At 35.9% G+C, this 72,089-nt stretch overlaps 1 protein-coding gene and 1 long non-coding RNA gene across 3 annotated transcripts; both read right to left on the reverse strand.

Moving 5' to 3' along the window:
• Positions 1 to 19,432: 19,432 nt before the first annotated feature.
• Positions 19,433 to 39,152, reverse strand: LOC147078697 (uncharacterized). The gene is made up of 3 exons (XR_015072205.1): positions 38,509 to 39,152; positions 34,716 to 35,711; positions 19,433 to 19,830 (listed from the first exon to the last, which is right to left on the reverse strand). It is a non-coding gene; the product is annotated as an uncharacterized LOC147078697 (long non-coding RNA).
• An 8,053-nt stretch (positions 39,153 to 47,205) lies between these two features.
• Positions 47,206 to 60,860, reverse strand: LOC147078698 (uncharacterized). Of its 2 annotated transcripts, XM_085960380.1 has the most exons (4): positions 60,648 to 60,829; positions 60,271 to 60,459; positions 54,297 to 54,965; positions 47,206 to 49,845 (listed from the first exon to the last, which is right to left on the reverse strand). In XM_085960380.1, the coding sequence occupies exons 2-3, from the start codon at positions 60,370 to 60,372 to the stop codon at positions 54,318 to 54,320; spliced, it is 750 nt and encodes a 249-aa protein (XP_085816506.1). In that variant the 5' UTR covers positions 60,373 to 60,459; positions 60,648 to 60,829; the 3' UTR covers positions 47,206 to 49,845; positions 54,297 to 54,317. The 2 variants fall into 2 exon arrangements, with proteins under 2 accessions (XP_085816506.1, XP_085816505.1); XM_085960379.1 differs by lacking the exon at positions 47,206 to 49,845 and having other exon boundaries at positions 53,735 to 54,965; positions 60,648 to 60,860.
• Between the last annotated feature and the right edge of the window lie 11,229 nt (positions 60,861 to 72,089).

The raw sequence follows: 72,089 nt of genomic DNA on the forward strand, positions 1-72,089 counted from the left end.
TTGCGAAAACTTTGCGTATATAATTTATGTATATATGAGTCATGTTTACCAAATAACGCTTTCTGCATGGCGTGGACTGAGTTAAATGGTAAACGTGGCAGTTTAGAGATAGGAACGGCACTGCTCTCATGGTTAAACCAATTGCCCGAATCGGTCAAAGATATCTCTTTATTTTCTGACACCTGTGGGGGACAGAACCGTAACCAGCACGTTGCATCGCTCATCCTCCATATTGTGCAGAAGACACATATTGATGTAATAGAACACAAGTTCTTAGAATCAGGGCACTCATATATGGAGGTAGACTCGATGCATAGTGCCATTAAACGGCAGATACAGAGGTTTACTCAATGATTGACTGGTTGAACATTTTTAGAAACACTTGCTCTCCCAGGAAGAGAACATCTGCCACTCCTTTCCAAGAGAAAGAGCTCAAGTATTCTGATATATTTGATCTATCGGAGTTATCGTCTAGGACAATAAAAAATAGAAATAAGGATGAACATGGCAAGACTGTGTCATGGCTACTTATCATGTGCCTTAAATACGTAAAATCAATGCCCAATGTCATTCAATATCGTTATGACCATACTGGACCATATACCAAAATATTTATTAACCATGTGAGAGGGCGAGCGGCCTGTCGCCACTGAGTATGGAGAGTTAAAGAATGAAAGAAAGAAACTACCATTTAGAAACCTGAATACCTGAAACCTGATTCAAATTCATTACGTAAACTGCGTAGTTACAGACTATGTTCTGAGAGCTACTCGAAATAGCGTTGATACATATACGATTTTGAGAAAATCGCATAGCAGAAAATGACTTCGATCGTATCCAATATTTTCTTCATAGGAAAAGTGACACAGGTAGTAAATAGATACAAGTTTGTTTTTTGTGCGAAAGAGATAAGATTCACTGTCCCTTACGGACTATTTACAATAGGTCATCGGTCAGGAGGATATAGAAGGTGAAACTTTTCCTATTGAAAATCACTTGCTGACTGACACTCGCCGAGTGAACATCACCTTCACCGCGCTCCTGTCTGCTCTCGATACCGACCCAAAGACTTCACCGCCTCGCCGCTATCATCGCCGAACCAGAAGACTCTTGGCAGAAATCCACCATCGCTGATAAGTCTTTATCAAGATAATCAACGACGGCCGACCATACCAGGAATCTACTGCAAGCCTTCACAGCGGAGACGCCAGCCAACACCAAAATCAACCAAAATGAGCAAAATACCATCGCTCGTTGGTTTATTGGTACCGGAGTGCCACAAGCAAGTGGACGATAATATCAAAGTGGACCTGCTGAATCTCCATGGACTCAAGAGGAAGCTGAGGGCGGCGGACTTCGCCTATATCTACGGCTTCCTCACGCTAGCATATGGAATTCAGCCCCACGAGACCCTCCCAGACCTACAGCGACAAAAAGATACTCAGGACAAGAAGAGAAAGAACAAGAACATATCCAATTATCAAAGGGTCCTTGATGAAATTAACGCTATGGACTCAGGACTCAAGCCTACCTCGGAGGAGGAAGACGAGGAGTACGAGGACTTAGATTTTGACGACTCGGACTACTTTCTTGACGACGACTCCGACGATGCCGATAATATCAACGGTAAACCATCACAATCCAAGGAAGCTGCCAAACCCGCCCAGGCCCCCGCCGCGGTCACTGCCAAGGCTCCCGCCGCGGCCACAGCCGAGGTACCGGCCTCGAGCGGCAAGCCAGCATCCACCGCCCAGTACGAACAAATGGACACCACACCGGCAGCTACATCTGATTCGCCAAAGCCAGACCACCGCGCAGCCGCATCGGAGAAGCCCGCCCTAACCGGCAGGCCTGACACCCGCGCCGCCGCGACCAAACCGATGTGCGTCCGCTGTGCAGGCGACCACCTAACAGCGGATTGCAAGAAGCCAAACACCACAGACCCAGCAAGTGCGCCAACTGTGGAGGCCCTCATCCGGCCAACTACAGGGGCTGCCCGAGGCACCCAAAACACGCTCGGTATGGGTACACCGACGCAGACAAACGCCAAGCCGAAAAGACCAACGACTGATATTCGTTCAGGCCTGTCTGGATGAATACGCAGGAGAAACCTCAGCCCAAACAGATAAAAGACATGATAGCTGCGCTAAGAAACACCATCGAAAGCGCAAGCATCATGATCTCCAAACTGACAGACCTAAATTAACCATCTCGACATGACCTGAAGCCCAGCAATCACGATCACAGACGAGAAGAAACGAGGAGGAGACGAATTACACTTAAGTTTGATATTCATCAACGCCATCCTACAAAACACAAGAAAAAATCATGACATCCAACGTAGCTAATCCGCTACATGGAGCAAATTTCCATCTAACGCCAAAATACAGATGAAAGGGACAGGGGGCAGAGCCCCGGCACCCTATACGCCAACCATACCACAACATAGAAAATCAGTTCTACTCATCTACAACTCGCAGCAAGTCCTCGAAATTCAGAGCATGGTCACTAGTAAGCCTTCGTAAAAACACATTCAGTCGTGTTACTAAAGACCCTGTCCTCAGGGTGAGATCGAATCGGAAAAAGCATTACCCCGCAAGTAATCGATAGATTTTCCGACCGGCGTAATATACGCGACATACGTCATCCAAATTATTACTCCGCGATACGAATTAAAATTATCACGCAAATAATTACGCGATCAGTTTTCAATTTTCCGGAGAAACTAAGTTTGTAAATATAAAATAAATTTTTGAAACTTAGCACATTGGTCGCCAACAGGTTTTACGTAAAATAGTGAAAAAAATTATATGTTTCTAAGTAGTATTTGATAGGATATGTCAGAATGCATTGTTTTTTTTTAATTTTGATGATTTTTTTACTTGAATTATTGGTTTTTTATGTGCCGGTCACATGTATCCGTCGCGGCGTCATTTGATTGATTTATTCCAATGCGCCGGGCCGGCCAATCTGCCGGTCACCTGTCTCACTCTACCATGCGCCGGCGACTGCGCGCTAGCTCTTTTGGCGCGCGAGTTTTTTTTTTTAGAAGATTGATCTTATTTGTCTCAACTTCAATTAGTCACACGGATCACTCTTATTAGCGATGTTGTGAATTACGTAACATTGACAATAAATATACCTATCGTGTTACAGTGGATAAACTATAGTGAAAAGATAATATAGTGATAAAGTAACATCATTTTGCAGCCCCAAAATGTATTTCGACATCCTAAGTCAAGAAGATATTTTGCAATTAGAGGAAATCGAAGCACAGCACATTGGAAATCGGAGGTCATCGACCGAAAGTAATAATTCTTTGTTACACCATAGAGGACGAAACAAAAGAAAAAGACGCCGCATTTTATCAGAAACTGAAAGTGAAGATGAGATTATACGACCATCAATAACAGGAAATGCCCCATCCTCCGAAAAGTGGTTTAATCCGAAGAGACACCGGCCAAGTGTGATTGCATATACTGAAATACCGGGTATGAAACCTCTCAGTTTGAGGCATTCCATGCGCGATTCAAAGCCTGAAGACTTTTATAAACTGCTAGTACCAGATGAACTTTTTGAAAGAATAGCTTTACAGACGGATTTGTATGTCCGACAGGTGCTGCAAAATATAACATTGAAAAGAGCATCTCGCTTACGTGATTGGAAACTGACAAATAAAGATAAAAATAATTTTTGGCCTGGTTTTATATATGGGTCTGGTAAAATTACCTAAAGTGATTGACAATTGGTCAAAAGACTGGATGTTTGGTCAACCGTTTGCTAAAACTACAATGAGTCAAAAAAGATTCGAAGTGCTATTACGAATGGTTTATTTTTCGAATAATGAAGAGGCCAATGAAAACGATCGCCTGAATAAGAGCCGAGCCACACCGGGCGACTCTGGTCTCGAGACCAGACTGATGCATGCAGTTATATGGACCATGCCACACCTGGTCGCCCGGTAGTCGCAGTCACGCAAGCAATAAAGTCGGGCGATCAGTAAAATCTCGTTTTTGCGCTCGGTCTGGTCTCGCAGTCTCTCTGGTCGGGCGACCGGTAGCGATGTATGAAAACATATAGCTGTTAGTCGCGGGCAGCCATGCCATTATATTTATTATTTTTTGCATACTTGCGTAGGTACGTACATTCATTATTATTATTTATTGACTGCCTTGGTCGCCTGCAGCCACGCTGCGGAGAGAACGTATTTTTTTGCATACTTGCGTGTACATTCATTATTATTTTTATTATTGGCTGCCTCTCTGGTCGGACTGGATAAAAGGCAAAAATAATAAAATGGATAACACTACAGTAGACGTGAATGAAACCAAAAAAACAAAGAAGAAAAGAAACGATGATGAAGAGGAAGTGATAGGAGAAAAAGAAGAATGGCAGACTGACCTCTGGAACAAAACCCAGAAGAGACTCTGGGGTCACTCCAAAGAGAAACGAAAACATCGTCATGATAGCGACGGGAAATAAAATACCATTAAAGTTGAAAGTAGCGCAGTTGCTGCATAAGTACAGAAAATTTACAACAAAAATTTAAAGACGTAAAATTCAACACGATACCACAGGTTCAATATAAATGACGACGAAATCGCCACTGCTGAAAAAATCAACATTGAACAAGATTTTTTTAATCTTCAAGGGTGGCGTGTAGTTGATTTTATGTACCTTTTCCAACAGTTACAAACTATAAGCAACCACGAGTCATTGTTCAACTGTAAGTTAAGCCACTTAGAGATAACCTCTGAAAAATGCTTTAATTTTATTTAAATTCATGTATTTATTTAAAATGTCAATTATGCGAGGAATTTTTTTCAATTCATACATCTGAAAATTGTAAAGATACGATGAACTTGAACGAAGCATTTGTATCAGGGTCCTTGAGCATAGGTATCGGTTATTCAAATTTAGCTGAGTTGTGCACAGCCGTTGAAATCCCATGTACTGCGGAAGGTACCTATTCAAAAAGCCATATTAAAGTATGCGAATGGTGGGAACAGACAAAATTAAATAGTATGGCAGCCACTGGTAAAGAAGAATATGACTTAGCAGTCAAAGACGGTACAGTTAGTAAAGATGGAATCCCTTTGATAACCGTGGTGGCAGATGCTTATTGGTCAAAACGTTCTTACAAGACTAATTATTCAGCGTTGTTTGGTGCAGCTGCCATAATTGGTTTTCGGGCAGGAAAAGTTTTATTAATTGCGGTAAAAAATAAATATAATATGTGCTAGATATACTAATCTAAACATAACTGTCCCTGAGCATACTTGCTTCAAAAATTACAAGGGCCCATCGACTGGAATGGAAGCTGAAGGAATTTTGGATGATTTCAAATCTTCGATCGATATGTAGACACAAAATTTCCTCTCAATTTACGTAAGCTGATAAGTAGCTGGAAACTTCGTCTGCGAAAAGCTGTGGTTGGTGCAACCAAATACAGGATGTCATCGGAATGCGACTTTAATACAAAAGTTATTGAACTGCGGAAAGATCTTTTGAACGGCCCAAAACATGTTTTTGGTGACCATTCTGCCTGCAAATCTTATTTTTGTAAATATGTAAGCGAGGGAATTACCAAAAAAGATGATTTAAACATTAAAATAATAATTTAACATAATTTGGTATTTTAGTAACGATGACATTTCCAAACGTCAATCGATTATAATTACGCCCGATTGCCTAGTATCGATATACTAGGCGCAACCCAATCAGTTAATAATATTATGGAAAAACATATTATGACGTCTGCGAGCCCGTTAGATCGATCACTCCGCACACCGCATTCGCCCAACCATAACAAAATCGCAGGCAAAGAGACTCTGCCGATTTCGCCATCGAATTATGAAGATAAAGCTGATCATAACGAAACTTGTGATGAAAAAATAATTCGTTTATGTCAGTTTATATCGAAAAAAAACCAAATCACCCGAAATAATTAAAGCAATTACAGAAATTTCGGAGGCAATACTGAGATCGGAAACACATACTGCTGCATACAAATAAGAGATCAAGCCAGACCCTGTCATGACTGCAACACTCCAAAGAATTGAAAGTCAGATCGCAAAGATAAACGAACGCGTAGACAAAATCAATGCTGATCCCACTAATGATCGCACGTTCGCAGTAATTGTCAAATCCGCAAATGGAAAGGATTCTTCTGAAACTATCAAAGGATCAATCAAGAAAAATATTAATCTAACTAATCTCAAAATTTCAGTAAGCAATATGTACGCTACCAAGAATAGTAGCGTTGTAATTAACTGCGAAACTAGGTAAGATGCAGAAAAATTGCTTAAAACAATCCCAGACGCTACCAATGGTCTACTCAAGGCAAGCGAGGGTCGAAAATTGTCTCCGGTCATCGTGCTCATGAGAGTAAGCAAAGAAACCAAAGACACCGAAATAATCAAGACGATCCTTCTACAAAACGAAGCACGTCCGAAGTCATGGGTGATAAGGAACAAGAACACCACATCAAACTTATCAAAACGACAAGAAATTACAAACAAGACAATTTGAAGAATGTTTTCTTCATGGTGAACTACACTATCAGGCGAGAGGCTCTGAACCAAGGCAGAATCAAAATAGCATTTCAAATAGTACATGTTGAAGACAATTGCACAACACAAGGCAGAAAAGTGCTGAGACAACAAAAACAGATGTATGCACTGTGCCGGGAACATAATTCAAATGAATGTACAAAGAAGGACGATGTGAATTCGCAGTAATGTTGGAACTGTTTTACAACAGCAAAAACTGTCCACTCCTCCAAAAAATGACAGAACTAAACTAAACAAAAAACCGAATATGGCTACCATTAAGAGTAACACCCATCACACACTGGAAATAACCTTCTGCCAACAAAACCTCCAGAGATGTCGAAATGCCAAAGACCATTTACACAGCAACTTATCAGAATATGACTTACTACAACTACTCCAAGAGCCATATGTTGGTGCAACAGGCGTTCTAACAGCTCAAAAAAATTTCAAAATCTATCAAACCACAGGTAGAAGTGACAACCCATGCAATTGGTAATAAAAAATGCTATGTTTTTGTTGTTTGCTGATGACTTGAAACTCTTTTTGGAAGTTGTCACCTTGGATGATTGTCGTCAACTCCCAACTTGATATCGATAATATATTAGATTGGGGCAGGCGTAACAAACTAGAATTCAATATTGATAAATGCAATCTTTTGTCGTTTACCAGAGCCTCAAAAGTGTTGTTTTTCCAACACTCGATGCATGGCAGAGTTCTGTCACGAATATCATCTGTAAAGGACCTTGGGATTACGTTTGAGAGTAAACTGACATTTATTAGCCATATAGTTACCATTTGTAACAAGGCGCTTAAGATGTTGGGCTTCATAATGTGTACTTATTATTATATATGTATAATTGTATTTTCACTACGTTTGTATGTTTATACTATGTTCCCTTTTTATATTTTCATTTTTATCTCTTTTATTACTTTTCTTTTTTCTTTATAATATTGTTTCATGTCATGTTGGGAACGTCTTAAACTTCTAATTTGTTATGTCCACAATATGTAAAATAAATAAATTGAAAAGCCGTCATCGCCACTACCAATTCCAAGTTACAAGTCATATTCCGAAACGACATCTCCGACACACACTACGCCTTCATCACCTTGGCTACGGAAAAATCCACACTGATTATCTATTCACTGATTATATTATCAGCTGCCATCAAAAACGCATGCAACCAATCACTCCCTCGAAGAATACAACATTCACCAAGGAAAAGACCAATCTGAGCAATCATTGACACTTGCGGCGAAAGACATTAAAAAATAATAAAATATTAAAATATTTTATTATTTTTAAGCGGTTACCCATCCAACCAATATCCGCGTAATGTTGCTTAACTTCAGTGATCGACAAGACTGTCAGCCACTCGGCCGGTAACATTCTGCGTTAGCATTGCACAGAATTTTATTTTCATAGTCACGCCGAGTGGTAAAATATATACATGTTAAAAACTAATCGTGGCCATCTCTTTGGACATCCAAGGAGCGTTTGACAACGCTTGGTGGCCCCATATCAAACACACTCTCGCACAAAAATTCACACCACTCAACATTTACAAACTCATTCGAAGCTACTTATAAGACAGACAAGTCACGCTCAAATACGCAGGAGAGGAGGTAGTTAGGAAACAGACTGCAGGTTGCATACAAGGCTCAACCTGTGGACCAACCCTCTCGAACATTGCCATAAACGATCTCCTCACAATGAACATCCCAAACAACACACATATACAAGCATTTGCAGACGACGTACTCATCACGATTGCTGCTGAAGTCATACAAACACTTGAAACAACCAACGACATACTAAAAAAGACACTAGAATGGGGAAATAACACAAAACTCACATTTTCTGACTAAAAAACACACATTATGTTCATATCAAAACACACCACGCAACCACCAAACTGGTCGAAACTATACTATAGATATACACAACAAACTATAGATATATAGAACAAACTATAGATATATAGAATATACATGTAAAAAAGCCACACAAATCGGCAAGCGATTCATGAGAGCAGCAAGAGCAACGTGGGGAGCCTCCCCAAAAGTCCTTAGAATCATATACTTAGGAGCAATAGAGCCTACAATCACGTACGCGGCATCCATCTGGAGCAACGCCACACACAAAAAATCCATACAAAAAAAATCTAAACACAACTCAACGTCCCTTTGCAAAGGGTACAGGACCATATCACTTAACAATAAATCAAGTAAGTAGAATGTTATCATTTTGATTGTGAAATATTCAAGAAATATTATACTATTGGCATTTTTGTATGTGGGTACTCTGCAGTTATAATATATTGATTTACTTATAAGGTTTTATAAGTAGACTTCATTTTCTCGTGTAATTTTGTGACTAGGTAGTTTCAATTTTGTAAAGTAACATAGCATTTTAGTATATGCCACGTGTATTTTTATTGATAAACGTATCAATCTATATCATTTCTCACATCACGAAATATTGTATTATGAATTATGATAGTTTTGACTGACAGCTTAATAACCTCACTATTGATCCACATCCACATGTCATCTATCTGTCAACTTTTGTCATTATTGTGTTGCATATTGTTGTTCTAGGGTACCTCTCTCTTCTATAAATGAAACATTGTCTGGTACCAGGAAAGTCAGAAATAAAACTGAACTTAAACAAACTCTTGCAGGCTGCCATGCTTTCAAAAAATTACCGAAGCCCAAAGATTACAAATCTTTAATAATCATTGGAGTTCCAAAAGGATAACAACGTAAAATGACAATTCATTGTTTTTTGCGTTGAGACCAAACTCACTGAGATGACAGAGAAATGTTACAAAGTCAATAGAAAACTCTTATTTATAAATTTGTGTTAAATAACAATTCGATCAGGTTAATAATATGTAAAATTATGTTTTTAAACACATTATGTATCTCTAATTCCACTGGAATAACAGTGATGAAAAAACACCAAGCTGGAGAGTTTGGTAGAGGAGGATAAAAGGGGAAAGAAGACACCATCTAATAAGACTCCCCAAGCTGTTTTGGACAACGTACAAAGGCACATTCTCATAGGCATATGAGATTATTGCAGGGAGAGATATGCAAGGAAACAACTGTCAATTGAAAAGTGCCAACTTTATTTGACCTAGTGTGAAACAGAAAACACAGAGCAGAGAAGTGGGTTTATGGCGATGTTTACAATAGATATTTCAAACTCTCGTTTAAGCCTCCACAAAATGATACTTGCGACATATGTAACATATATTTGGCTCAAAGAACTCTCAAATAGGAGAAAATGAGAAAGAAAACACTGAGCGTAGTCACTCTGCTCATCTCAATGATGCCAAATTGAAGTATAAATTATAAAGCACAGACTCTGATGGATCTGCCAAAGTGTCTGCCGACACCTCTACTCACTTGTGGAAGTTACTACAAGAGGAACCTGTGAACATTCAATTTCACTATATACGATACAGCAGGCCCAGCCCACCGTATGATGTGGGATGAAACAAAGGCAGACCAAGGTGGTGAGGAAATGGCTTCGGTGTTATTGAGATGGGCAGAACAAATAGTAACAACATCTACCATTGATAATATTACAGATGTCAGATGATTGTTATGGGCAAAACAAAAATATTATTTTAATATCACGTTTCTTCCGGATCATGCATAACCGGCCGCAGATAAAGAGAATCAATCATAAATTTCTATTAAAACGACACACTCACACGGAGTCCAGTCGCCCGATTGATGACTGAGTTCAGTGATTAATTGGTGCGACTCTTGGAGACATAATAAGTTGAATAATTTTGGTGATAGCGGTCGAATTGCTTCACTTTCAATTGGTAGACTTACTAAACGAAAATTCAAGAGAAAGTTAAATGTAGCAAACGAACGATATCAAGTAACTTCTCACAGGGTTTAATCACTCATTGCGAAATTAAAACTCAAGAGCCCTTAGGACGACAATTAATCGCCCGCGAAGATTCTTCCTCGCGTGGTAATGATGAGAATTACTTATTCCGTAGATATCATAAAGAGCAGCGTCTTTTCCTCGCGCGGCTAATAACATCAAGACTCAAGATCTAAAAATCGAGATTCAAGAACGGTGGATTCTACGTCCTTCAAGGCAGCCGAGAACCTTCCCAGAACAACAGAACCGGGAGACAACAGACACTACAAAGGCAGCCATCTGTCAGTGTCACTAACTGATTAGTGGCACAGGTGTCCATATGGACACATCAATTTTGTTGTTGGTGTGACATGAATTTTTATTTTTTATTATTATTTTCATTTTTTATGTATCTAATATAACAGAAAATCAATAGCGCAAATAAAATTTTCATATCATTTTTAAGTTTTGAGATAATAGCCGTGTCCATATGGAGACACGTGACACTTATGTTATCAATTTTTTTTTTTGGATTGTATGGTTTATTAGTAGAATTATTATAAAGTATGATCGTTTTCAATACTTAACACTACCTAACCTCACCGTACAGAGGGACATCATACTAGAAAAGTAGTACAATCTTTAGACAAACGCGACATATCATTCCACTCATTTAAACTAGACGATGAAAAGACCTACAAAGTGAATTAGAGGCATCCGTGAGCCAATCGAGGATGCCCTAATTAACAAAGAGCTCACAGACCTTGGTTACCCCATAAAAAAGTACAACGAATGCGAATGGCGAACCTAATAACTCCCCTCCCCCTCGTTATCCTAGATGTGGAGAAATCCGAGGCCGGAAGACAAATATACAACCTTAAAACAATCTTTAGCCTCAGGATCCAAGTAAAAGGCCTGAGGAAAAAACTGAAATAGGACAGTGCCACAATTGTCAGCAGTTCGGCCACTCGGGCCGCAACTGCCATGCACCCCCAAAATGCCTCAAATGTGGACTAAACCACCACACTGCAGTATGTAAACATACCCCTACCCCAGCCACGTGTGCTAACTGCGGAGGCCCACATCCTGCTAACTTCAGAGGATGCATTGCACGCCCAAACATGCGGAGGTCAGCACCTCCCACATGGCCCCAACCCCATAACAATGCCCTCATAGCCTCAATTAAACACTCCTACCTGCGCACCGCCCATATGGCCCAGACCACCTTTCACAGCCCAAAATCATAAGCATAATAAAAACAGGGAACGATAGAAACAGTGGCTATAGCAGCCGATTCACATGTCCGAAGCACGTGAGAGTTAAAGTAAGTATCATTGGGAGCTTCTACCGGTCATCAGTTGCCTGTCGAGCGCAGTCCAGAGCGGATCTGTATACCTCGCAGAAACGTTATTCCCACCATTAAAGTAATATTTTGCGTTGATCGAAAAAGTGTGACTGAGATATAAAAACGTAAGTCAGATGATTTCAATTATATTAACATATTTATTCACATTATATTCACGACGAGATGAACTACAGTAATTATGAAAAATGGTTAAAAATAATCTTAATTCTTAACCTACCACCGGAATCTGTTGTTATAGATAACGCATCCTATCATAATAAACTGTTAAACTGCACAAACCTCAAATAATAAGGGTTTAATAAACCTTTCTCATCGACGATGATCAAACCGGAGCTTTACGACTTGGTACTAAGGAATAAATCTCGGCATATAAAATACAAAATAGATGCTATTTTGACAATTTGAATGCGCCGATTCTAACTCTAACTCAGACGATGATTTATTGACTAATGAACCAAACATAAAGGACAAACAAAAGGTGAAGAGTCCTGGAGAAAACATATAGCGATATTAAAAGTCAGTGGGCGTACAATTTACGTTAAAAGAGCGCAAAGAAAAGTAAAAGAAACACCGTGCCATCATCATCATGGCTCGAATTTATCTAATAGATCTTTTCTATGTGGATTAGTTAATGAGCAAGCTCGCCTAGACATGTTCTACTATTTCTGGAGCTTGTTAACTTGGGAAACTAAGAAAACCTACATTTTCAAACTCGTAAATATCAGAAGAGTAATCGAGAGGCGACAACAATCAGACGGTAGTAGTGCTTCGAAGCGCAACATTGGGGTCGACCGCTCCTTTTAAAGTTAAAGTATGCGGAGATTTCTTTAATGCTACATTAGCCCAATGGATATCATCAAAACAGATAGATAACGACGATGAGACTCAAACAGCTAGGAAACAAAATAGTCTAATACCAAAGTCTTCGGAGTCCGATTCAGTTAAACAGCGGTTAGATCTACTGCCTTAAGTTTTGAACCATTATTTCCACTCGACTAGCTCGAGAACATACGTGGAGGATGCATCTAAATCTAAATCAGAAATGCATAAAATTTATAAGTCGTGGTGTGCAGAGAATGGTATAACTCCTGTCCAAAGAAAGAAATTCTGTGAAACAAAATATCAATCCTTACATCCAAATACAAGGATCAATGTGATACATGTGTGTCCTACAAGGAAGGAAATCTAAGTGAAAAAAAATATCAAATTCACAGTAAGAAAAATGAAACCAGAGATGCATAGAAGCCGGCTACTGCAAACTGGCTATTGCTCCAATAGACATTTAGTCGCAGCAATGGACCATCAGAGTGGACAGCTTTGTCTGAAACTTTTAGTTTCCTCTCAATACTATAAGCAAAAATTTCAATTACATATCACTACCCACCTATAAAAACAGTACGAAAGATGTATTTCTTTACATAACACCAATTATTGAAACTGTCCGTCCCCACCAGACGACTCCTCTGGAGAACTAGACGACCTAACCCTCGACCTCAAGTCTATTAGTCAACTGGACTAAATTCGCGAACAGCGCTCCTGTTAGCTAGCATTACAAATTTTATAAATCCTACAGTCTACATCACAGGATCCGTCGGCAAAACAAATTTAAGAATAATAATAAGATATAGAATTTAATCAAGAAGCTCAGTGACCGCTGGTAGACCGTGTGTGTAGATCGTAGGTAATAGTGCGCGTAAGAGGGAGGACGACAGCCAATCAGGGGCTGCAAGTGGACCATGTTTTTGCCAATTTCGGCAGGCCTGCAAGCAAGCCCCTGATTCTGAAAATATTCGATGGTGCCCTTCGAAACCTTAGAGAGTAAGCCCACGACGCTCGAAGAAATAATTATTGAAACCGTGAATGTTTGAAAAATATATAATACGTGCATCAAAATAAATAGTGAGTTTAATTCCTGAACCCTCCTCAGTAAACTTCTTGGGACGTTAAGTTCGTGGCCACGAGGAGATTGAGAAATAGATATTGTCAATTTGTATTGTATTGTTGACAGGAGAAATTTGTAAAAAATTTTAAAAAATTACTCTAATATCAGACGGCTGCTCTCACCGAAAGAAATATAAATTCCTCTGCAGCGCTCTGACAGATATATCAAAAAATATGAATACAGAATTAGAGCAACTTACTTTAAAAAAAAGGCACAAGATAATGGAGGTAAATGGTGTCCATTCGACCTTGGAAAAAGTGTGCACTCCTCCATTATACTCCCCTGCGGATTACGTGAACCGTATGAGGAAGGCTAGACCATCCAAACATTACGTTATTAAGCATCCAGATTATAATTTTTTTTTGACTTATATTTATGATACCATTCGACCGGGAAAAACAACTGGAGATCCTACCTACAATAACACAGATCGGAGGGTTGCTGTACACGGAGAAGTTATGTATAAACTCCGACACATTAGACAAATTTTGGAGACGATCATTTCCGGAAGAAAACAACTAGCCGCCGATGTGGATATTGCAACATAAAAAATTATCAAGAAAGAAGCACATATCAATGCCAATTATGTCAAGTTGCATTATTTGTGGAATGTTTTAACCCATTCTACACATCCACATCTGGTGAGAGAAAAAAAGATAACAATTTATCTCGCACAAACAAAACTTCTTCCTATAAAACTTATATTTATAATTTTAATCAGCTAGGACGGTCTTTTCATCACAACCTACGCCTACCCACTTCATATCCCATTACCATATTGGTGACCCCTCGAGAAAATTCTTATTCTTTCACGGCATTCTGTTCTGCGAGTGAAACGACCCGTGTCAAGCCTAGTCAATTTTTCCGCGATAATTCATTCATTATCTCGCGAATTTTTCTTCTAAATTACAAATCACAATGAACGCCAGGCAGTATCCCACTGGGTACACCACCACCGCCTGAGACGAGACATTAACACCAACGCATCAGGCTCCACCACAACAACTGAGTCGCTGCATGGATTCTGCCATTCTGATATGTGGTTCTGCATGGCAGAGAGGTGCATCAAATCCCATTACCATATTGGTGACCCCTCGAGAAAATTCTTATTCTTATTCTTTCACGGCATTCTGTTCTGCGAGTGAAACGACCCGTGTCAAGTCTAGTCAATTTTTCCGCGATAATTCATTCATTATCTCGCGAATTTTTCTTCTAAATTACAAATCACAATGAACGCCAGGCAGTATCCCACTGGGTACACCACCACCGCCTGAGACGAGACATTAACACCAACGCATCAGGCTCCACCACAACAACTGAGTCGCTGCATGGATTCTGCCATTCTGATATGTGGTTCTGCATGGCAGAGAGGTGCATCAAAGCAGCCGACATCACCACAACCATAATTGATTATGTCTTGGGAGCACTGGATCCACGTTATGCTGCGGAGGTGCAAGAGATCATTCCTCGCCCTCCTGAACAAGGAGTGTACGAACTCCTCAAATCAGAACTGACGCGCCTGAACCCAGGAAGAAAAGACCAGACAACTACTGAAGCATGAAGAAGTCAGGGACAGAAAACCTTCACAGTTCCTGCGCCACCTGTGAACCCTCACAGGCACAGCAATTTCCGATGAGATTCTTTGCACCTTATGGATGAGATGACTTCCGCACACCATGCAAGTAGTCCTTCCAACACAGAACGATATCAACTTGGACAAGGTCGCCGACCTCGCCAGACGCCAATCAAACAAAGGATAATACTTTTATCTACACATGGATAGTGGGTTAAACAAAATTACATCGGCAATGATTCATTTTCTCGAATACATAGAATGTAGATTCAGCGGACAAGAGAAAAACTTAATTTATTTTCTGATGCGTGCGCTGCACGGAATAAAAATTCAACAATGATTGCGGCTTTCCTTCCCTCCATTCAACGGAGAAATGTTTTTCATTGAATAGAGCATGTGTTCCCTATCAGAGGGCACAGCTACATGCCACCCAATCAGGTCTTGGGGAGGATGGAGAAATTATTCAGACAACAGGAAACCATCAGAGTCTGAACCATACTGAGTTTTACTCTCAAGATGTGTACCGTGAAAATCTTGGGTGCAGACTGGTATGTCAAGGACTACAAGGCGGTAGCGAAATCTGCTTTAAAAGTCAAACTACCATTCAAAATACAGGATCAATGGGTATTCACGTTTACTAAAAATAAATACACAATTGGAGTTAAAAATGTGTATACCTACAGGTGATACTTCAAATCACTATTTTCAAAAAAAATGTAATTTTCAATATTTAGATATGATGGACTTGCAGTGCTGCCAGAAATAAACGGCATCAGCACGAAAAAAAAGGCCGATGTAACAAAGCAACTATAACAATGCACACTTAGTCCGAGTTCAAATGTTCTATGAAAAAGCTATCGCCTCACTCCCACCGAGTGAAAGTATTCTATTCGGGTTTTTGGCCTTTTGGTACGGGTTTAGATGGTGACTCAGTTTCTACAGCCAGGGAGACATTAGTATTTCTGATAACTTGTATAAATGGTAACTGGAAGATACCTGTTGCCTAATTTCTTGTAGACGGGGTTACGGGAGAACAGATGGCATCCTTTGTATTGCAATGTCTTGAAAAGGCTCATCGTTTGGGGGTGGATATCGTATCGGTAACATTTGATGAGTGTAGTGAGTAGGATGAGTGATGAGCTAGGATGTTCATTTCAGCCACATAATTTAAAAAGCTATTTTCCTCACCCGTCTTCAAATAAAAATGTTTTCTATTTTTTTGATCCATACCATATGGAAGTTAATAAGAAATACATTCGAAGCGATAAAGAGATTTTACGACGATAGAGGCAGCGAAATCAATTGGCAACATCTAGAAAAATGAATGACATCCAACTGTCAGAAAAACTGCTATATATCGTTTCATAATCAAAAAATGAAAGTTAAGCTCGCAAGCTAACTATTCAATAACAGTGTAGCAGCAATTATTACATCCAATAGGATTTTATGATTTTGTATCTGTATAGGAAGTTCAAAAAGCCTTTTCGAGCAACTAGTAGAAGAAAAATCTCTTTTGTTCCTACCTTTATATAAATGTAGTCAGGATCACCTGAAACTTTTTTTTTAGGATTAGGCGGCCACAGACGGACAGTTCTCGTAACAGGTTGAACATGGCACAGACAATAACTGTTCAATAACTGTACGTTAGTGGCCACACCACAGATCAGTTTAACTACCCCATTTAAATCTGCCGAACTGTCAACAGACGTGCCCATATACGTACAGTTATTGTCCGTGGCAGAGCAAGTGTCAAAAACTATGGAGGTTATGTTCGCGGAGATAATACGCAGGGGTATTGTTTAAATTAGTTTTAGGTAGGGTATACTTGAACGATGATACACGAATAATTTAACTTTGAATTTATTATGGTTATAATTGTTTTTATTAGAAACAAATTGACATAAATACACACCTATGACGTTGGTAAAATAAATCATGATTTCGCTAGTGGATTGTGTATTTTATCGATTCACCGAAACAATATTATACACATTCGTGTAAATATAAAATATAATCTTTTCTTTTGAATAAATTATTCCCTTTAATGGACAGTATTAATTAAGTAAGAAAACGGTATTATTTATAAAGGTATTGATTTTATATACAATAAGCCACAAAATTATATTTACATCAATCATCAGTATAATAATTAATTACTATGATATTATTAAAATATATACTTAAATTTTATTTAGATTTAGCGACATTGTCATTCACAATTAGGTATATTAATTTATGTTGTGAACGTCTTAAATTAATAATTTGTAATATTCACTACATACAATAAATAAAATTAGTCTATATTTTCACAATAACTTAATATTTATAATGCTCTCTAAAATTTTAACATTTATATTATATTGTATAAAATAATATGTTTACATAAATAACTATTACTTTGTTTTACTCTCGTAAAAATAAATAAAATATAATATTTGCGATCTCCGCGTACATAATATTATTATATTTTTAATAATAAATGAATTTGTATTTTATAACAAGCAACACCAGCCGTAGTTGTATCGCGCGGTATATTCTACTTTACGTTACCGACATCTAATGTCACTCGAGAACTTTCGGCTAGTTGAAATTCCAACAGTTTTACAAAAACACGGGAGTGGGGGGTCGCTGGCAGTTTGAACATGGCACACATCTGAAAGGTCGAAAAGTGTCCGTCTATGGGCGCAGCAGATTATCTACCAAAGATAACTGTATGGTTATTAACTGGCATGTTCAACCTGTTACGAGAACTGTCCGTCTGTGGCCGGCAATTATACGGTTACATGGCGGTTGCAATAACAATCTGACTGCAAAACAATTTAAAGCTATTTATAAAAAAATGCTTATACACATGGAATTGTGTGACTCGTTTAGGAGTTGAACTGTTCATCTGCATTAGAAAATATAAATTTCGGGTAGGAGACGGTTGACACATTATGAGGATGATTTTTCATTGGGTAGAACGTCAGTTGAATGTGAAGAAATTGATGCAATGTTTGATCCCAAGATAGTATCCCATGGTAGACGACAAATTGTAACATATATAGGAGATTATGTAGTGACAAAGTTAACAAAGAAATTAGAATGTGAACAATGTATTGATATGCCCTACATTCTAAATTTAATACATTTGATTCAACTCTAATAGACATACAAAACTCACCACACCACACAACCGATCGCAAATCAAAACGAAGGCTCCCATTGACAACAATGACCCTGTTGACAATATCCCCGATGCAGATCAAAACACATCAACTGCATTGACAAGCCAACCCAATGAATTCGCCACCGAGGATAACGACAGCCACACAACACAACCGATATACCAGTCAATCCACTCGACCACCGCACCGACAAACCCAGATCACATTGAAGAGACTCTAGAAAATGAGACCACAGATGAAAACCCGTTAATATCGGACACTCATCTCACAGATTACGAGGTCCGTGTCCTAATACTGCAAGATAAACTCCTAAAGTCTATAAAATAGGAGTACAAAACCGAAGAAGAGCTGGCTAAAAGACTCATACAGATAGATGCTCACATTGATCCAACCGATATAGCAAGCGTGCTCCACGCCCATCACTTCCGCTAAGTTCTCAATGTACACTTCCCCTCAGAAAACCACGGCAATGACACTCTGTCAAACCCAGTCCATGTTGTAGAGACTCCAGAAAACAGACCCTCAGAAGAAAACCCGATAATGGCAAACAACCCGTCTACGTCAGACACTCACCACATAGATCGTATCAATAATTCCTCATTAGATCAAGACCATGGCACTGGCATACAATCAAACCCAGGCACTCGACAACATAAATCTTCCAGACCGTCATAAGCACAGAAAAAGAAGAAACCGAAAAACAAAACCCTCCTCAAATGAGCATACCAGAACGCGAAGAAGAAAAGAATCTGACAATGCGGAAAAGAATAAAAGCGCGCAAAGAAAGGAAAAACTGAAGAATGACGCCAAAACCGAACATATAACAACACCCTTGCAATTTGGAGGCATAAACCTCTCCCGGCTTCTTCAAGAACCAAGGAAAAAAAACAATAAAATCGCAGGTTGAAGACCACAGGTTTGTATTTATTTTATTTTTCTTTATATTAACACATCTTCGTCGGAAAACGGCAATTGCCGTTTTTCGCGGATTGTCAGTCGAATGCGGGACACGGCAAAAGTCGTTTTTGTTGACTGTCGGTTGTTTGCGGGAAACGGCTTTTCACGGGTTTGCATATCGGCGTGAAATAAAAGTAGTTAACTAGTAACTAACTAACTGCCCTAATTATCGTTAGTTCTACTTCTTCGCTAGATTATAAGAATAAACAAAGAATTAACTGTCGTATAGATTTGTTTTGCTATCTCAATCTCTAGTTCAGTTTGAGTCGTTTCACGTGTCGGACTATTTTTCATATCGCTCACGCTGTTTTGTTTACTGTTTCGTATTTTATTATCTGAATAAAATATTACCATTTATAAAACGTTATACCTACAAAAATGTCTTTATATTTTAAGTACGTCAAGTTGGACTGCCCACTTTTGAAATTCAAAATTTTGAAATATCCAGTCGTTAGTGCTGCGTTAGTGCTGGTTAGTGCTGCAATATCATCATTAGTGCTGTTATATTAAAAAAGTTATAGGCAATTCAATGTGGGCAGTCCAACTTGACGTCAAGTTGGACTGCCCACTTTGTAAAAACAAATAAAATTCAAAATCCAAAATAGCCAATCGTTAGTGCTACATTAGTATTGGTTAGTGCTGCAAAAAATATCGTTATTGCCATTAAATTGCAAAAGTTATGGGCAAATCAAATTATAAAAAACGTCAAGTTGGACTGCCCACTTTTTAAAAACGAATAAAATTCAAAATCCAAAATAGCCAATCGTTAGTGCTACATTAGTATTGGTTAGTGCTGCAAAAAATATCGTTATTGCCATTAAATTGCAAAAGTTATGGGCAAATCACATTATAAAAAACGTCAAGTTGGACTGCCCACTTTTTAAAAACGAATAAAATTCCAAATCCAAAATGGCCAATCGTTAGTGCTACGCTAGTGTTAGTTAGTGCTGTAAAAATTATCGTAATTGTCATTAAATTAAAAAAGTTATGGGCAAATCAAATTATGACAAGCGTCTGGTTGGAGTGCCCACTTTTGAAAAACAAATAAAATTCAAAATCCAAAATAACCAACCGTTAGTGCTACATTAGTATTGGTTAGTGCTGCAAATATTATCGTTATTGCCATTAAATTGCAAAAGTTATGGGCAAATCAAATTATAAAAAACGTCAAGTTAGACTGCCCACTTTTTAAAAACGAATAAAATTCGAAATCCAAAATGGCCAATCGTTAGTGCTACGTTAGTGTTAGTTAGTGCTGTAAAAATAATCGTAATTGTCATTAAATTAAAAAAGTTATGGGCAAATCAAATTATGACAAGCGTCTGGTTGGAGTGCCCACTTTTGAAAAACAAATAAAATTCAAAATCCAAAATAACCAATCGTTAGTGCTACATTAGTATTGGTTAGTGCTGCAAAAAATATCGTTATTGCCATTAAATTGCAAAAGTTATGGGCAAATCAAATTATAAAAAACGTCAAGTTAGACTGCCCACTTTTTAAAAACGAATAAAATTCCAAATCCAAAATGGCCAATCGTTAGTGCTACGTTAGTGTTAGTTAGTGCTGTAAAAATTATCGTAATTGTCATTAAATTAAAAAAGTTATGGGCAAATCAAATTATGACAAGCGTCTGGTTGGAGTGCCCACTTTTGAAAAACAAATAAAATTCAAAATCCAAAATAACCAATCGTTAGTGCTACATTAGTATTGGTTAGTGCTGCAAAAAATATCGTTATTGCCATTAAATTGCAAAAGTTATGGGCAAATCAAATTATAAAAAACGTCAAGTTAGACTGCCCACTTTTTAAAAACGAATAAAATTCCAAATCCAAAATGGCCAATCGTTAGTGCTACGTTAGTGTTAGTTAGTGCTGTAAAAATTATCGTAATTGTCATTAAATTAAAAAAGTTATGGGCAAATCAAATTATGACAAGCGTCTGGTTGGAGTGCCCACTTTTGAAAAACAAATAAAATTCAAAATCCAAAATAACCAATCGTTAGTGCTACATTAGTATTGGTTAGTGCTGCAAAAATTACCGTTATTTCCATTACATTAGGTACAAAAGTTATGAGCAAATCATTTAGGTAGGCACCTACTAAAGTGAATTTTGTATGTAGATTAGAATAGATAGGTACACATTTTAGCCTGATTTCCGAAGCTGATGTTATTGAAACGTGGAGGTAGGTAACTACCTGGAAGGATCATTAGATTAAGCGTTTTCACCGGAAAATATGTACCTATGGAAGGATACGATTACCTAGAAGAATAAAGGTAGGTAATGTAGAAATTTAGAATTAACCCTGAAAATAACACAACATTCATAATTGAAGCCTGAAAATAATACAAGATAATGTAAAGTTTTATGCGCGAATATAAGTAGGTGTGCACGGGCAACAGTGGATTGTATGAGACGAAGGCATGGTGTTTTCGTTTTGTTTGAAGGTAGCAAAGGATTGTGTCCATGGCCTTTTCCGTTAATGCAGACTGCAGACACTGTTGCCAAAGATAGACATGTTCGGATACAGAATATATTGCCGATTATACAATTAATAATCGGCAGCACTACATGGTAATAGTGTATTTATATTTTGTATACTTACCTACTTTCGTGTGTTTAAATGGTACAATCAAGTTTCTCCGTAATGATATGCTAAAATAGGTAATTTGAAATAGGTAATGTTTTCACAGGAGTTTAGCAAGATTTTTTAGCGCCCGTTGCATTAACCAAACATATTACATGGTACTTCATATACCTACCTACAACTGTTGTAGGTATGCGAACTTGTGCCTAAATAAAACGAATCATAATAATATAACATAGATACTTTTACTTAACATAACTTTTATAACTACCTACAAGCGGTTAAATACCTACTGTCACTTATTATTATGACAGCACTTGATATATAACTGCATATTTTAATGTTTTCACGGAATCTTTATAAGTTTGGCCTCCAATAAATACAGAGTTTATATTTTAACTACCTAGCCTATTCATTCCTATACGGCAAAAAAATATGCCAAGAAATAACACCGCACAGTTTCGATTTTGTATGACGAAGTTCAGCTTTGGCCGGGTTAAATTATACCTAGCCCAGTGTTGCCAACCGTACTATAATTATAGTATTTGTACTATACTTTTGGTCCGCGTGTTTACGTAATTATATACATACATTTTAATACAGTTTTGTAGAAATATTATTGAGAATGACTAAATATTCACAGTGTAATTAATTATTAATAACAAAAAAAAAAACAATTAAAATTGCTACTGAGGCCAAAGAAGTTATAACATTAACGAAGATAGTATATTATAACAATGATAAAATCAAGATAAACATGAATACAATATAGACAGGTAGATCTAAGTATTCCATAATTATTATCAAAATCCAAAAATAATCCACAAAACGTCCAGTAGGTACATAATATATAGTTGGCAAATCGATGTTATTAAATTAGAAAAAAAAAATAATAAAATTAAAATAATTGAGCTGAGTACAAAAAGGGCATTTGTCAAACAACATGATTTTCCAGGAGAATTGTAAGTTTTTAGATAATATGGATTGATCTAAAAATATAAAAATAGTTTGAAAGCTTAAAATACACTTTAAATGTATGCATATATTTTTGTGTTACACTTCACCTTAAGAAACTTAAAAATACAAAAAATAGTAGTATGTGGCAACTATAAAGATTCATTAAATAAAATTAAGAAATACATTGCCACGTACATTAATAAACGTGAAATAACAGTTAGGGAAGTTGAAATTAGTTTGATTTAGTATTCTCCGCTATTTTTTTCTGAGAAACAAGAAACCTATTGGTACCTAATTATATTTTTAACAGATGACAACGTGTACTATATTTTTACCCCAAATACTATAATTTTGGAGGGCCTGTTTTATAATTCCACTTTGAAAAGATGGCAACACTGACCGAGCCTTGAAAAAGAAAGAACACACAAGTTCAGTTGTCCTGCAACGAAGAACGTTGAACCTCTTACCGCCTCTTAAGCTTTGTTCGGACTGTTCCAGTGATTTAGTTGAGTAGCGAGTGATTTTGTAAATAAACGTGTCTGAACAGACAAATTTAGTCGCTAGTTTAGTAAAATCGTTTTTCATAATTTTTGTGTTAAGCATTTGTTTTTTTTTATTAATTTTGTTTTTGTCTAAAAGTTTTTTTCAATATGCCGAGACAGGCAGCAGTTTGTGACGATGAACTAATGAAGTGTCTTGAAAAATTCAAAAACGAAATTGTTGAAGATGTTCGGAAAGTGCCTGTTCCAAAAAATGAAGTTTATTTAAGAATGTCCAAGGAATTGAACTTTAAATTGTCTACAAAAGCTTTATATAATTTGTTGAGAAAAAATAACTGTGCATTATTTGTTCAATTGGGAGGTCAGTACAGTGAACATGTTTCCACAAAACGGTTGTGCCCAATCGAAGACAGCTCTGATTCAGATTCTGTATCATTAAAATTTTAATTAAAATTATCATCGGATGTGTGGGAGCTGATCAAACCCCATAAAATTTTTGCTATAAGGAATGAACCCAATCATCCAAATTTAAAATTTCGAACGCGTACTGTACCACCAAAAGGAGTTTGGACGCACGTTCTCAACGACGAAATTTACAAACACAATAAAATTAATTGTATATGGGTATTTCGAACAGGTGCTTTTCGTTTTCTTTGCGAAGCAAAATGCAAAGAATGTGGTGCGTATTTAAAATGTGTAATAAAAGAAAACAATAAGAACTATGATGGTGACAAAATAATTTCATGTGTAATCACTGGTTACGATGTAAATTTTAAGCATACACAACAATCAAAAAGGCATTTATCTGGAATTAAAAGGATTGAAGCAGCGAAAGAATTGACTCATTAATCAGCAGTTGTGTATAAAAGACAGTTGGCGAACAATACAATGGCTTATGGTGATTTGGAACCCCCAACATTACACCCGGAACATATTTACCGACAAGTAAGATATGAACTAGCTACTGACAATCAACTGCACAGCAATGTGCTTCTATCAATCTGGCAAATGAAACACACATTGCCATTCTTAGGTGCTATCCATAATTGTGGACTTGATCCATTTTTTGTCCACTATTGGACAATATCACAAATGGACTTATATAAACAATATAAAAAAAAACTGGTCTGTACTATCACTGGATGCAACAGGGAGTCTTGTGAAAGCGATGGAACCCCAACCAAAGCCAATTGGTTACACGAGGGCAAAACGCATATTTTTATATGTAGGTGTGTTAAAAGTTAATAATATTAGCGGTACCCCTGTAATCCAAATGATCTCACAAGCACACGACACACTTTCCATTACTTTTTGGCTAGAGCAATGGATTAAATCGGGCGCTGCAATACCGGATGAGATTAGACTCGATGCATCTTCCGCGCTAATAAATTCAGTCATCAATTGCTTTACCGACTGTAATGATATTAAAGAATACATCAAAAAAAGTATAAGATATCTGTCGAATAAACAATGTGAGAGGCCAAGATGTTTCATTCGAATTGATAGGAATCATTTTATATCTTCTGTTACAAAATGGAGATGTTTTTCAGAGATAGACAAAAGATTAAAGAAATTTTACTGTCACTGTATTGGGTTATTGGTCGACGAAACATCCATAGAAAATATAAAATCTGTAATAAAAAACATTGTATTCGTTGCATTATCTACCCATGAAAATATTCAAACTGATTCAGCTAAAAAATTCCTTATATCATATGTGGCGAATGGAATTTGTAACAATTTATTACAGTATGAGGAAGACAGTCATACTGATAGTGATGATAATGATGATACTGTTAATTTTGTAAATATAGACGATAATGAATGCGAATGGTTTGAAGAATATGTGAATAATGTGAAAAGTGATATGAATAATATCGATAATAACCAGGATAATTTATATTGGCTTCCTGGCCTGGAAAAGCCATTAAAGAGCATTTGTTCTAAAATGCCGTTATGGACAGGCATCATGATACCGCTAATTAATGGCAGTAGTTGCGATCTTTCCTGCACTACTTCGAATGTGGAGAGTTATTTTAAGGATTTAAAAAATTTGACATTAAAAAATGAAAATTTGCCTATCAGGGCAGATTTGTTTTTAAGCAAACATTTATTTTCTCTGGAAGGTCAGTTGAAAATTACGTCTTCGAAATATCACACTGCTCTCGGAAGTGAAAAAAATTTTGATGATCTTCCAAAAGAAATAAGTGATGATGATTTTCCAGAAGAATCTATTTTTTCGCAAAGACCACGACCGGAAGAAAATTGGCGAGGGCAAAATGTTGTGAAACGACGAAATCGGCAATCATATTTCAATATACAACCGGATTGGAGTTCCGATACTGCAGATGTTATATCGGTGAAGCCAATTAATATTTAAAAAAACGGACATTTATTGCCAGCCATTTCATTTAAATCTAATTTAATAGCATTAGAAAATACGCGTGCCTTCGACGCAGTTGTTCATGCACTCGTGATAACTTATTTAGATGCAGAAAATTTTAATAAAAGTGTTGTGGATTCAATGAGAACTTCTAAATTAAGTGAATTAGTATACTGTGTTAGTGGAAAACAAGTAGTGTCACAAAAATACAAATTAAGGGCAAAAATTTTGGATTCCATTTTCAGTCCCTATCATTTTAGCAAAAACTTGAAAAAAATTAAATGTGTTTGTAATGTGTCTCTAATAGTTGAGAAAGTAGTGAGGCTAACATTTCCATCGTTACAAAGATCTGACAAATGTTCTAAACTTAATTGTGATGATCGGATTCACATGATTGCATTTGTTCCACTCGACTACAATATTTTAACAATTTTTGGTATAAGTAGCTTGCAAGAAGCTATAGTGTTGTCGGATGAACGAAAGAACGAAGATGAAAGAACATTGTGATGGTAAAATAACATCAATTTTTTCATGTAGTTCCGATCTTATATTTTTTGAAATATTTGGTATCAATGCTCAAGATGCAGACAATAACTACCGAGTAACTATATCCAATATACCTCTAACTTTAAGTATACTTAATAAACAATTTAAATTAAAAGCATTGATTGATTTTATTCCACCATCGCATAAAGACTGTAGTGGTCATTACGTAACCCATGTACATCGGTCTTCAGGTCAGTGGGAATCAATCGATGACCTTCAAAACAAAATCAAACTAATTTCAAATTCCCTAACTGTTATTCCACATTTATTAATGTATGTGACAATGTAATTTTTAATTTTATTTATAAATCTTCCTAGTTACCACATACTATTTTTCTTGTATTTTTAAGTTTCTTAAGGTGAAGTGTAACACAAAAATATATGCATACATTTAAAGTGTGTTTTAAGCTTTCAAACTATTTTTATATTTTTAGATCAATCCATATTATCTAAAAACTTACAATTCTCCTGGAAAATCATGTTGTTTGACAAATGCCCTTTTTGTACTCAGCTCAATTATTTTAATTTTATTATTTTTTTCTAATTTAATAACATCGATTTGCCTACTATATATCATGTAAGTACCTAGTGGACGTTTTGTTGACTATTTTTGGATTTTGATAATAATTTATTATGGAATATTTAGTTCTACCTGTCCATATTGTATTCATGTTTATCTTGATTTTATCATTGTTATAATGTACTACCTTCGTTAATGTTATAACTTCTTTGGCCTCAGTAGCATTTTTTAATTGATTATTTGTTTTTGTTAATAATAAATTATTATACTGTGAATATTTAGTTATTCTCAATAATATTTCTACAAAACTGTATTAAAATGTCTGTATATAATTACGTAAGTGCGCGGACCAAAAGTATAGTACAAATACTATAATTATAGTACGGTTGGCAACACTGGGCTAGGTATAATTTAACCCGGCCAAAGCTGAAATTCGTCATACAAAATCGAAACTTTGCGGTGTTATCATTCTCGGTAAATTTTTGCCGTAAGTATATGAATAAAAGGCTAGGACGCTAGGTAGTTAAAATATAAACTCTGTATTTTTGACACCGCCTACGTAAAGTATTGTAACTTCAAAATCGGAACTTTACAGGAGAAGTCGACTTTTTTAATGTTTTGCACCAAATTTGGGATGTTCATTGTCAATTATTATAAATTGTTTTTGTTATTATTATTGGATTTGTTTTGCATTAAAGAATATCTAATATTTTTTTGTGGTTTATTTGAAAATGCTGTTACAACATTATACTGCGGACAAGCATTTGTTCCAAGTAGGGAATCCAATCCCGAGCCAAAATCTTGATCCCGGGATTTCGGGATTACAATTTGACGATCCCGGGATTGGCATTTTTATCGATAGTTAATATTAAGGCATTTATTGTTAATATTGTGGACGTTCAATCTTGGAAATACAAAGGTTTAATGGAGTAAATAATTTTGTAATATGAATAATATTGTGAAAGTAAAACAGTTTTATTTATTTATGAAAAGGTAACAAATAAAAAATAGAAGTTCAATTAAAATATTATATTTATTATATTATGTGGAATTTTTAATTTATGGTCAACTATTTAAAAGTCTTAACGATTTTTATTTATAAAATTTCGTAGAATCAATATTGTGTTTAGTGTTTACATAATATTATATTATATGAGATTGCTATTTCTGATAGTAAAGACGTAATGAATGGGTTTGGGAGATTTAAAATAAGCAAATCATAGTTTATGACCTTTCCACTTCATAAATCTAATTAAGCCAATTATGAAACTGTCGTAAAACATATAAGATCATGATCGAATCACTTTGTTGAAAGTGGGAACCATTGTTTTTTCCAATCTCTCATTTTTATTAATTTATGTGAAAAGATAAAATGAATTGGCAACACATGGGTAATAAATCGAACTACATTCAAACTCAGCTTATTTCTAACGTAGTTATATGTTATTAAAAGTGTTTTTTCTGTCATATTATCGTTTTTTCTTATTTTATATTAATAAAATATATAATAATAATTAATAAAAAAATCAATCCATAAAGTCCAGGGATTCATAGATATCGAAAATAGTTCGGGATCCCGGGATTGGAATCTCTAGTTCCAAGTATTGTATAAAGCACATACAATAGTTTACGGCGGAACCTCTTACATACATTTAGTTGTACCTATGCATTATAATCGTCCTCATGGTTTTGGTGAAACATTGTATATGCTAGATACAATTCTATACCTAGGATTTTTTGCTTATTTAAAATCATAATACGGTAATTACACCAAAATTTTACGGCATGGGTCGTTAGATAGGTAGGTCAGAAAAAATACTCTCATTCATAAAACATACAATAAATTTAAGACCCTTATGATGTGATAAAAATTTAGCATACAGAAAAAAATAGAGAAGAAACAATTTCAATCAAAAATCCAATTCAAGGAAGTATATAAATAATGAAATAAAATTAAAAGCAAAAAAGAAAAATTACAATCACTTCAAGCCAACGTCCTTGTGAATTCTTGGTAGGTAGGTACCTAAATAATAATATGTCAACTATCAAAGTAAAATCAGACAAGAGAATATCAAAGGATTATTAGGTGGAAAGGAAGCTAGAATGTTAATGAAACTTAAAAAAATCATTCTGCAACTATGTTTTTAGTTTATAATGAATTTTCAATTGTAATATGATGCAAAAAAAGAAACATGCACAATTTAAAACATGCAACCGAAGAGATATTGTTTACACTAACATATTAATTATCAAGCTGATTTTCTTTTTATCTTACAAAAACACAAATTGCTATAGGTGTTCGTATTCGCAAATAATAAAATCAATCTTCCTCAGAATCTGCTGGTGGAAATTCAGTGGTAGGTATTAATAGGTATAAAATTACTGAAAAACTCGAGATGACGCTAAGAAATGATTCCCTGTTGCACATAGGTATTCGGTAAATCATCTGTCTTAGCCTTTGGAATTGGCAATGTTTGTGAATAAAGAACCTTTAACTATTTTTATATTTGATCAATCCATATTATCTAATAACTTACAATTCTCCTGGAAAATCATGTTGTTTGACGTTCCACAAACCAGAAGTGAACTCAATACAACTTGCCCTTTACACATTTTATTTTTATATTCCAATTTATCTACTGCTGTACTCGCAGAGGGTATAAGGATGTTTTTCGATAATAATCGATTTTTCAAACCCAAAATTTGATACCAACCATTCTAAATTTTATGATACTATCTTATCTTAAAAATCTGCATTTAAAGATTTCGTAACCGACTAGAATTTGTCAAATGCGACATATAAAAATTATGAGTTAAATACACCACATTGTAAATTGTATTATTATATTATTTAGCCCTTTTTTGTTGATTATTTTAGGATTTTGATAATAATTTATTATGGAATATTTAGTTCTACCTGTCTATATTGTATTCATGTTTATCTTGATTTTATCATTGTTATAATGTACTAATAACTTCTTTGGCCTCAGTAGCAATTTTTAATTGATTTGTTTTTTTTTTATTTTGTTAATAATAATTAATTATACCGTGAATATTTCGGTAGTCATTCTCAATAATATTTCTACAAACTGTATTAAAATGTCTGTTTATAATTACCTTTATTACTTGTTTATATCCATTAAAAATTTGATAAAATAACATTTTATTGTTTTATTATTAATTAGATGAATTTAAATAAATAAAATATTTAAATGAATAGTTGATGAATGAACGTGGTAGTAAAGAGAATCTGGATGTTTCAATGCCCGGAAAAATATGAAGCTTGCAATTTGAGATTTTTTTTTAATGTAAAGAAGATAAACTTACAATTGTAATATAATTTGAATTCGTTACAGGGTCACATCTTATTATTACATTATATTTTATGGTCATATTTGTTATTAAAATTTAGTTTATTAAATTTTCAATTTTTCGTCGTTTAGATTTTTGACTAACTCATCGTTTTAATATTTTTTATATTTATTTTATAAAAAATAAACTTGTTTTTATAATAAATATGACCATAAAATATAATGTAAATAATAAGATCTGACCCTGCAACGAATTCAAATTTTTCTACATTTTTTTACAATAATTGTAAGTTTATCTTTAAATTAAAAAAAAAACTTTTTAATGTTTTCAGATACATATTTATTAATTAATACAGTTAGGATTGTAAATTATCAAAAAAAATCTCAAATTGCAAGCTTCGTATTTTTCCGCTAAGTTCTCTGCTGACATGCCTCTCCCCCTTAAGTACCTCTTCCGATTGTAAATGCTTAGCGGCGAATTCAAAAATTCCACTTTTAATCAAAGCCGAGGACTTTTTTTCTAGGCTCGCCAAATTTTTTTTCCATTATGAAAGTATAGAACTTTGCACCAATTTTTAATACGGAAATTAAGAAATTTTAGTAGATACTTTTAGCGTATTTTTTAAGATCGAACTTAAACCTTTAAGAAAAGAATACTTACATTTTTCCGATATTCAAAATTATAGTATTTTGGACGTACTATACCTTTTTCATATCATACATAGTACGCGGCCCAAAATTATATTACAAATACTATAATTATTATAGTATTTGTACAATAATTTTGGTCCGCGTACTATGTACGATATAAAACAGGTATAGTACGCCCAAAATACTATAATTTTGAATATCGGAAAAAATATGTAAAAAGTACTAAAATTTCGATATTTTCATTCGATAAATTGGTGAAAAGTACTATAATTTCGCAATATAAGAAGATTTTGAGTACTTGGAAAAAAATTGCTCGAAAAACGTAAAAAAACCCTTGACTGGTTTAAAATGAAATTTCTTGAATTCTTCGGTAAGCATTTTTGGCCGGAAGAGGTACCTAAATAAAAAGGGGTCTCGGAGTTTCTCAAATTCTCCGTTATTTTTTTCTGAGAAACTAAAAACCTATAGTCTATACATTTTCAACACTATGACAACGGGTACTATATTTTTTTACGCGTACTATATTAGTTCTCTGAACTATAATTCCACTTTGAAAAGATGGCAACACTGACGGTTGGTAACACTGGACTAGGTATAAAATTTAACCCGGCCAAAGCTGAACTTCGTCATATAAAATTGAAACTACCTATGCGGTGTTATTTCTCGGCTTTTTTGCCGTATAGGATTGAATAGGCTAGGTAGTTAAAATATAAACTCTGTATTTATTGGAGGCTAAAATTATAAAGATTCCGTAAAAACATTAAAATATGCAGTTATATATCAAGTGCTGTCATAATAATAAGTGACAGTAGGTATTTAACCGCTTGTAGGTAGTTATAAAAGTTATGTTAAGTAAAAGTATCTATGTTATATAATTATGATTCGTTTTATTTAGGCACAAGTTCGCATACCTATAACAGTTGTAGGTAGGTGTATGAAGAACCATGTAATATGTTTGGTTAATGCAACGGGCGCTAAAAAATCTTGCTAAACTCCTGTGAAAACATTACCTATTTCAAATTACCTATTTTAGCATGTCATTACGGAGAAACTTGATTGTACCATTTAAACACACGAAAGTAGGTAAGTATACAAAATATAAATACACTATTACCATTTAGTGCTGCCGATTATTAATTGTATAATCGGCAATATATTCTGTATCCGAACATGTCTATCTTTGGCAACAGTGTCTGCAGTCTGCATTAACGGAAAAGGCCATGGACACAATCCTTTGCTACCTGCCTTCGCTGGCTTCAAATAAAACACCATCCCTTTGCCTCTTACAATCCAATGTTGCCCGTGCACACCTACTTGTATTCGCGCATAAAACTTTACATTATCTTGTATTATTTTCAGGCTTCAATAATTATGAACTAAAATCATTGAGTTTACCTTCGGAAATCAGGCTAATAATGTGTACCTTTCCATTCTAATCTCTTTTTCCTTTCAATCTATCAATTGAGCTAGGTACTTACCTGTAAGTACATAAAAACTTCACTTTAGTAGGTACCTACCTAAATGATTTGCTCATAACTTTTGTAATTTAATGGAAATAACGGTAATTTTTGCAGCACTAACCAATACTAATGTAGCACTAAGGATTGGCTATTCTGGATTTTTAATTTTATTTGTTTTTCAAAAGTGGGCTCTCCAACTAGACGCTTGTCATAATTTGATTTGCCCATAACTTTTTTAATTTAATGGCAATTACGAGAATTTTTACAGCACTAACTAACACTAACGTAGCACTAACGATTGTTTATTTTGGATTTGGAATATTATTCGTTTTTAAAAAGTAGGCAGTCAAACTTGACGTTTTTATAATTTGATTTGCCCATAACTTTTGCAATTTAATGGCAATAACGATAATTTTTGCAGCACTAACCAATACTAATGTAGCACCAACGATTGGTTATTTTGGATTTTATTTGTTTTTCAAAAGAAGGCACTCCAACTAGACGCTTGTCATAATTTGATTTGCCCATAACTTTTTTAATTAAATGGCAATTACGATAATTTTTACAGCACTAACTAACACTAACGTAGCACTAACGATTGGCTATTTTGGATTTGGAATTTTATTCGTTTTTAAAAAGTGGGCAGTCCAACTTGACGTTTTTTATAATTTGATTTGCCCATAACTTTTGCAATGTAATGGCAATAACGATAATTTTTGCAGCACTAACCAATACTAATGTAGCACTAACGATTGGTTATGTTGGATTTTGAATTTTATTTGTTTTTCAAAAGTGGGCACTCCAACTAGACGCTTGTCATAATTTGATTTGCCCATAACTTTTTTAATTTAATGGCAATTACGATAATTTTTGCAGCACTAACCAATACTAATGTAGCACTAACGATTGGTTATTTTGGATTTTGAATTTTATTTGTTTTTCAAAAGTGGGCACTCCAACCAGACGCTTGTCATAATTTGATTTGCCCATAACTTTTTTAATTTAATGACAATTACGATAATTTTTACAGCACTAACTAACACTAACGTAGCACTAACGATTGGTTATTTTGGATTTGGAATATTATTCGTTTTAAAAAAGTGGGCAGTCCAACTTGACGTTTTTTATAATTTGATTTGCCCATAACTTTTGCAATGTAATGGCAATAACGATAATTTTTGCAGCACTAACCAATACTAATGTAGCACTAACGATTGGTTATGTTGGATTTTGAATTTTATTTGTTTTTCAAAAGTGGGCACTCCAACTAGACGCTTGTCATAATTTGATTTGCCCATAACTTTTTTAATTTAATGGCAATTACGATAATTTTTGCAGCACTAACCAATACTAATGTAGCACTAACGATTGGTTATTTTGGATTTTGAATTTTATTTGTTTTTCAAAAGTGGGCACTCCAACCAGACGCTTGTCATAATTTGATTTGCCCATTACTTTTTTAATTTAATGACAATTACGATAATTTTTACAGCACTAACTAACACTAACGTAGCACTAACGATTGGCTATTTTGGATTTGGAATATTATTCATTTTAAAAAAGTGGGCAGTCCAACTTGACGTTTTTTATAATTTGATTTGCCCATAACTTTTGCAATGTAATGGCAATAACGATAATTTTTGCAGCACTAACCAATACTAATGTAGCACTAACGATTGGTTATGTTGGATTTTGAATTTTATTTGTTTTTCAAAAGTGGGCACTCCAACTAGACGCTTGTCATAATTTGATTTGCCCATAACTTTTTTAATTTAATGGCAATTACGATAATTTTTGCAGCACTAACCAATACTAATGTAGCACTAACGATTGGTTATTTTGGATTTTGAATTTTATTTGTTTTTCAAAAGTGTGCACTCCAACCAGACGCTTGTCATAATTTGATTTGCCCATAACTTTTTTTAATTTAATGACATTTACGATAATTTTTACAGCACTAACTAACACTAACGTAGCACTAACGATTGGCTATTTTGGATTTGGAATATTATTCGTTTTTAAAAAGTGGGCAGTCCAACTTGACGTTTTTTATAATTTGATTTGCCCATAACTTTTGAAGAATTTAATGGCAATAACGATAATTTTTGCAGCACTAACCAATACTAATGTAGCACTAACGATTGGCTATTTTGGATTTTGAATTTTATTTGTTTTTACAAAGTGGGCAGTCCAACTTGACGTCAAGTTGGACTGCCCACATTGAATTGCCTATAACTTTTTTAATATAACAGCACTAATGATGATATTGCAGCACTAACCAGCACTAACGCAGCACTAACGACTGGCTATTTCAAAATTTTGAATTTCAAAAGTGGGCAGTCCAACTTGACGGACATTTATATTTTGTACTTATCTATTATTTCACATGCGAATGATCATTTTTCAGTTATTTCTAATTTTGTTTTCAATATACAAGTTCTATAACCACATTCATCAAAAAATCTGACATTTATTGTGTACTTAAGTGTTATTTTAATTTGTAATGAAGTTTTTTATGTGATATTTTAGTAGAATGTGATTGCTTCGATGTATTTAGTTTTGTTATAAATAGACAACATTTCATTGAATATCACTTACTTAGTGTTTTGTGAGTTATTTTACACGTGTTTTTTGACGATTTGTAATCAAAATGGATGAGCATTTGATGCAGCATTCGGATGACTTGATTGAAGTGCTTGTGGAAACAATCGAATCTGAAGACGAACCGAGTGACGACGAAAACAATATTGAAGATTGTGATGATGATATTCCTGCAGACATTTTAAATGGTATTGAAAGACCATCATTTTCATGGCAATCGGACCCATTTGATCCTCGTATCTTTTCATTTGATTCAAATATTTCAGGAGGCAAATCAGATTTGTTATATATATACGGGAAAACAAACAGAGATCGACAACCGAAACTATATTGGCATATCAGGAAATGTGGCCACTTTACTGAAGCCATATTTGAATATGGGCCATACGTTATATATTGATAACTGGTATAGTAGTCCAACAATGTTCAAATTTTTGCATGAAAATTTGTTCAATAAATTTAATTAAAAACCATCGCTCCATACACCACCCGGAATGGTGGAAGCTAATCCACTATTGTGGGATTGTTACAATGACTGATTACAAAAACAGGGTCAAAAGAAATGCTGCTTGGGTCCAAATCGTACAAGATTTGGGCCTTGAAAGCAGTTGATACTAGGTGGATGATGCCACACGAAAATGGCAGAGTTTGCATTGCCAATACAAAGACTACAAAAATAAAGAAAAGGCGTCAAAGAGTGGCCAAGGGATCAGCGACAGGTACCACGTGAGATGGAAGTTTTTCCGCCTCCTGAGTTCCTTGACTGCGGACACTTTAAATATAATTTATATTATATTTAAATTTCTATGTCTAATACTTTAGTAAACTCATTTACTTTCTACAGGTACTCGTCACCTGGACTACCCATGCGAAAAAACTGCACACATAAAAAAACACTTGTGTCTCAGTGTCTCACATTGACATTGAATAATGTTTTTGAATTCCATCAAAACTTTTATAAAAGAACTTCCAAGATTGAACAAGATAATTTCATATTGAAAAATATCGAGAAAGAAGAAATCAAAGGAAAGCGTCCGAGAACACAATCACGCAATCCAAAAGAATTCACAATAAAGCACTTTATACCAAAAAAAAAATGGAAAACGAAAAGTTTCAGTGTGTGGTGCCTTTTTATAGGCATTTTAAGGATACAATTTGGACGAGTTCAAGGCGTGGCTAAAAGGCATTGGGCCACAGGCATCTCAGCTCTAGAGAATCGCGGTGAAGATAAGAAAAAATTTGCGTTTGCATCGAAAAGAGAAGCTGTGCAAAATTTTATCAAAACGTTTAAACCATTAGACTTGCTTTTCCCTCCACCACCCGCCACGTCTCCACACCCGTTATGCAGGCGTATACCGTGGCGTAACGAACGATGGGCGCTGTTCAAATTTGTGCCGAAAGTGTCCCAGGAGCAACTTCCCAAGACCTTGGTTGGCGTGAACCATTAGACTCACATTATTGCCGTAGCCAAATAAAGAAACGCATATATTTACGTCCTGATCTCAACATCAAAAAGATGTTTTTGATGTATAATGACCAGTGTCTACCGGAATTAAACGGTTTATTCAGTAACATATTCAACAATAAATTCAATATTGGCTTTGGTAGCCCCAGACAAGATGTTTACGTATAACTGATTTCAATCCTGAGCCTGTCCAACTGGGTGCCTATGTGAAAGAGGCACTCCCTCATATTCTTTTCACCAGCCTTAGGGGGGGGGGGGTGTAGGATGATGCGCTGGACTTTTCGCTTGGCTCAAAAACATTATTACCTACTCACTAGGTACCTAGTAGGCTAGCAGGTATAATTTTAAAATATTTCTTTGCAAAGTACATCGCTGGAGTTATTATGGTAATATTAATTGGCTTTAAAATTACAGCTTGCTTGTATGTTAAAAATTGAATTTTAATAATCTGTTTTCACTACATTATTTTGAAACCTGTGGAAGATGTCATCCACCGTGCCATGAAGCGGAAACATAATCGCATCATTTTGGACCAACAGGTGGAGCTCCCGGCGGAAGGAGAGGCAGAAATAGAGAAGCGAATGAAGTTTACTAACTTCGAAACAAGATGCGTGAGTCACTATTTTAAATCACCATTGGCCTTATTTATTATTAATATTTATTGGCTTTAAAATTACAGCTTGCTTGTATGTTTAAAATTGAATAAGTAGGTATAAAATTTATAATTACGCTAGGTTTTACTTTGCTTGCTTCTAGAATTAATGTAATGAAGAAACCAAACTTTGTACCATGTCGTAGCGATTCTAATTATGCACAAAACTCTTTTATTCGGAGTTCTTGTTTAAATTATAATATGTATTTCTCCACCGTTGATCCTTTTAATAATTCACCTATTTCATTTAACCCATCGCGCCCTTGTTGACAAAGTACTTCTGGACAATCGGCGCCAATTTGACGCCGCTGTGACAGACCGCAGTAAATGATATATCCACTCGACCACCGCACCGCCAAACCCAGACCACATTGAAGAGACTCTAGAAAATGAGACCACAGATGAAAACCCGTTAATATCGGACAGTCATCTCACAGATTACGAGGTCCGTGTCGTAATACTGCAAGATAAACTCCTTAAGGACTATAAAAGAGGACTACAAAACCAAAGAAGAGCGGGCTAAAAGACTTATACAGATAGATGCTCACATTGATCCAACCGATATAGCATGCGTGCTCCACGCCAATCACTTCCACCAAGTTCTCAATGTACACTTCCCCTCAGAAAACCACAGCAATGACACTCTGTCAAACCGAGTCCATGTTGTAGAGACTCCAGAAAACGGACCCTCAGAAGAGAACCCGATAATGGCAAACAACCCGTCTACGTCAGACACTCATCACATAGACCACAAAGATCGTATCAATAATTCCTCATTAGATCAAGACCATGGCACTGGCATACAATCAAACCCAGGCAACATATATCTTCTAGACCGCCAAAAGCACAGAAAAAGAAGAAACCCAAAAACAAAAGCCTCCTCAAATGAGGATACCAGAACGCGAAGAAGAAAAGAATCGGACGATGCGGAAAAGAATAAAAGCGCGCGAAGAAAGGAAAAACTGAAGAATGACGCCAAAACCGAACTTATAACAACACCCTTGCAATTTGGAGGCATAAACCTCTCCCGGCCCTCTTCAAGAACCGAGGGAAAAAAACAATAAAATCGCAGGTTGAAGACCACAGGTTTGTATTTTTTTTATTTTTCTTTATATTAATATATATCTATGAAGCATTCGTATTTAAATCACTAGACGTCAAAGTGATGTCTCTCTTTGTTTACTAATAAGGGAATTCCAAAATGGCCGCCACTTTGGAATGTAATTAACGCGGGCGCCTGATTCGAGATTGTAAAAATAAGATGTTATAAAAAAATTCAGTCGCCGGAAAAGCGACCGAGAATTCCACGTAACTCAAAAGTAAAAATTTACATACTAAAATCCGAGCCGCGAAGTTCTCCGTACAAAGATTGAGACTAGCCCAGGTGCCCCATAACCGAGGACTATCAAGTCAAAGTCCAATTAAAAGACAAAGGTGGTCTTTCATACCTGTCTAAGGATGTGATCGACATCTGTTTGAAGACAGAATCCGCCATTCGCATTCTGAGGTCAGATAATAGAAACCAAATACTAGTCCCGAAAAGAAATACGCTTGAGATTGAAAATAAAGTTTTGAAAACATTTTTACACCAGGTGATGGTATCCCTCGGGGTACCACCGCAATGCAGCTGACCGAATTATCGGTTTTCCCAAAGAAAAACCACAGCCTGCCGCAACCTACGTCCACTTATTCCAAGGGAACCACCACAGCCTACGACCACCCTTCGCTGCTCTCGCAACCCTCAGATAATAAAAAGTAATAATCCATATCGCCGAAATTGCATTTATAACTCATTGCCAATTAAGTAAATGTAAATGCGTTCGCCTTGCCATACTATCGTAGTCTCATTAAACATATTTCGTAGCCGCCTCCTTATTCTAATTTAACTTATTCACGTCATAATAATTAAACGTAGAATCATTGAAATATGTTTAATATTCATTCAATTACAGCATAGCAGCGTAAGAGAAAATACTTTTCAGCGCCACCTTCGTCCATATGAAATTGTTCGCGAGCCAAAGCACGTTAAATACAAGAATATGTCGCTAGTGACATCTATGGAAATAATTCGAAATTCGATTCTGCCACTCATTTATTAAAAATGAGCGATAGTTTTATACAGTAGAGAAGATTTCTACATTACTGATGGAGCATTATCGATACTTCAACTTTTCATGAATAATAATTTACTGGAAGTATTTAGCGAAAGTGTTACCCTATTAAAAATAATTTGTACAAGCGTTGTTTCTCAACTTTAAAGAGGGTTAAGTCATTTTTGAGAAATACCATATTGAAAAAAATGACTTTTGATATACGTTTAATCGGAATAGTAGAAGCTAATCCACTATTGTGGGATTGTACAATGACCGATTACAAAAACAGGGTCAAAAGAAATGCTGCTCGAATCCAAATCATACAAGATTTGGGCCTTGAAAGCAGTTGTTACTAGGTGGATGATGCCACACAAAAATGGCCGAGTTTGCGTTGCCAATACAAGGACTACAAAAATAAAGAAAAGGCGTCAAACTCATTTACTTTCTACAGGTACTCGTCACCTGGACTACCCATGCGAAAAAACTGCACACATAAAAAAACACTTGTGTCTCAGTGTCTCACATTGACATTGAATAATGTTTTTGAATTCCATCAAAACTTTTATAAAAGAACTTCCAAGATTGAACAAGATAATTTCATATTGAAAAATATAGATACAGAAGAAATCAAACGAAAGCGTCCGAGAACACAATCACGCAATCCAAAAGAATTCACAATAAAGCACTTTATACCAAAAAAAAAAATGTAAAACGAAAAGTTCCAGTGTGTGGTGCCTTTTTTATAGGCATTTTAAGGATACAATTCGGACGAGTTCAAGGCGTGGCTAAAAGGCATTGGGCCACAGGCATCTCAGCTCTAGAGAATCGCGGTGGAGATAAGAAAAAATTTGCGTTTGCATCAAAAAGAGAAGCTGTGAAAAATTTTATCAAAACGTTTAAACCATTAGACTCACATTATTGCCGTAGCCAAATAAAGAAACGCATTCGATGGCTCAATTCCATAGAAGGACAAGTCCAAAATTTGATGTTTTGAGTTATATTAGCCATTATATTCGAATACTGCTCCTTTTCAGTTCCACAAAAGGACAACTCGTAAAAAACACTGGTTTTCTCTCATTGGACAGATGTCTGCATATGGAAATAAATAAAACTAAGCATTCTCTCAGTTCCATAAAAGGACAAGTTGAGATATCGTTTTGTGAAAATATTGTTTTGTCAATTATTGCATTTCATAAAGGGACAACTCTAAATGGCATTTTATGATTCTGGCAACATTGCAAAAAACACGTCACCGCCACGGCGTCATCTCGAAACGTCATTCGACTCACGACTGTTGGCTGTTTTGCGTGCCAGTTTAATTTGGATTTTATCATTTTAAAGTGTCGAGTTTTCATTGTGCGTTTGTGTTCCGTTGAGATTTCAAGATAAAACTTTGCTTTTGTTCTTTTTAAACCATTATAATGAATAAATCTGTGTCACGTTTGCCGAATGAAAGTCGGTCTGCATACTTGCTGAGGTTAGCATTAAATAGAGACGTCGTATTTGTTGAGGTAAGTTCAAATGAAACATTTTTGCAGTATAAACGTAATAAATCATCTATTGTAGATCTTATGTATCTATAGTCTAAGTTATTAACTATATTTTACTTTGTTTTTATAGACAAATGCAGGAGAAATGGATTTTCAAAATCGGATGACAGGACAACAAGTGGATGATCACGATCCGACAATTCAGGTTTGTTACTATTATTTGTCTGCTAGTTTACTTTCCATACAACATCTTTTTGGTAAAGATACGTGAACATTTTTAAAAATTATTACATCACATTATAATATTTCATTCATTGTCATACACAATGTCTATCAAAAATTATAAACCGAATAAGCAACTTCTATGTCAAATTAGTAATAACATACTCATGACAAATATTGCTTTGCTCTATTGTTTCAGTTCTCTGGGCCTTGTGAGGACGCTGAGGCATTGGATAATTCACTGAACATAGAAACCCATGTTTCCCATATTGAGGTTGGTATTGTCATTCTATTATTTACTTTATTATTGTTGTACACTAGTACACGTTGTCTAAGAGGAATACTAATATATAACATTTAACATTTCAACTACAATGTCAAATTAGTAATAACATATTCATGACAAAATATTGCTTTGTTCTATTGTTACAGTTCTCTGGGCCTTGTGACGACGCTGAGGTATTGGATAATTCACTGAACACAGAAACCCATGTTTCCCTTGTTGAGGTTGGTATTAACATTCTATTATTTACTTTATTATTGTTGTACACTTGTACACGTTGTCTAAAGCCGCGTTGACACGGTCCAAGTACGATCCAAGTAGACTTGGATAGGAATAATTAGTATGAAGATGTCTCATCCAAGTGACAGCTTCATACTATTTATTCCTATCCAAGTTATCTTGGATGAGTAGGACGCGGTCCAAGTAGCTTGGATAGGAATAATTAGTATGAAGATGTCTCATACGAGTGCACTTGCATAGGAATAAATAGTATGAAGCGTCATTTGGATGGCACTCGATCCAAGTGTACTTGGATCGTACTTGGACCATGTCAACGCGGCTTAAGAGGAATACTAATATACAACATTTACCATTTCTACTACGATGTCAAATTAGTAATAACATATTATTGTCGTACAGTCGTACACGTTGTCTAAGAGGAATACTAATAATACAACATTTAACATTTCTACTAAAATGTTGTTTTTAACATATTCATGACATTTTTCTTTGCTTTATTGTTTCAGTTCTCTGGGACTTGTGAGGACGCTGATCTTTTGGATAATCCAGTGAACGTTGAAACCCATGGTTCCCTTGTTGAGGTTGGTATTAACATTCTATTATTTACTATATTATTGTCGTACAGTCGTACACGTTGTCTAAGAGGAATACTAATAATACAACATTTAACATTTCTACTAAAATGTCGTTTTTAACATATTCATGACATTTTTCTTTGCTCTATTGTTTCAGTTCTCTGGGACTTGTGAGGACGCTGATCTTTTGGATAATCCAGTGAACGTTGAAACCCATGGTTCCCTTGTTGAGGTTGGTATTAACATTCTATTATTTACTATATCGACTGTGGAAAGGAAAAGGGGCGTAAGCCTCAGTTTTTGCAAAGTGGGTTTTATTTGTTATTAGCAAAGTATTCAACTCAATACATGGTATGCCCAAAGGATTTAAGCTGCAAATGACGAATTATTATGAAAATTTAGCTTTTAGTTTTTAGAAATGAAGGGCGTGTGAATTTTACGTCCAGGAAAAGGGGCTCAAACCACGTCAATGACATTATAAGTCGTTTAAGCAATCTTTTGTGGTAAGGAAAAGGGCGGTAAGAAACTTAATCCGTTATGAGGATAATGGCAGTTTTACTAAACGCTGACGGTCGTCTGGCTCAGGTATGAACCATAATGAAGATTAAGCCACCTAATAGTTTCGCTCGCTCGTTTGACAGTCCAACACGTTTTTCGACACTCTCTCCATTAAAATTCATTTAAAGTATACTAATCCAGTGAAAATGGCAATAGAAAGAAGTTAAAATATTCTTAAAATGTGTGGTGTTAACATGGATGGAATAAACAACACAAAGAAAAATGGTAAGACCTTAAAATTACGCCTTGAAATTGTTATGCCGCACAAGTGAAGCGTCATCGTTAATTTTCTGTAAATTGTTATAAAACATTATGTTACAACTTATATTGTGTCTTAATCATTGGTTAATGATCTCTTGTTCATATTAGATGATAAAATTAATAAAATATTTGCTATATTTACTTCAAACACCGCTGTGCGGTTTATAGGTTATGCGACATGTCAAACACAATTCTAAACTGAACTTGGTCCTATGTACGCTTATATTTACGATTAAAATCATTGTAATGGACAAAAATTATAATTATGCACCGTATTATTTATAGTAATAACATAAATCTCGAGTAAAATGCGTTTTGTTTTAATTTGTTGTCAGGAGCCACTGATCAAAGTGACAAGTGATTGTCAAGAACCAAATACATCCGCAAATATTGGTTATTTGTTATAATTATTGTAAATAACTAAGATTAGCTTGAATCAATATACTATGTCTATCTATATATAATAAAATATTTGCTATATTTACTATTATCATTATTACTATTATGTAATGATTATGTGTCATTTATGGTTTAATAAAATACTTTTTTTCTGAAAATAATAAATTATGATTGTTCTAATTTTAAACTTAATATAATTAAACCATAGGAAATGAAAAAATATTAAATAAACACCTAGTGAAACACTATAAAGAAATACATTCCCAAGAATTTAATTAAAAATTAGTGTGAAAAAAGGCTATTTGCTGCGTAAGTCCACTGTATTTTATGAATACGACATTTGAAATTGGTAAGGAAAAAGGATGTTACCATCATTTTTATCGGTTTTTCTCTAATAACTTACGTAATTAATGTCAGATTGGGAAAATAATACACCAAATTATTAATCACTATGCACTATAAGTCTGTGTATATTTTTTATTTTGATTTTGACAGAAAATCATTGAAAAAACGTTTTTTGCTCCTCCTGTAAAATTTGCTTTGTGTGGATTACGCCCTTTTTCCTTTTTACAGTCGATATTATTGTCGTACAGGTTGTCTAAGAGGAATACTAATATACAGCATTTAACATTTCTACTAAGATGTCGTTTTTAACATATTCATGATATTTTGCTTTGCTCTATTGTTTCAGGTCTGTGGAACTTGTGTGGACGCCGAGGGATTGGATAATCCAATTACACCTATTAATTATCTCAGAAGAAGAGTATAGTGACAATAGAATCTATGGAGATGTCATAGAAAATTCTATGGACAATATTATAATACCAGAGACAAGCTGTTCATCGATTTCAACTTCACCTGACGTCTCAACTTCAAGTGAGAAGACTAGGAAACGGATTAGACATCCAAGTCAATGGAGAACACATTTGTCCAAAATAGCTAGGAATACAGGGCAGGAATATATTTCTAGAAATTCAAAAAAAATAGTATCTGCAAAGACACCACCGTGTGCTGAGAAGTGCAGATTGAAATGTTAAAAAAATTGAATTTAATCAAAGAGAAGAAATCCACCAAAGTTTTTGGGGGATCGGAGACGTTGATCGACAACGTGAATTTATATTAAGGTGTATTACGCCAGTTATTCCAAAATATAGAATGCAAACTCCTGGTAGTACACGTACAAATAACAAGGCGTACTTTTTCGATATCAATGGGGTCCAAATAAGAGTGTGTAAGTTATTTTATATGAATACTTTAAGTATTTGCAAGACGATGATTGAAACTGCACTTAAAAACGAACATGGAGTGTTGCATTCCGATTTAAGGGGAAGGCATGGGAAAGGTGGAGTGAGAATTGATGATGACATTAAGGAAAACATCCGTAATCACATAAAATCATTCCCAGTAATGCCTTCCCATTATTGTAGAGCTCACAGCGAAAAAATGTATCTCGATGGAAGCCTGAACATTACTACAATGTACAGGCTACATCAAGAACTTTGTAAGGAGAAAAATTTGCCGATAGCAAAAAAACATTTGTATGATACAATTTTTAACACGAATTTTAACATTGGATTTTTTGTCCCAAAAAAAGATCAATGTATCACTTGCGAAACTTACAACAATTCAAGCCCGGAAGAAAAAATTAGAAAAGAGGAGCAATTTCACAAGCACATAAAAGAAAAGGAGCTAAGTAGGAAGGAAAAAGAAAATGATGTTGCTTCAAGTTTTGTAAAAGTTGCTTGCTTCGATTTGCAAGCTGTGCTGGCGGTGCCTTCCGGAAACATAAGTAGCTTTTTTTATAAACGCCGGTTAAGTCCATATAATTTTACCATATACGATATTACAATGAAGCAAGGCCACTCTTACTTATGGCATGAGGCCTTAGGAAAAAGGGGCTCAAATGAAATAGGCAGCTGCTTGTTAGCTTTTTTACAAGTAAACCCATCCAAAAATATAGTATTATATTCAGATAATTGTGCGGGACAACAAAAAAATTAATTGGTTGCTTCATTATTAATGTACGCAGTCAATACAATAGATGGCATTGAAGAAATCTGCCACAAATTTTTGGTTGTGGGTCATACCCAAAATGAAGGTGATGCCATGCATGCGTTGATAGAGTGAGAGAAGAAGAGGTGTCTGAGAGGTGGACCCATATACATACCAGGACAATTAGCCCCTATTATACGATTAGCAAAGAAAACTGGCAAACCATATTCTTGTAAAGAAATGGACACACCAGATTTCATCGACTGCAAATACCTACAAAATACTGTAGGCAAAAATTTTAATCAAAATACTGCAGGCGAGAAGGTGTTATGGACAGACATCTGTGTTTTAAAATGCGTAAAAAAATCTTGGTAAATTTTTTATAAGAGGTCATACGCCCAAAATGATTTTAAAGAAATTGACAAGAGATATAAAGTGCGAGGTCAAGCACCCATCATAGAATTAAGAAAGGCGTTTGCGTCTCCACCTGCAATACCTGACGAAAAGAAAAAGGACCTTGTAGATCTCTGTAGTTCCAATGCTATTCCCCAACAATATTGGGAGTTTTATAAAAACTTTAAATCAACCCGGAGCACTCCGAGTGATTAATTTTATTAAATGTTATTGATTATTTTTATTTTAATGTACGCAATAAAGACTTATTTTTTAAATATTCCCATCTTTTATTTAATACCTATGTCAAGAGTATGGATGCTGTAAGAATAGTTAGAATTTATGATGCAGATGTGAGTGGAAGTCAAAGCCAAAGAGCTCCGAGCAAGACTTGGCATGATCAAATCAACCGGACACTGGAGGTTGGTTGTCAAAAGTAGGTATAATTGGTGGGTGTGCATGAGAAGATTATGAAATTTGAGGAAACTAGGTGTGTGTCAGTAGGTACATTACTGTGTGTTGGTCTATCCACTCTACCACTCCCGTGAAATAGTGTGATTGTAGTTGATTAGAATACCTTAATCAACATTCCTGCAGTGGTTACCTAATATGTGGATATACTGTTATCACTGACTGATGTTTTGAGATGACCTCAATAAAGAACATTATGTTAACTCAATATTGCAAAGTTGTCAGTTCCATAGAGTGACATGTCTATTTATTTTCAGTATTCATACAGAGTTGTCAGCTCCATAGAGGGTTATGTCCGATTATTGCTTAAAACTATTATAATCATTATGATAATTTACAAAAACAACTTGAACCCTAAAACTAAATACTATTCATTACATATTTCACTAAAAAGATAATACAAATAATAAACTGTCACTTTTTTACAAGTCAGTTTAGGAGAGTCAAAACTTTGATCAGCCATTACTCAAAACTACTAATTTCTAGTTGTCCCACTATGGAACTGAGCCATCGATATATTTATGTCCTGATCTCAACATCAAAAAGATGTTTTTGATGTATAATGACCAGTGTCTACCGGAATTAAACGTTAGTCATGGTTTATTCAGTAACATATTCAACAATAAATTCAATATTGGCTTTGGTAGCCCCAGACAAGATGTTTACGTGTAACTGATTTCAATCCTGAGCCTGTCCAACGTGCCTATGTGAAAGAGGCAAAGTTGACGTACGTACAAAAACTTCTCGGGAAACACTAAGGAGAAGACTGGAGAAATGTTCCAGGACTAGAATATTACAAAAGGTGTTGGACCAAAGAAATGAAATAAATGATGAATCCCTTAACGATCTGGAAGAGGATGAACCCATGGAAGAAGTATTCAATTTTGTTTAGTCCAGATATTTTACACTATTTATATTATTATAGACCACTAATGGTTACCATACTAAAATAATGTAACAGAAAAATTCAAATTGTGTTATTTAATTAATTATGTAGGTATACCGATATACCAATTCATTTTATGGACATATTTATATTATGTATTGTCATATTTTGGAATAGATCAGCAGGTGTAGACTTACCCCCAGTGTCCCAAGATAATGAATAATATTAATTTGCAAACTCTAAAAAAAACAAAAAAAAAACCTACTTAAATAAAAAGCAACTTTTGATGTCATAAAAAATATACATGACTTGATGCTTCTTGCATAAATAGGTGAGTCTTTTTTGCACTCCCTCATATTCTTTACACTGGCCGCCACTGTCGGGAGAGTTTGGGATATAAAAGATAATATTATTTTATTTTTGGAAATGAAGAATATTACAGACTTTCCCGAATAAACTAATAATGCGAGTTTGTGATTTTGCATTTAGTCTGGACATCGTGACACACTTAAATACGTTTAACACCGTGTTGCTAGGAAAAAAAATATATGCCCATGATATGGTAAAGTTTGAATGGATTTCAATTAAAACTCAAGTTATTCCTTCGACATTTATCAAATAAAAGTGTAGACCACTTTCCAACTTTGAAATTGCTGAAGATACCAGAATATAAGTTTGAAGAATATGGTGATTAACGCTCTGAATGAGATTTGGGGACTTCCGAAAAATTGAGACAAGTTTAGCAAAAGTACGCGATCCATTTTCAATAGATATTGGTAGTGTACCGATAGAGCTACAACTTGAGATTATTGATCTGCAGTGTGACCCTGATTTAAGGGTGAAGTCCGTCGTGAAGAAATCTGCAAATTTTATAACGCAATTAATTCGGAATTACTAAACACTATTGTTTTCACTTAACACTATTTTTAAAATTGAACAAATATCAATGACATACAATTAATAATGTTTTTTTGTATGGTAGTCTATGAAACATGGGTGCACACACAAGGCAACGTTACACTCACGACACATGTAGCGAGTCTCTTTTCTCTGTGGTGGCCTTTTTGAGGCATGCACACAAAACATCGACGTTGGGCTTTGCTTCCTTTGGTCTCTGTGGGTGGAACTGGTCGTAGGAAGTGTCTTTCGGTGAGCGTTATAGGGTTATCATTTACTCATCTACCACCAGATGATGATGCTCTTGGAGTATGATATTTTTGAACCATCTGGACTATGAGATTCTCTTTGTGTATCTTGTGATTTGGCAGATCGATACAAAAAGAACGCATTGACGAGTGCGATCTCCAATAGTCGGAAGAAAACTTTCTTGTACCATTTTATTGTCTTCCGACTCACTGCTCCAAGTTCTAAAATTCTGTCAACATTGTCGACACTTCCCATATGTTTTCTATAGTCGACGACAGTTTCCGGTTTACGCTTCTTCAATCCAGTTGAATAGTCTATTTTCGGCGTTTCAACCATGTTATTGGAATTAATACTAGACAGCATAAACCGTTAAAATAGTATGATATTACGCGCGCGTGAAAACTTACAGTTTGCGAAAAATGCACATGTTAGAACTTTTCTCTGTGACGCCAAAGCAATGTAAAGCAAAATAAAGTCACAAACTGTTTTGATATATTTTCTAAAGGTTAAAAAGTTATATACAAATAGCCATAGATGGCACTGGTATACATTTTTACCACAGAACTCCCATACATTTACACTGACGTTTATTTGCATTCATACTCTTGTTACGAAAATTTCGTGCGGATGGTGATATTCGTCCATACGCTCGGAAAGGTTAATATTTGTTGAGGTAACGTGGTATTTGAAAAACGAAAACTTTCATGTGGTCAAAAAATATGCGATTGGATGCATAATACAGCAAAAACTGGATACCCAGTGACAACTGAACAGTTAATCGTGAGTGTAGAAAAATATTTGAAAGATATGAAACGTCCATGTGCGTTATTTAAAAATGGGAGACCAGACAGAACATGGGTAAAAGCATTTATTCGGAGGAACGCTACTATTTCTACCAGAATATCACAAAAGCTGACAGCGTCAAGAGCCGGAATAACAGGTGCAGAGCTATTAGGAACTGTTTACAGTACACTTCAATACATTATCTCGTAAAAATGGCCTCTGTAACGAGACCGAAACGTCAAGGAAACAAGGAGAAAGAAAATGCGGTGGCAACCCGAAAATGGATTACGAATAATTAAATCTCTCAAAAAAATATTTAGCTGGATTACATGGGGGAAGGGGAGGGGTATTAATGTAATAATTAATAAATTGGAATTAGCCGAGAACATCAAACGGTTTCAGGTAGACGTAAAGGTAGTAAAAAAAAGAAATCTATTAGCAGCAAGAGCGGAAGATACTTTCACTTTAACCATACCAAGGAAACAATAACTGTAACATCTATTGATAAAATTTATAGTTGAACCTGGCAATCAGCCTACAGATTAGAAGTAACAATATACAACTGCTATGTTTCCTTTAAGCAGCATGGAGCTAATTTATGGAAGTCCTTCATTTGATTTCTCATCAAGAGATAACAATTATGAATACTATAAACCTGATGAAATCGCTGAAATATCCTCTGATTCAAATATGACTGTCATAGAAATCATAGTAAGTAATATTAACTATTATGTAATAATGTCAATGATAAATTGGAAAATGATACCAAATAATATACAGAAAGGATAAGATCAGCGATGACCAGTGAAGTTGGATGTTCCAGAGTGTTTGTGACATCCAAATCATCGCCAACACAATACTATTCTGCAAGAGCTGCCTTTCTTGGAAAATGTTAATCTTCGTCAGCCATTTTTATAGCAGTAAACACATCAGATGTTTTAATGATCCGGAACATTCGACAGCTTCCGATGACATCTGAAAAATAAATACCGTGAAATCAACTTTTATTATTGTTTAGGGTCAAGTTTAAAATCACTATGACAGATGGATTTCGGACAATTTGGCAGAAATTTTGCAAGAACGCGATTCTGACAACTGATTAATAGTGTTGCCAGTACATACCTAAAATTAATTCAATGATCTATCTATCCCTAAAAGAAAAAACCATTTTTTTTTTCAGTTCGGTACATGTTCAAACACACGCGTTAATATGATCTTACTCCCCACTTGTATCTTAACCACTGAGAATTGCCAATAAAAATGGCGTATTTCAAAAAAATACTACCTTATTCTTAGGTCATTAATTATTATAAAACAATCATTATTCGTAGGATGTTTTATCACATTTGAATGGTCCAAGACATTCAGTCAAACTTATAATCAGTATCTTTAGAATTATCTTCAAATGTGTTAATCGTTCCCATTTTTTGAATAATAAAATGCCTAATTCTTGTCAAATTTGGGATTAGAGAGTCAATTGGGATTACAGAGGTCAACATTTCACTATATAATGTTAACAACAATTTTACTAATGGTTTTATAAATACGTTCAAAAATTAATAAAACTAAAAAAACTTAACACCACTGCACATGGATGTACTGAAATATGACTATATTCTAAAACAGAATTAACGTTTAAAAGAATACTATTTTATGTAACAAAAATACTTTATGAAGTCATCAAATGTTTAAAATAAATATAAAGGATAATAAGGCTTCAAAATTATATAAATAGATTATCTACAACATTTAAGGAATGTCCAGGCTTATTTTCTGAAAATACCATAAAATCTCCATTTTTACCTACATGTGGGCCCTTAAGGTGACGCATCAGTGAAACGCCAAATAATTTTCAACTGTACGCGCGACGAAATTTTGGACTCGCTGCCATTCACTGAGAGAATGTTGACCCGGGAACACGTCACTTTGCTGCGTGATAGCGACGGGTCAATTAATTCTAAAATCGTGTAAAGATGACTAAAAACGTTACCCATTTACTTTAAAAAGAAAACATGTCAATGAATATATTATTATTGTTACTAATAGAACAATAAACAGAACATAAAATGGACGTATGTTGGATTTATATGACAATTAATATTTCGTTTGACAGGCGTCATTTTCACCCGCCACCCGCAATCCGCGCATCGCCTAGCGACGATCTTTTTAGACCGTGCCTCAACTAATGCATGGCCTTAAGAGGACGTTCTACAGAATTGGCCTTGAGAATTGAAAATATGATTTTTTAACATGTGGTCCATAATATCTGGTCTACTAGTTAATATAAAAAAGTTGTTTGTGTTAATAAATTTGCTCTGTGACTGATCGGACTCATATTTCACATTTATTTCATCAGGGCTGTCGAAGACATAAATCATAATATATATTTATAATTTTAAATTTTTATTTATAATATATATTATTTAAGTTTTGTGCATCTAATGCCGGGTCCACACTGGCAACAAGTTAATTTGCTGGCAACCTCGTTAGATTTTACGATAATTATTGTAAAATTTCTTAAGCAATTATGGTAAGTATCGTAAAATTTAATGAGGTTGCCAGCAACTTGTTGCCAGTGTGGAAATGGCTTAATATCCACTGTGGTTCACGTAGTGGCATGGACCTGGGGTTAGCTAATTCAGGAAGTCAACACCCATGATAGAATTTTTTCCAGTTTTGGTTGCATTATATTCCAAAACTCTTCTGTAAAAATCTTTTCCGAGTTTATAAATGGAAATTTCTCGGTGTACATAGTAAACAAACCTACGAATAAAAAAAGACAAAAAGGAACATACTGATTCATCGCAGTAAAATCTGGTAATCAAATTCGCCATTTTGAAAAGCGACGATTTTGCGTAAACAAATATCACGTGGTCTGTACGTGTGCGGCAAACTTCGAATGTGTTTGTAATTTTGTGCAAAGTGCGAATGTAATGTTTTCAAATAATTGATATGGATTAATTATACCATCGTATTATTTTCTCGAAATCATAAACATACTATAATAGTATTTGAGTATCAACCTATGTTCAATTTGAATTGGGTTATAATAAAATATACCCGTATATATTATATCAATAGTATGTTTGCTACAAAATCCACCCAAGTTATCAGTACGTACTTGCACAGGTTTGATTAAAAACCATGATGAAATTAACATTTAAAAAATATGAATGCTTAATATTATTTTGACAGCCCTGTTTTCTGATCGGCTTCATCTTGCAGGTGTTCATAAAATAATAATAATTCTCTGTGGGCAGAAATTATCAGTAATAATAATAATATTTCTTGAAATAAAATCTCAAAGATCAATTTAAATTGATGTAGTTAGGACGAGCAGAGGTCCTTTTTATACTGAATTATATTTGAAAGGCGGGCTCTTCAGCGGGCCCTTAAGTGCTTGGCCAGAGTGAACACGCGGGCAGCGGCGTGTGAAACTCAAATGTATAACCGTGTGTGAAATGCTCAAAAAAAAGACACTGTCTACGAACATTCCACATCGACTGTGGAAAGGAGTTAATTCACACTAATCAAATTTTACAGGAGGTACAAAAAACGTTTTGATAATGAATTTTGGCCAAAGTCTAAATATAAAATAGACACAAACTTGAAGTGCATGATGATTAATAATTTGGTGTTTTTTTTTCCCAATCTGTAATTAAAAAATGAAGTTATTAAAGAAAAACTAATAAAAATGAGGGTTAAGTCATTTTACCTGACAAGAAATTGGTAGGTATCAACGTATCTGGAGTTAGACACGTACATTATTTTACTTGCGATTTATGTTATTACTATAATATATTAACATAAAGCAGTGCATAATAATATTAGTCCATGGGTGGCCAACCCGCGGCCCACTGGGTGTCAACTTGTGGCCCGCGGAGCAATGAGAAAACAAAAATAATATCAAATGCTGCCGCTAGATGTGCTAATTTCGCAAATTGAGATTCGATTTTGGCCTGCTCGAATTTGAATTCGCACGCGAACATGCACATACTCCTTTTTTCATTTTTTCAATTCTCCAACGCCATCTCATCTTATGTCAGAAAGTTATATCACTGATGGCATTTTATTTATTTTCGATTTAGTTAGCCACCTACAATAATGTTAATAGTCGTCTACAAGGAAAATATCAATCAATTAATAACGTGTATAATATTATTTCCGCATTCCCGACGAAACTTGGGCTTTGGGAACAACAGTCAAGGACAAAAATCTTCCATCACTTTCCTACATTGTTATTGCAACCAGACGTGACGCAGGGAGCGGCGGATAAAATACGTTTCGTTGATATCCGACTTTAACATTGAATTTGATAACCGATTTCAAGATTTTGTAAAGCACCTTGTGCTTTATGCTGAATTTGCAAAGCCATTCTCCATATACGTGAATTTATAACCGGGAAATTTACAAATGGAACATTGTGAAATATGGTGCGATGAACCGTTAAAGGAGAAATTCCATCAGGTTGGTTTGGAAGAGTTTTACAAAACATATTTGGACGAGGAGACATATTCTGCATTTTACAAACATGCTCTAATGATGACTTCACCATCCGAAAACACTTACACGTGTGAAAAGCTTTTTAGTCGGATAAAGCATATCAAATCCCGAGTGAGAACAGGAATCACTGATGTGCATTTGGAAAACTGTTTGCGTGTAGGAACAACCTCACTTGGTATCGATATTGATGCACTTAGTTCTGCTACACAAAATCAAACCTCTCACTAAAATTTATTATTTTTATATTAGGTATTTTGTTTATTTTTTATTCTTTAAAAAAAGTCTAATACAATAAATATGTTTGATTCTCATTTATGTTTTATTTTATTAATATATATAATATATATTTCTTTTTTGTTTTGTATTATAAAAAAAGTCGGTTGTGCGGCCCGGTAGGAAATCTCATCTTTAGAATCAGGCCCGGCTGCTGAAAAGGTTGGCAACCCATGTATTAGTTTATTACAATGATATTAATCGTAAATTAAAGCGAATTGAAAACAATTTCAATTGAGAAGTGTTTTTGACATCACATAACCTATAAATCGCATGGCGGTGTTTTTAGTGAATTAGCAAATATTGTAATACTTTACTCAGATATATAGTAAGGGAGGTGTGAGATGGGGTAGGTTGATTCCAATGAGTAGAAGGATTTGTGCGTGATAAAGTAAACCCAGTTTATTTCCCTTAACCACAAAAAGATACAATTCTTAATACAGATTCGTACTATGATGTTAATGAATTTTACAGTTAATAATTAAGCCAATTACTCATAGTCAGAAAACTTACCTAATTTTTAGAATAGGTCCTTCGATTAAAATTGCCTTAGGGATGAAAGTCGAGGGTTTCTACTTCTAAATGTCACTAGTGATGCTAATTGCATGGGTTTCAAATTATGTTAGTGTGTATGTGTGTGTAGGAAATACCTTAAGCATGCCTGAGCTGAGTTAATACGTCATGCACCACCTGGCGGATGACGGTGGCCAAAGCGAGCTGCCTTGCGCTCTCTGTCGTGACGCTGGTGACGTTCTGCCCAGCTGCTGGCTGCACCGGAACTGCCTCCTCCTGGTTTGCTGAGGAGTCCACAGGGCTCCGGTGATTCGGCTGCGCTGGTGGCTGGACTGGTGTGGCTGACGGTTGTTGGGTGAGTCCTCGGTGGCTTGCTGTGTGCCGTCAAGTGGTACCACACGTCGCAGTGCGGTGACCAGTCCTTCCATCCTGGCAAGCATTATCTGGTGGAATTCACCGGGTCTTGATGACGAACAGGCTGGTATGTCTGAACCGTCTGGTGTGCTGAACCTGATGGGGCCGCTGTCGGAACTGTCCTGAGATGTTGCTGAGCAGCTGTCATCGAGCCAAGGTGATGGAATTGGTGATGCGACTGGCGTCCACTGTAGTGGGTCCTTGTGCAATGTTGTCGTCGGTGCCTGGTGTCCAGATGAGGTGTCTTCTTCCATGGTGCGGAATCTGGCTGCGGCTGCTCTGGTAATGCACATTGCGACGTTGACAAGTTCACGGAGTGATGTGATGATCAAACACGGTGACTGATCGCAAAGACGGCGTTGTGTTTGAACGCAGCGGACTGCACAACAAGTCTGTAAAAAGAAAATGATCAGCTAAATTGAATTTTACTTTACGGGGTCACCACTGAGGTAAGGGAGGTATGGTGAAGATGACCCAGTAGGTTACGATGAGTAGAAGGATTTGTGCGTGATAAAGTAAACCCAGTTTATTTCCCTTAACCATAAAAAGATACAATTGTTAATACAGACCCGTACTATGATATTAATGAATTTTACAGTTAATAATAACGGAGATGTGTTGCAAGAAAATTACTAATCGTGAGATCGTGGATGCGACTAGAAGTTAGAACGGCTTTAATACGTGTTATTTTGATCTCTTGCCCCCTTGCTTTAATAGTGATTTGAGACAAAGGAAATACCAAGTTAGCTTGGGGAGAACGACCGGTGGGTGCATGTCATTGTTTATCGCATGACCGATGGTGAGTTCATGCCCTGGTAAACAAATTCGTAGAAAACTGTCTCTGTTTGTATTACGACATAGCGTTATCAATTAATTAATAGTATATTTCATGATACAAAGTTGCACCATTGCATTCTTGCACGATCGGACAAGTAATTTTCTCGCAATAACAACTGACTTGTTATTGATGTGTTTGCATTCCTGAATTCAAACTGTTCAAATTATCACATGTTATTGTGAGGCGGTTGCTCAACCGAGTTCACTGACCGCAGAATGTGCCGCTGGCCAATGGTTTGAGATTGATTTGAAAGACATACTTAACCCTTTAACAGCCACTGACGAGTGGTTCTCGTCATGGGCGTCTACTTTCGTGCGCCCGTGACGACCGAAACTCGTCGCGCCGTTTTTGAGCCTAATATGAGTCATATATTTATTTTTTCAATTTTAATACGTGTATTGACATCTATGGGCAAGCTCTGCAGGCAGAAATGTTTGAAAAGTCAAATACGTCGCGAGAATAAAGGGGATTCCTGAGAGGCCCGTTCAGGGTTACCGATTTCTTCCCATGTACTGAGAAATTTTTGACTCATTAGTTCGCACCGCTATCGCGTAATAATTGGTCGTCGGGATGATAGTCTGATTTGCGTTCTAATTGAAAGATTTTGCATTTTTTCTTATTGAAATTTAATTTGTGTTGAGTTACGAAGTGTTGTGAGTATTTATATTTATATTTCGCGTATGATTTGCGTATACAAGTGTTATATTTACGAGTTTACTTATTGAATTGAAACATTTTCGATGTTTTCAGATTGAAAATTTTATTAGTGTCGAGTGACTAAGTACTGTGACTATTTTTATTTATATTTTGCATTCAATTTGGACAAACAAAAGTGTTATATTTACGAGTTTAGTTTACCAATTTTTCCAATTCAAAATGGATGAATATTGTAAAGATGGTGAAATTGACAATCTTTTAGAAACGATTGAATCTGAAGACGATAGTGATGATTCCAAAGTTGATGAAGTTGACGATACTTTGGAAGTTGAAGAAAATGAACCAACTACATCCGAAGCTACTGAAAGGCCGACATTTGAGTGGAAATCGGATTTATTTGACCCGCGCGCATTTTCATTCGATGATACTGAATCGGGATGCAAAGCAGATAGTTTAGCTTCGGATGCAATTGAAATGGATTATTTCAAGTGTTTTATGCACATTTCCTTTATTGAAATGATAGTGCGAGAGACAAATAAACAATTTAAATTTGCTACAAAAAATATCACGGTTCTGAGTGATCGTTTACGACGATGGGTAGACTGCACAACCGATGATATATACACATTTTTGGGAGTGTGCATGTGCATGCTCATGTCACGTAATTCTCGCAACAAAATTACTGAACACTGGTCTATCAAAAGAATGTTGTTTTCACCGTATTATTCCGAATCAATGTCCAGGAATCGTTTTGAGCTCTTGCATCGAATGTTGCATTTTAGCGATAATGAAACCCAAATTCCCGGAGATCGATTGTACAAGATAAGACAGATCTTGCAAGAGCTGAAAATTTCTTTCAAACAGTACTTGTATCCTTATCAAAATTTGTGCATCGATGAGAGTCTTCTTCTCTTCAAAGGGAGGCTTTTATTTCGCCAATTTATCAGAACGAAGGCAAGTCGTTTCAGCATTAAAATTTTCGTAATGGCCGATTGTAAAACTGGCTTTGTGTTAGATATAATAATTTATACAGGGAAACAAACAGAAATTCAGAAGAAAAATTACATCGGAATATCAGGCAACGTTGTGGTGACATTACTTGAACCGTACTTGGAACGAGGACATACGCTTTTCATCGACAATTGGTACAGCAGCCCAACATTGTTCAAGTACCTGTATGACCACCGGACAAATGCCTGCGGAACCGTGAGAAGAAATCGAATTGGGATGCCGAAATTCGTAAAAAAATTGAAGAGGGGAAACCGAGGCATTTCACACTGACGAAATGATGGCATTGGCGTGGAAAGACAAAAAAGACGTGACAATGTTGACCACAGTGCACAAGAATGTATTCAAACCGACGGGAAAAGTAAACTATGTGACAAAAATTCCTATTTCAAAACCCGAGTCCATCGTGGACTACAACAAAAACATGGGCGCTGTAGACCAAAGTGACATGAAGCTTTCATCCGTAAACTCATCACGAAAAACCCTGAAATGGTACAAAAAACTTTTTTTCCATCTATTAGATTTATCATTACTGAATGCGCATATATTGTACCAACAAAAAACTGGTAAAAAACAGCCCTTAGGTGACTTTCAGTTGAACGTTATCGATCAACTGATTCAAAAACACAGGACACAGCCTAAGACAAATTTGAAGCGGAAGGTGCCGCTACCCACTAGGCTTACGGAGAGGCTGGGTAAAATACCACCCACGGACAAAAAAAATAGTGCCACCAAAAGGTGTTACGTATGTTATAATACAAAAAACAATAAGAAACGTAGGGAAACGCGGTTTGTGTGCAAGCAATGTTACATTGCACTATGCTTTGAACCGTGTTTCGAAATTTACCATACGGAAGAAAACTTTTAGAGATGTTTATGTGGACAGTGAAAATAATACTGATATTGCAAAAAAAATGTGTATTTGTAAAATTTATAAATTTTTTGGTACTGTTCGGTTAAAGCGGATACAGCGGAAAACGCATTTTGAAAATAGCCGATAAACTGGATTATTTATTAGTTTGGGTTAGTTTAGGTTGGGATAGGTTAGGTTAGGTTAGGTTAACCTAACAAATAATCCAGTTTATCGGCTATTTTCAAAATGCGTTTTCCGCTGTATCCGCTTTAACCGAACAGTACCAATTTTTTTTTTGAATTTTTAAAAAATATTTTTGAACTATTTCTTGTAAATTCGCAGTGTTGTGATAACCCTAATCTTGTAACTTCAAGATGTGATTTTAAACGCTAACCGTTCTTGTCAGGATTATTTGTTGCTTCCATATTAACACCACACATTTCAAGAATCATTTTGCTTCGTTCTGTTGCCATTTTCACTGTGTTTAAACTTTAAATGATTTTTTATGAAGAGACTGTCGAAATCCGTGTTAACTGTCTAACGACTGAGCGAGAAATGTATGTGGCTTAAGACTTCCTTCTGGTTCATAACTTACCCGGTCGGCCGGCAGAGTTTAGTAAAACTACCATTATTTTCATACATTTGCAGCGTAAGATGCATAATGCCTTTTTCCTTTCCGTAAAAGATTACTTGAACGACTAATAATGTCATTGATGTGGAATAAATCCTTTTACCTGGATGCAAATTTCAAACATACTTCTTTTTTAAAAATTAAAAGCTTAAATTTGATAATAATTTGGCATTTTGCAGCTTACATCCTTTAGACAGTTCGTGTATTTAATTGTGTGTAATGCTTTTATTCAATAAAACCCATTTTGCAAAAACTGAGGGTTAAATCCTTTTGCCTTTCCACAGTCGACATGCGTTGCGCACACCGCTGCCGCCCCAGCGCCTGCTCGACCACCGTGTTCTCGCAAGTGTTGCCAATGCCTTTAGTTGTAATTGTGTGTCTAGTTTGTTGGTTACACACATCACCGCATAATTATAAATATTGGGTAATTGTGCCCCAGATGCCCACATGAGCTTTTATATATATTTTTAACGAAAACAGTTTATTCCATGTACACAATTTTATTAAATACCTTTTTCTGTCGGCGCATATGCTTTTCGATCCAATAATTGTTAATTTAAAATTTGAAATTTTCATACATTTTGATGCATCATTATCACAAATTAAGATTATATTAGGTAATATTAGGTTGGGTGGGGTAAGTTAGAATAGGTTAGGTTTGGTCTAAAAAGAAAGATATAAAATCTCATGACTGCATCTGTAGCACATTTAAGCCGCGTTGACACGGTCCAAGTACACTTGGACCGAGTGCCATCCAAGCGCACTCGTACGAGACATCTTCATACTAATTATTCCTATCCAAGCTAACTTGGATGAGTAGGACGCGGTCCGAGTAGCTTGGATATGAATAATTAGAATGAAGCTGTCATTTGGATGGCACTTGGTCCAATTGTACTTGGACCATGTCAACGCGCTTTTACCAAAATATTAAATATTGGCAAAAAAATGGGTCTTTTTACTGGTTCTCCGCCACCGGCCGCTGTCATCTGTCAGTGAGCGCAGTGTTGCCAACCGAACTATAATTATAGTACATTTTGATTCGCGTACTATTCGAAAAGTTACATTTTCGTCTGCGTACTATTAAAAAAGTATAGTACGTCAAAAATACCACAATTAAAAAAATGCAATTTTTTTATAGTACTTATTCCACTTTAATTAATATATTAGGACCGGTTTCGTCCGCCTCAGTGGGACATTTTCAACGTTGAAAATGTCCCACTGAGGCGGACGAAACCGGTCCTAATATATTAATTAAAGTGGAATAAGTACTATAAAAAATAGCATAAATAAGATCTCAGTGTGCGATTTTAGTCAATGGACATGGTTTTGCGTTGTATACCTACTCTAAAAAAACTAACGTGACAGTTAATGACGGCGGCCGGTGTTAGCATTTTTCGGTCGTAAGAGGTGTTATAATTAAGTAGGACATCGGAATTTCTCGAATTCTCCGTTATGTTTGTGACAAACAACTTTCATTTTCTCTACACGTACTATAATTTTTGCCGAAATACTATAATGGCTTGGACCGCGTACTATAATTCGATGACAAAAAGATAGCTAAAATTCAAAATGGCGACTGACAGATTACGATGACGGAGAACCAGTAAAAAGCACCAAAAAAATATCAGTAGATCTACTGTAATTTCAATAGACATGGCAACGCTGGACTTCTAGCACTACAAACTACAATATTTCTTTCTAGACACTTACCTCAAATAGCAAATCGTAGGGCAAACAAAATGGAGTAGGCCAACGCCATTCACTGTACCAGTACTGCAAAGAGTGCAAAGCCGTTGACGAAAACTGCACCATACCGTATAGAATATAGATTATTCAACAGTGTGAAAATCCTAGCGTTGTGACGTTGAAATGCCGAGCAGATTGGGCCATTTGTAGGATCTATATAAGATGGGAAGAATTTTAAATCTAAATAAGGGTGGAAATTTATTTCCAATTTACTTACATACTTAATATAATTGTGTGTACAAAACAATAGTAATATTATGTAGGTTGAACAACCCAAAAATACAAAAACAATTTTCACGACCACGTGTTTCAACATTAAAAGTAATCCAAAAACAACTCACCTTTTCCAATAACCTTCCTTATATATATAATATCTTGAACATTCTTTGCAACAAATTAGCCAATTTGGGAATATATTAATAAATTATAACCAACTGTTAGAAACATGGAAACAGAAACTGATGGAAACTCAACTTACAACATCATAATAAATAACAAATAACAACTACCGACACCAACCGGCGTCTGGCGTCTATGGACAGCCATAAATAATTAAATAATGATTAATGATTTACCATAGACCAGTGTTGCCATATTTTCAAAATGGAATTATAGTACAGAGCCTCCAAAATTGGGTCTAGGACGATTTGGCACCGGGACAACTGGACGCCACGCAATTCAAAAATAAATAGACGTAAGGTACTTATACATACATTTAAAAAATATATTCAATATTATTATTTATATACAAATTATTATATTACTATGATTTAATAGTTCGTGAGAATTCAAATATGCACACGTAAATAATGATTTATTTTAATCGTGCATATATTTAAGTTCCAACGAAAAAAGAGTTTTTTATTTTTATATATAGCCTTAGGCATGGTAATTCTCAATCCGCAATAGAAAAAAACATTATGTTTAGAGTAAAATTAATTAAAACTACTAAGTAGTAGATAGAAACTAATTAAAATTCATCGTCTACGTTCTGTTTACGTGTCTACGACAGTGCGGCGTCCAATTGTCCTGGCGTCCAGTTTCCCATTCCCCCAAAATTATAGTATTTCGGCAAAAAATATAGTGTAGTCCTACAAACTTATCTAACGAACGGTCAAAAATGGAACTTTGAACTGCCAGCGAGAAATTCCGTAGTGGACCGCAGGCTGCTCAATTTTTTGCATTTTCTGAGAAAAAATTTCGCCGCGGGCCATAGGCTGATCGATTTTTAGACGGCTCATTTTTATAGAAGAAAAATTTTGCCGCAGGCCGCTCGATATCAAATGGAGAGTGGTGAACATCTCCTTTTTAGACAAAAATTCGCATGGAAAGTAATTAACGTCTCGATTCTTTAAACAAAAATATTATTGTTAGTTAAAAAACTTAAGTATTTTAGTTCTCCCGAACTGCTTTTTTTATCTAATGTCAATTTTTTTCAGAATTTCCAAAATTATAGTATTTTGGGCGTACCTACCAGTGTTGCCAACTGTACTATAATTATAGTACAATGCTATAATTTTGAATCCGCGAAAAATGTAAAATACTATAATTTTACGCAAATATGCCAAAAATTCTATAATTTTAAAGGATTTAAGATGAAAAATGTTCCTGTACTATAGTTTTTTTTTGAAATACTATACTTTTGACCCTTTTACTATATATTATACTATATTTTAGATACTATAATTATAGTACGGTTGGCAACACTGACATAGACTAGACCAGTGGTAGGCAAACTCATTATTCAAAAGAGCCAAATATCAATAGTACGACGATTGAGAATTCTTTTGAGAGCCAAATTTCTTAAACTTCAAGTATATATTATGTAGGTACACTGTTTAGTAATTTTATAAACTTTAAATAAAGTTTTAAATCTTAATTAAACTATAAGTACACTGAATAAAACTTCATACTTAATAATGATGGTATTTATTGATAAAAATTAAATTGTCAGTAAGGTATCCATACAATTAAATCATGACAAAACACTTAATATCAATCTCCTTGAAAAGTCCGGTTTGTATGTTGTTGTTTTTAATTTTAGGCACGATTCCAGGTTTTCATCAATAAGACAACTTCTCAATTTACTCTTGATAAGCTTCATGCTTGAAAAAGATTGTTCGCATGAATATGTAGAACCGGAAAGTGAAAGTACGGCAAACGCTAGTTTTTTCAACTGATTATGTGAGTCAGGAATACTACCTATTCGAGGTGTTAAAAATCATCATGTCTTCCAACTCCAGGTCTTACAAAGCAGACTACTTATGCTGTGAACCATGTTCATATTTGTTTTTCTCCAACATGTCCATATCAGCAGAGAGATGTTCAAATTTAGAGCTACATAATTCTTTATTTTTAAATCCAGCAATTGCATTTCAAAGTTGCCAATGTCAACATTGAGAGGGAAAAAATGAGGTTTTTTTTAAACAAAAACTGACGTCGCTTTGCTGTTTCTGAATTCCTGAAATCTGTTGAGAAGAGCTTCCCTCTTATTTAAAATTGCTGTTTTGAAATAGCAAACGTCAATATCAGAATGATTTTCTTGGCGATGTTTCAGCAGGCTTGTCTTGCAAATCTTGAGCAAAAAGGGATAATTTGTTTTCGAATGAAATAACTTCTTCTAACGACGAAAAAAATGTGTTTCCTCCCCCCGCAATTTACGATTAAGCTGATTTAGATAAGACGTAACGTCTAACATGAAATAAAATGTTTGGATTAACTGATCGTCCATTATTTCTGGATAGTGAACACCCTTCTCAAGAGAAATACTTTGATTTCTGTTAATAAGGGAGCGAAACATTTTAAAACGTTTCCTCTTGATAACCAAAGTACCTTGTTATGCAGCAGAAGATCTGCGTACTCACTCTTCATTAAAACTAAAAAATCTTTAAATTGGCGACAATTAAGAGCTTGCACTATAATGGACTTGATAATCTTAATCACAAATTCCATAACTTTGCAAATTTCTTCTGGTAATGTCTGCGCATAAAGCGCTTCTTGGCGAATGATGCAATGGTAAGCAAGTATTTTGTGATTATTTTTTTCTTTCAAAATAGTAACACACCCTTTTCTTACGCCAGTCATAATTACTTTTCGCCCTGTCTGTTGAAATTGACACAATTTTATCGAGTAGAATATGATGTTTTTCCATGCACTCAATTACAGCATTATCCTCTCCACGTGCTTGACCTTTGAGTGGCAATAATCCTAAAAGTTCTTCTTTAAGACCAGTAGATGAAATAAGTCGGACAAATTGTGCTGTGAAGACATTTTGACTGTTTTATCTTTCACTATTTTAGTCCGTACGTGGTCATTTGTGGTAGAGCCAAACTCAAGGGGCCAAAGAGCCACATGTGGCTCGCGAGGTGCAGTTTGCCGCCCTCTGGACTAGACCAGTGGTCGGCAAACTCATTAGTCAACAGAGCCAAATATCAACAGTACAACGATTGAGATTTCTTTTGAGAACCAAATTTCTTAAACTTACTATATAGGTAGGTACACTGTTAACTTGATATCATTCTTAATAATAACCTTATTTATTGATAACAATTAAATTGTAAGTAAGGTACCCATAAAATTAAAACATGACAATGACTGAAAACACTTAATATATGAACAATGGCCTTGCATCTCCTTGAAAAGTTAGGGTAAGTCAGGGTTGTACGTTGTTGTTTTTAATTATAGGCACGATTCCAGGTTCTCATCAATATGACGACTTCTCAATTTACTCTTGATAAGGTTCATGCTTGAAAAAGATTGTTCGCATGAATATGTAGAACCGGAAAGGAAAAGAACAGCAAACGCTAGTTTTTTCAACTGATCATATGAGTCAGGAATACTATTCCAGTGGGTCTATTCTATACTTATCGAACACTAAATTGATAAATAGTATCAAACTTAGGGTAGGTTTGTATCAAAATATTAGCACTTATTGTAACAATTACACGAAGCTGGTTTTTATTGTTGCAATAAGTGCGATATTTTAACAGCAGCAAGATAGGTGCTGTTGTACATGTGGCTCGCGAGCTGCGGTTTTGCGACCACTGGACTAGACTGATATATTGTGAAAAGCCAACAGACGCTCAATCAATGCCAAAAGTTTAATTTGTATAAGTAATACTACTGATCAACGGAGATGAACGAACGAGTCGTCGAGCTCTCAAAAGATGTGATTATCGTAATGTCTTTCAATAATCCTGAAATGTTGTGTTATTTACATGTATATTAGTATAAAATAATATAGCAGTGAAAACAATACAAGTTTTACGTTTTCTTTAAAAAAACTTCATAAATTCAATTTAAAAAATAAAAAAGTCTCTCATTTTTAAATATATATGTACCTAGGTACCTAAGTTAACATGATAAATGAACAATAAAAAAGATTAGGAAAATTTTACAGGTTGTTTTGGTTCGAATGATTACTAAAATGTCAATTAAATTTCTGTACATTAGAGGATAAGCAACGGAAGTCCAGTTTTTACCGTTTCTGAGTTAAATATGCAAAAAAAATATTCTATTTCATTACACAAATGAATGAAACACTGAAGTCCATAAGTAGTAAATTAACCGATATAGCTAATTAAAAAATCACTGAAGTCCAATTAACTTTAGTGCATAAACAACGGATGTCCTTTTTACGATGCTTATGCTCCAAGAAGAATGTTAATAAACCATTATAATAATTCCATAAACACGGACGTCCAACAAACGTTAGGTAGATACATATTATTATCAATCTATACTATAACTTTCGTTTTTCTTTATACAAATCCATACGCTCAGTCGGATTTCGACAAAATTCGGACAGTAGACGTTTTAACCCGTTGCACCCCGGGGACGCATCAGAGCCGGAGTGCGTGGTCGGGGTCTCGAATTTCAGTTTTAACCCGTTGCACCTCGGGCACAGTTTTACAATAATAAATTGAATTTGTACTACTTTTTAAGATATTTAAATGCAATCATCATCATCAGCCTAAATCTATCCACTGCTGGATGAAGGCCTCTTCAAGCTGCTTCCACTTATCTCGGTCCTGTGCATTGCGTTGCCACGTACTTCCGCAGAACTTTATCATTTCATCGATCCAGCAAAATGCAATAAATGTACTTACAAAAAATTTTAAATCTTATATTTTGTTACTTTTTTAAATTCAATCCTTTGCACTCTACGTAACTTCCGGGCAGCGCCGGGTGATACAGCTAGTTATACATAAATAAGTATTGCAAACATGTTTGATTTATTCTTCAAAGAATATAACCACATGAATGAACCCAAAATTGTGGCTCTATCGCCATATACATATTCAAAATGGATTTTTAATAAAATTAAATAAAAATTTAATTCGGGTTTCATTTGCCAAGCAATGATACCTGTGACGCCTGCGATTGCCCTAATATGAGTCTTAAAGATGTTAATATTTCTTTTGAAGAAAAAGAAATTCAAAGACACCTTTTGGAAGACCACATACAGGAAGCAACTGCAATTAAAGAAGATTGATAAAACTCTTGCAAAAGAAAAATATACCAGTATGAAAGTAATAATGGTTGACTTGGAGAAGTGTTTACCTACATATAGTTTCTATCTGAGAAAATTGTGGACTCTGAATTTTACAATTTACGATTATACAAGTGGTGTGACACAACACTGATGTGGATGAAATAAAAGGTGGAAGGGGTGGCAATAAGTTCGGCTGCTGCTTGATGAAATGGGCATCTAGCAATGTTTTAGCAAATATTGAAGAGCTGACGATTTGGTACTATGATAATTGTCCTTGCCAAAATATATAATAATATCATGATTATGTATATAAGGAAAGGAATTATATATGTAAGGAATATCATGATTGTTTTTTCATATAACTGGCTTCTGAAAACCATTCCTACGCTGAAAATCATAAATCATAACTATTACGAGGCCATACACACAAATGGAGATCGACACTGACCACTCTATAACAGAACGTCAAAAAAGATGCTGAATGGAATGCATATAATTGTTACTCCATGGGATTGGGTTCAGTTTGTAGGGACATGTAAAAGAAACAAGCCTTTTAAAGTTATTATGTAACATGGAGTTAAATGATATAAACAATTTTTGCTCTTTGTATGCATCATCTTCGGTTCCTTTTGTGGCTCGAAAAAAGAATATTGATGGCACACCTTTTTTATTTCTAATGTTGTGTGGTTGCAAATTCGAGCAGATAATATGGGTTATCTCACAGCCGACTCTGTTTAATTTTGTATCTTAAGATGGCGATGGTTATCTACGTTATAAGGCGAAGTTCTCCGATGAAGATTTAGGACGACACTAACACAAACACAACCAATTCCCAAAACACAAAAACCATAGGGCCTGACACAACAGACACCAACTCCGAATCAGATTCGGACTCCAACTTAGACCCGGTTATCCGAGGAGCACTTAAGGAGCTAAGCAGCATCCATGAAGAAACAGATAAGAATAAGCAGATAGATTATTCCAACACAAAATCCGCGCCATGCAAACAGACTCCCTCTCACAACCACATACTCAACACCATCAACATCAACGAGCAACTCTCCAAACAATACAATCACATCTTCAAACGACTCATCATAACCCCACTCCCCATAAACAACTCAACTTCTCCAACCCATCCCAATAACCCACTGCCCCTCGCTCTCAAACACCTCCTTCACACGCACAACCACACACCTCCACGCCTAAAAACACCAACAACGCAAGCACACACCACCAATTCAAAATCCCCCCGTTCATCCTTCACAGGAAAACAGACTTCAAAACCCTATTAACGGACGTCAGACTTATCGGATTGAAAATAGCAGAATCTTTAGATTTAAAACAAGTCCGAGTCGTAGGTACTCCCCGACCCACTAACCTACAGAAAGGTTGTCAAAATACTGGACATCAAAAAATTCCCTTCCACTCCTACGAGCTGGAAGCGGAAAAAATGCACAAGGTAGTCATCAGAGGAGTGCCAGAGCCCTTCGAGGATGCAGACATCCTCGAAGAACTCGTCAAACTAGGGTACCCAGTAAAACGGGTACAAAGAATGAGAAAGGGACAAGACCGAACCCCACTACCACTAGTACTCCTGGACGTAGAGAAGACAGAGGCCGGACGCCTCATATATCTTAGACTCGCTACTCAGCCTGAGGATTAAGGTAGAATTCTCTTAGGAAGAAGACAGAGGCAGGACAGAGCCACAACTGCCAGCAATTTGGCCACTCCGGCCGAAACTGCCACGCTCAACCCAAATGCGTAAGATGCGGACTAGAGCATCACACGGCAGTGTGTACCCACACCAGAGAAATGGAACCAGCGACTTGCGCAAATTGCGGAGGCCCACACCCGGCTTACTATAAAGGCTTTAACGCAAACCCTACAGTCAGGAGACCCGCACAACAACAAGGATATGCATGGAACGAACCGACCATGCTTTGCAACAACCACACACACTGACCAGCACCTCCAAGGCCGGTATGGCCCAGAGCAGCTTACCAAACTGCCCCAATACCACAATGCCACAATGGCCCAATTTACAAACGGCTAACCCCCTAAAAAGGCCACTTTTACCGACACCACAGGTATACCAGATAACACAGATTCGTACCGAGACCACCTCAAAACCACGGCAAAATAGACTCAAACCACCCGCAAGTGGCAATACTAAAGGATCTATGCACAGGCATGGAAAAATTACTAAAACAGGCCGCAGAAATACTAGCCACCATAGGCCAACCTAAACACTAGTCAGGAACCCTCAATCGTCTCTCCGCAGCGACTTCCCTTCACTGATCTCCAATGACTACAAAAACCAAGCCTACATCCCTCCAGCCTTCTGGAACGCCGCTGGTTCCGTCTACAATGATAAGCAGGAAATCATCCATTTCTTAGAAGAGCATGACATAGACATCCTTTTAGTCAACGAGACATGGCTTAAACCACACCACACCATCAATTTCCCAAACTACCCTATTTATAGGACAGATAGATTAACAGATAAGGGAGGAGGCACGACTGTCATCATCAAGTCAACGATAGACCACTGCCCCTCACACCAACCATCACTATCAACTACAAACATTGAGGAAACCACGGTTTTGGTGAATACCAAAAACTACGGTCTCATTCAATTCACATCCATGTACCTACAGCCTAACCTAACCTAACAAAACTCCCACTCTCCAAGACTTCCAAGACTTCCACGACCACACAAACCCACTCTTTCCTATTTACATAATAGCAGGAGGATTATGGAACTGCCCTCGCACCGACTCCAGAGGCAACAAAATCTTCAAGTACACCCAAAACACACAATCCGTCGTAGTGGCTCCATTAGAGACCACACTCCGCACGTTATGGCACCCGCTAAATGTCCTGGACTTCGCTATCCTCAGGAACACTAGTTACATACCGATAATCCGAGCAGTAGACGAGCTTAACTCAAAACACAAACCCATACTACTGTACTTGGGAGACCCAGTAGACCCTTTTGCCACACTGCCAGACTCAAATACCAGATACAAAGTATCATGGGAAGACTTCGGCACATATATGGAGGAACATCTTACACCTCGCACACTTCTCACCGATGAACTAGAAATAGATTGCTAAAGATTGAGATCGAGATTGAGAACGATCCTGCTGTCATCGCTAAGGCTAAACAGCTGAAGGCGAAAATCAGAAAAGAGATCAGAAACTTTTCCGAGGAAACTTGGGTTTACAAACTCCAAGACCTAGTGAAGGGCAGCCACCCTTACTGGTCCCTATCTAAAATCCTGAGGACCAAAAAATGTCCCATAATGCCAATAACTAGCCCCAGGGGCCCAGTCTTTACCACCCAAGACAAATGCGAAAAGCATCGAAGATCAATTCACTCCAAACCCAGTAACACACACAGACACGCGACACGGTAATCGACACATAAACTCAATCACTAGAGAAGCCAGAGCCATAGTAAATGCCACACCTAGTCCTCCACGGCCACCAATGACAGTCGTCTCTACAGACGAAACCAAACTTTTAATTAGCGACTTAAAAACCGCAAAGCCCCTGGCAACGACGGGGTAAGTAACCTTACCCTCAAAAAGCTCCCAGACACTGGCGTCGAATACTTAACAAACATACTCAACGCCTGCTTAGAACAGCAGTACTTCCCTGATTCATGGAAAACTGCAGATATCATTCTCCTGCCAAAACCTGGCAAGAACTTAAAACTCCCACAGAACCACAGGCCAATTAGCTTACTCCCAACGATGAGTAAAATACTAGAGAGAGCTATAAAATCAAGATTGCAAATCATCATAAATGAGAAAAAACTCATAACACACGAACAGCATGGATTTAGAAAAGGTCACTCCACTATCCACCAGCTGTTACGCACCACAGAGTACATTAAAGATGCACTCAATCACCACAAATTCACTATAGGACTGTTCCTGGACATAGCGAAGGCCTTCGACAAGGTGTGGATCGAGGGTTTAATTGTCAAACTCTCCAGAGCAGACATAGACTTACGATGGTCAACTTCTTGGCTCATGATGTCCGGGACAACGTCCTGAAGCTGAACTCAAACTCCTTCCTCCCCGGAAGTCGTCGGAGTTGATGTCAGGGAGCCGGAGGGTCTGTGACGGCGGGTGATCGGCGGGTGGGTGAGCGGTGCGGGCGATGACTGCGGTCGGCCCGGCGGTGGCACGAATTCGAATGGCTGAAAGAAATAATAAAATCTTCTAATCGAGTGCGAGCAGAGAAAAAATGTTGTTCGAAAGACATAAAAAAATGCCGATTGGAGAAAGATATTCCTGTTTATTTTTTTGTGAGAAACAAAAAATCTATAAATTTTCAGACAGATAGCGGAGACAGCGTGTACCTACCACTGTTATTATTTGAAACCAATCAGGAAATCATACACATTTCAACCACCTATACGAGCCAAAAGTCGGGGACAAAATAAATCGTAAATCGTCTGATTTGCTTGCCAATGGAACACGGGAATGAAAAAGGCGGTACAGCCCTACAAATTTATCTGTAGAATGGCCAAAAATAGAACTACGAACTACCATAGGACGCCATATTGTAAAACGTCGTCCGAATGTCAGATTTTGCCAGTTACGAGTCGTGATTGGGTAGTTTTCGTCAGTGGCTCTCCCATCTCACTCTCCAGATAAGTTTGTAGGTCTGTAAAAACAAGGAAGAATATATTCTTCTTCTTATTGTGCCATCCCCTAGCGGAGGTCGGCCACCATCAAGGCGATCTTATCTTTGTCATCTGCTACCCGTAACAGTTTGGTGGAGCTGCACTCGTACCAATCACGGAGGTTCTTAAGCCACGAAATGCGGCGCCGTCCTCTGCTACGCTCCCATTGATCTTTCCTTGAATGACAAGTTGGGGAATGCTGTATTTTTGTCCTCTCATAATGTGGCCAAGGTATTGTAGTTTCATGGTTTTGATACTACGTAGAACTTCTCGGTCCTTCCCCATTCGATTGAGAACTTCAACATTTGTCACCCGGTCAGTCCAAGGAATTTTGAGGATGCGTCTATACAGCCACATCTCGAAAGCTTCAAGTCTCCGTGACATCTCTTGTTTTAGCGTCCATACTTCCATACCATAGAAAAGAATTGAGAGCACATAACAACGTACCATACGCAGTCTCAGACCTATGTTAAGATCTCGATTGCTAAGGAGGCGTCTCATTTTGAGAAAGGCGCTCCTTGCGATCTCAATTCTAGTTTTTATTTCCTGAGACTGGTTCCATTTCTCATTGACCCATGTACCTAAATATGTATAATGGGTCACACGATAGTTGGCTGTTAATGACAAAATTTGTGTTGGTGTCTGGTGTCGCTGTTTTTGATACTAGTAATAGTTTTGTTTTCTTGAGGTTCATTTTTAAACCATAAGAATTACTGACCTCATTAACCTTTTCTACCAGTTACTGTAAACTCTTTAAACTATCAGCAATCAGCACAGTATCATCGGCATATCGTATATTGTTAATATGTTTGCCATTAACCATAATACCCACCGATTCACCTTGTAAGGCTTCCTTGAAAATAGCTTCCGAGTACATGTTAAATAGCAAAGGTGACAATATACACCCCTGTCTTACACCGCGACGAATTTTTACCTCTCCACTGATTTCGTTTCCAATCTAAGAATATATTATATTCGCATAATTGAATATACTGTTTTCACAAAGCGCTGACAACATTTAAAAAGATGTTCGTCACATCGGAAATGGATGATATTCACAAATCAACTACAACTGTCAAATGATCGATTTTCACTAAAGAAAAAGTAGTCTTCGCCAACGGCGGCTCCTCTAATACCATGCAAGTGCTACGCACTGCCTGCATTTTTGAAGACATCGCTCAACTTTTCATTGTTATTCATACGTGTATCACTCACTTCGCGAAGTAGGTAGAACATGTAGCAGTATTATGAACAATACTCCGTTCATGAGCGCAAAGCGATTGCGATCCAAATAGATTTTCAGTTTGCACAGGATTACAATGTGGTCATTGTATACTACTTAAACGGTAATCGAATGTTCCTGTAATGGCGTTTTGTGTAGAATTTTTTACACACTTTTAGATCGGCGCACGAACGGAGGACTCTATAAACAAAAACGTCAGTTCCTGTTTTATAACAATGTTGGGGAGTTAATTTTAAATAATTTTACAGTTAACATATTTATTGAATCGCCAACATTTTACGAAAACACAAACTGCCGCGTTTATTTCTAAACCACTCAAATGCATTCAAAATAATAAAAAAAAA

Source organism: Rhyacophila brunnea, unplaced genomic scaffold (genome assembly GCF_057557595.1).
Source record: "Rhyacophila brunnea isolate RB1 unplaced genomic scaffold, BYU_Rbru_1.0 scaffold_11, whole genome shotgun sequence".
In the NCBI taxonomy this organism is placed as follows: Eukaryota; Metazoa; Arthropoda; class Insecta; order Trichoptera; family Rhyacophilidae; genus Rhyacophila; species Rhyacophila brunnea.

Coding starts and splice junctions, on each gene's coding strand:
- LOC147078698 (XM_085960380.1), bottom strand. CDS start 60,372: ATGGTGCAGTTTTCGTCAACGGCTTTGCACTCTTTGCAGTACTGGTAC. Junction 54,966..60,270: donor CCTACGATTTGCTATTTGAG/GTAAGTGTCTAG, acceptor TTCTTTTTACAG/ACTTGTTGTGCAGTCCGCTG.